This window comes from Argiope bruennichi, chromosome X1 (genome assembly GCF_947563725.1).
Source record: "Argiope bruennichi chromosome X1, qqArgBrue1.1, whole genome shotgun sequence".
Lineage (NCBI taxonomy): Eukaryota > Metazoa > Arthropoda > Arachnida > Araneae > Araneidae > Argiope > Argiope bruennichi.
In genome coordinates this window covers 68732340-68792837 of record NC_079162.1, presented here as the reverse complement: position 1 = coordinate 68792837, position 60498 = coordinate 68732340, and the positions used below count along the sequence as shown (strand labels likewise).

General features: G+C 29.0%; 1 protein-coding gene across 1 annotated transcript; it reads left to right on the top strand.

Annotated features, from left to right (window-relative positions):
* The first annotated feature begins 22696 nt into the window (after positions 1-22696).
* On the top strand, positions 22697-59255 carry LOC129958953 (uncharacterized). The gene is made up of 7 exons (XM_056071709.1): positions 22697-22850; positions 29225-29278; positions 31421-31519; positions 44387-44446; positions 48612-48706; positions 55063-55115; positions 55989-59255. The coding sequence occupies exons 2-7, from the start codon at positions 29270-29272 to the stop codon at positions 58922-58924; spliced, it is 3252 nt and encodes a 1083-aa protein (XP_055927684.1). The 5' UTR covers positions 22697-22850; positions 29225-29269; the 3' UTR covers positions 58925-59255.
* The last annotated feature ends 1243 nt before the right edge of the window (positions 59256-60498 follow it).

Genomic DNA, 60498 nt, shown 5'->3' with positions numbered 1-60498 from the left:
ATGTAAACGATTGCTACTCAAAATTATTCCCATTCAGTTAAACAAAAAACTAATCAATATTCTTTTTATGCTAATAGTGTAAAAGATAATAGAGGCTTTCGGTGGCAGCGGTTCACGCTCAATACAAATAGTAATAATTTAGCTATATGAAAGGTATTTTACTTAAAAAAATAAAAATATTTTAAAGCATCCCTGCACAATAAACATAAACTGACATAATCGGTGGGCTGCGTTATAGTTTATTTTTCGATAACTTTCGAAATGGGAATAGTAGGGGAAGAGATGCATTATTGATGACATATCTATCATGATCTTTCATGTGAAATAGAAAGTGGCGAAATCGAATCAGTAGCTGAGGTTCGATGACTGGTTAATTTTTTCCCTTATTATCTTAAATAGATAATTGATTTAATAATATAGTTTACTTGTCACATTTATATCTTATTAATATCTTGAATACGGCTTTCGAAATTATTTCTGGTCTGTTTTTTATCATTTCCATCAGTATTTTCCCCATCCCAACATTTCATTTACAAATGTTGAGGTGGGTGGCTTTTTTAATCAATCATTTCCTTTCTTATGTACATTTTCTTTAAAGAAAAAGTAAAAAAAAAAAGAAAATTCTGCAATTCGGACCGAAGGGGAGACTGAACAGTTAAATTTGTCATCAGCTCAGCATGATATTCATCGAAATAAGATTTTGAGGACCCTATAGATTTCAAGACAAAAGGCAACCGCCTCCACTGCCTGTGCGTAAAACCGCCACTGCTTCATGCCAGATTCAGATAACTGGTAGCTTACAGGGAGAAATAACTCGCATTATATTTCAGATTAAACAGACCTTCAGTTCTGAGGGTAAATCGAAATAAATTATGACAAATATTCCTTTTACTTTCTCATAAACGAAATAAAGGGAAACTATTGTAATCGTCAAAAAATTCGAACTCGATATTTTGATGAATCTCTTCGTTTCAGACCTTCCTGAGTTTGAAACACATATTTTTGGTATTAGTACGTATGTGAAGTAAAAAACTGTGAATAGCTAACAAACACTTTGAGGTAGACGGATGAAATTTAGTAAATGTATATACGATCAAATTTGTACATTTCTATCAAATATTGAACAAAATCCATTTACAGGAAGTCTATCTGCCTGGCTGTTCGAGTTCAACCGAACTCGATAACTGAAAAACCATAAGAGCTACACAGATAAAAATAAACTCAAAAGATTAGCATCTAAAATATAGATTATTATCAAATTTTGAACCAACTCTATCATAGTGTTGATCGCTTGTTGGTCGTACTTTTGTATGTATGTAAATGAAATAACTCATGAATGCAATGACTTAAATAAACGAAATGTGGTATATTATCTCGTGACTACAACTGTAGTTCCGTGTCAAATTTGGATTTCAATAGGGCGGAGAAAAGGTGTCCAAAATGCATATTCGAACAAGAGAATCAATAAAAATGCTAGATTGACGCCAAATATCTATATTTTGTGACTATTGTTCGCCAATGCCATGCAAGACATTTGCTGTCTTACCAAAGGTGCACAATTTTATGCGAAAGGGAATTAAAACCTCTACTGGAGAGTATGCGAGAAAGTTTCAGGGAGATGGCTCTTGTTGGTTTAGTAAAAATTATTGCAAGATGAATTAAGAGTGTCAAAAGAAACATAGAATATTATAACATTTTCTCGTGAACAGAATATTGTAACAATTTTAATATTCCTTTACTTTTTTTTTTTTTTTTTGTATTTTTTCTGATTCTTTTTTATGTAATAAATACTATAAAGCATGAAATAAGATGACCTTAAGCCGGTATTCAGATGAATATATTACTTTTAATGCCAACAGAGTCGAATTTTAAAGCTGAGAAATTTCGGAAGGGCTTCGAGGTCTCGACAAATTTTTTCGCGATAATTTATAATCAAGATTTTTGAGCTTTCATTAGAATTAAAAGGGTCAAAATTTTGAGCTTATTCAATTCAAATATTTCTCAAATATGTCAGTTCACATTACAAAAAAAAATGACTTTTAAATTATAATAAATATATTGCTAAAGAGACATAACCACAAATGGGTAAACTTATGCTTTATTGGAAAATATGAAAAACAAACTTATATTAATAATAGGTCCTAATAATATTAGTACTTATAATATTAGTATATTAGAATAGGGCATTTTGGATAGATTTTATCAAGCTTTTCTACTATATGATAAAAATTTAATTTTCTTGTCCTGCTACTATACATTGCAAAGATCATGAAGTTTTGAAGTCCTATTCTGAAGTATGGTAGTGGACATATAATTTTTTAATATTCGAAATATACTGAACTGATTGAAACTTCTTTCACATGCACATGTTCACACTGTTAAAGTGCATACAACTTTTTATTTATCTATTCATTTCGTATAAGGCATCAGCAACTCAAAAAATGTACTGTTGTAGTTGTAATAATATTTTCAGTTTAGATGCATTTTGCTTCTTGCAAAGACACGATGCATTTTTTTTTTCAAACTTACTTTAAAATCTTGAGATTTGTTGCGAAAGCAACGATACTTTCAGTTTTTAAATGTTGGTGACTGTCATACCAAGGCCTTTATGTCTAATAGCGTACAGGACTCAGCTATCAATGTAAGCAAAGTAAATCCATGATGTTTCTGGAGAAATAAAGAAAAGTTGTTAATAGGGAGAAATTCGCAAAACATTTCTTCGCCAAAAAAACAAAAAACAAAAAAAATCCTCCCACAAGAATTTTTTTTTTTTTTTTTTTTTTTTGCCAAGATGAGGAGGGGGCAATTTCTTGGGCCCCCTACTTGCTCCATAGCTTAAAAACCATCTGAAAAAAAAAGACATATTGTCAATTCTTTCTTTGAAAGCTAAGGATTGCTATGATTTTTAGAAGTATCTGCATACCAGAAATGCCAAATTTGACGAATTCGAAAAACTTTATAACGACTGAAAATAAAACCAAATAAAACAAAGTAATATTTTATTTTTGTTCAATTATTCAATTTTATAAATAAATCATTCGTCGTTCGAATATTCAGTTTTATAAATAGTCTCGAAAATCTTCAATTAACCTTCTAAGATAAGCGTTATTTTACAACACAAAGCTCAACATCCCAACTTCGATGGCAAAACAGAAAAAAAAAGAAAAAAAAAAAAGCTATTTACAAACAAGTAGGCTGTTATTACTTATGTTACAACAATATTTTCTACTTTTAGGAACTGCCAGTAATAGTCAATTATTTTTCTTAAACATTGCTCATGTAAAAGGTGTTTGCGTATATAAAATAACTTGATTTTTCACGATGCCTTGCATTCTATAATTGTTCTCGTATAAAATTTTGAAAAAGTGATTTAAAACATGCTGGTATTCCAATTCTCGCCGTGTATTGCTCACATTTCGCAACATTCAAAAACTATTTCGGACGTCATTGACGCCACGCTCACTCGATATTATTAATTCGATTATTATTAAAATGGTGATGCCTTCATTGATGTCAGTTTGATAACAATCAAATGTAAACTCACTAAGTCTGCTTCAGTTGCTTAATCAGTCGGATTAAAAAATATTAGAACATAATAAAAATTTTACTATATGATACTCAATTTGTTCTTTCATATTAATTTTTTGTAATATGGGAAAAAACTTTTGTGACCAGCCTGAATATAAAATTCATGATTTATAAATAATTTCCAGATTTCAATTAAATTAATTATTATTATTATTTGAATCATTCAATAAAAAAGATTTAAATCATATTATTTCAGACTATAAAAATTGCTATAAAGGATAAGAAATAATTATCTTGATGTTTAAAAACTGTTTCGAAATTTAACTGAAAATTAATTTCCATTCATAATTATTATATCTATGACATTCATACATACAAACAAACAAAAATTCTTATTTTTATCTGAATATTTGAAAAATGTTCCTTTCTTTCGTTTATTTGTCATGAGCTTGGACATCTAATAGTAATTTATATCTGTATATATTTACAGAACTATCTTATATCTGTTAAAAAAAGTTTTTGTACGAAAATAATGCAAAAAAAGAATACAAAATAATAGAAACAGCGAAACCTAATAAATTCAAGGATGCCACAAAAATTGAAAATAGAAAGTTAAAAATAAAGTTTACAACCAAATATACATAAAATATAACATACATTGTGCCATTATTGAAAATCAATGCTATTTTTCATGAAGTAATTAGTAATACAAAAATTCAAACAACAATATAATTTAAATTTAAAATTATATACGTTTAAAAAATTGCAAAATATAGAGAGTTAAAGCAATACATGAGTGACTTGACAGAGAATCTAAAATAATGTAAAATTTATAAATGAATTTAAAGTTAGATATGTAAGATTATTATATTCCTTATGAAACCTTATCATTATATTCCTTGTGTTATAATTGAAAAAAAAAAATATTGCTTTTGGATATGCGCTAATCAAAAATATACAAAAATTAAATAACAATGAAAGTGATATATGTAATTGCGAAAGTATGTGATTAATAAAGCATATATTGAAAAATAGTACAGAACCATCAAGAATTTTATATGGCTGAATCAACATAAACAGTTTTAATTTAAGGCTTTATATATATATATAAATGATTAAATAGGAGAAAATGATAATAAAACAAAATTTTTTTTTTTACAAAGCTGATATTTATAATAGTGTAAATTTTTATTTTTAATAATTGCAGTTTCAAAAATTTGGTAAAATTAATCACTCAAATGATTAAAATTCTAATTTAAATCATTGCATAAAATAATTCAATTAAAATTATTTATATGCCTATCTATACATATATATGCATAATTCTAGATAATGACACATTCAAAGTGTTAAACAAAAATCTAAATCAAAGGAAAAAAATTACAGAATTAATAAAACAAATAGTCTAAAAGTATTTGCATACAATAATAAACTTAAAATAATATTATATCTGATCCAGAGTGCGCAGTGTGAAATGGATGCAAAAATTAAGCACTTTTAAGCATCTTAGCGAAATGTTATCGATTAGAGCTGCCTGGTGGATATTTCTGCCGAAAAAATTTTCTGAGTCCGTTAACATTACATGATCGTTCTCTCGCTATCTGCTTCTCTAGTTATGTTCCCATAATTCTTTCTGTTGACTCATGCTTCGTTCTTTTGCCGCCTTGTTTGAGAGTGCATTCTAAGGAATTTTATTTTACGCTTTTCTTTTCATAATTTTTTGGAATTATAAAATGCCGTTAGTTGCTGTATACCCAACTGCGAAGAGAATTATAAAACTGGGTGCAAGGTTTTAGTTTTTAACTTCTAACTAAAGATCTGAATCTTCGAAAATAGTGGATTGCCCTATTCACTAAATGGATTTTGAACCCAGTAAAAGGTATGCAAGCTAATTCGTCATTTTTATTCATTAAGTTACTCATGATATAGCCTAGGAATAGTATTTAATTTCTTTATGAATAATTTTTTCTGTTTGTTTATTGACTCTTTAATCTGGTTTATTTTTGCATATAATTTTATATATTTTTACCATTATTAAGTTTGAAATGTTAATAATATGGAATTAGGGCTAATTTATGTATACAAGTAATGTGTTTCGAGTGCACTATAGATCGAAATAGCTCCTTTTTATTTTCCAGCAGAACAATAATATTCAGATTTCATTTCCCTTTGTAAGGATAGTTATAAATTTATTTCTTACATATTACAATTTTATTTATTACAATACATTTTACCTAGTTTCTATAAATTTTGTTTGCAGTGTAAAGAAAGTAAACATTGGTCATTATTTTGAATATTTAGTTGTTGTAATATGTCTGTATTGTTATAGTTTAAAGACTAAATTAAAATAGTAAATAAGGAAATCCAAATTTTAATTTATTAGATTAATTCTCTAAACTCTATTCAAAGAATCACTTCTGTCCTCGCATTTCTCTTAATTTAGTTCATGTAATCTGCATTCACTGCAGTTATTATATCAGAATGGATAATAAGAAAATTATTTCTTACTTATTGTAATATGTTTTATTTACAGTAATCCATCCTGCTAATTTCTGTTCATTTTGTCTGCAAATTAAAACAAAAATAAACATTGAATCATTGTTCTGAATTTGTATTATTATTGTAAAATGTCTGTTATTATAATTTTAAAGACTAATTTTGCATTTAGTGCAATCATTAAGTCAGTGGTAACTGAAATTTAAAAAAAAAAATTACATTGCAGGTGTGCAAGCTGCATTGTGTGGAAGATGATTTTGTCAAAACAATTCCTGGGTTCAACATAAACACAAGTCAAGTGCTTTCTGTGTCACTGAGCATTGAAAAACTAAGGAAGAAGGCATTTCCTACAATTTTTTATGGGTATCCAGATTATTGTTAAGTTTTTAAGAGCCAAAGATATTCTCCTAAACAGAAGAGAGAGGAAGGAGAGCAATATGCTCTCTTCCAAGTTATTAAGATGAGTATTAAAAAGAAAGAAATGCATGAAAAGTTGATGTTGTTTAGCTCTTTGGAAGAACTTGATTTGAAGATATGTGATTTGTAGTTCAGTTCGTGGACTATAATTCGAAAGGATTCTTATCTACTTTATGCAAAATTGATAGATTCTCCCTGCCCTTAAGTAAAGTATTCTGTACAAATGAATGTGTTTTCCATGAATATTAATCGGTTAATAGTTGGATTGTATTCTTTTCCTCTGCACTGTCATAGTATTCATTCTTCCCAATATTCTTACAATTTGTAGTAAAGACTTTGAAAGAAGAGTCAAAAGATAAAAGTGTTTGAAGATGAAAGAAAAGTATTCTGAATTCTATTAAAGATGTGTTTCAAAGTATGATGCACAGTGGTGAGGATTCTTTTTTCGAATTCATACGTGAGCAATTATCTTTAAAAGAAATGCGAAAGTTAATATATTCTTCAGAGATATTGGTATTTTTCATGCTTTTGTATGGTTTGGCTTCTAGTTCATTAGAAAAAGTGATAAACTTATCACCAGACATTAACCTTCAGTTGGAACAAAATGAAAATTTTTTTTTTAATTATTTAAGTCGGAATGTTACTTATTCATCTGATTTAGATTTTTAAAAAGTTATATTGCAGTATGATGAAATTCACATAAAACCGTATGCATGCTGATTACGAATCGGGTGACATTGTTGGTCTTTCAAAAAATAATAGCGAATTGGCTACTTCAGCATATATATTTATTATTTCAAGCGTGGCCTTTTCTTATAGAGATGTGTATATGTGTGGCCAGTTAAAAGTATGATTATTAGCATTTTATGATAAGGAAAATAATAAGTTGGAACACATTATCTTTTTTATCTGTGCAAGAGATAGTAATAACAATTCACAGTGTCCCATTTCAATACTTGGGTAGGTTTTTAAAAAAATTGAATGGTTTATCATTCATGTGATAAGAAAGACCTTTGTTTTATATGATTGATTCAGTGCATTCAATTAAAAGTGTATGAAATAATTGGCTGAACCAAAAAAATGATGGTCATTCATTTCTCCACCCCAAATTGTAAAGGAAATTAAAGAAAAAGTGTTCAACAAGCTTCCTTTGCATCCACATGAGAAATTATATAATGTTGATGCTAACAACTTTAACATAACTGCAAGTTAACATCAAAAGCTTTCTCTATTTCTAATCTTGGAAGACAAAATATAGACATTTATTGACAAATGCTAGCTGGCAAATATCATCTATAAAGCAGCTATTCGAAATTGAAAATGAAAGTCAGGATACATTCTTTATTTAAATTAGGCATATCTTCTAAGACTTTTGGTCAGTTTTTAACTACAAATAATAATTTACAAGATTTTGTAATGTAGATGATGAAAGTGTAGTTCTTTCATTTTGGTCAAGTATTCAAGCCAGTGGTTATGATAGAATAAATTGGAGAGGTTTTGAGTCCATTAACTTATGTAGTTTATTACTTACATATTATATAATTACATGTGTATTTATTGCTGTTTAGAAAATAAAATGTGATACATGCACATTAATTAAGATGATTGAAGTTGATGAAAATTATGGATTTATTGCTAAATTAGACAGGGGAAAGCTTCTTTGTCCTACTCCAAATGCTGTTATGCATATTTATATCATTATTTAAAAACTTTGTTTTGATTTTAAAGATTTTATTGCTTCTGAAAATCTAAGAAAATTCTCTTCAGAACTATCTGAAAATTTATTTGAGCATTATTGTAATAATAAACATAGGGATGGAAAATTCTTGAAAATGTTACTGTGATTATTTGCAAATATTTTTTCTGACTTTCTGAAAGGTTAATAAATTTTTTTCTCTTACTTATAACTTGTAAACTTCTTTGAAGTATATAGACAATTTATCAGGCTTACCATTTTTACAATGAGTCTTTGTGTATAATATTTGAATTTTATTTATTAATAGAAAAAATTAGTAAAGGTTTTTAATATTAAATTGAATATATTTTAAAGAAGTCAGTAATAAGTTCTATCAACTGATTTTTGCTCTAGACAATGTGTTAGTGGGGGGAAAAAAATGTTGACAACAGAAATAATTTAGGAGTGTTGTCTATTGTAAAATCATTGTGAAAATCTAAAATCTTACACTGAATTTTTACAGTTAGTTAAATTATACTGTAAAATTTTTCACTAATACATTATTTTTCAGACATAACATTTGACATGGTGAAGGGACAATAGATTTTGAATGGATTTCATGATCCTATAGTTTGTAAATTATGCATTTAACCCACTTGTATTATTTTTCTTCAGAATCTTGGTTTTCTATCTGATTTTGACTCTTAATCATTAATAGTTATATCTTATATTTGTAAGTATAATCTCAGAAAGTATATACTTAAAATCAAATAAGACTTTAATAAAATAATTGAAAAATACAAAAAAAAATTTTTTTATAATAATTTGTATGTTTCAAATAAAATAATTGCCATACAAAAATTTATTTTCCTTTTTCAAGAAAACTGGCAAAATTATTTAAATTCATTGAAAGGCTTGTAATTTACATTTTTAAAGAGATACTTTTATTATAAACTCTTATTTTAAAATATTAGAAGTACCTCTTCTCTTTTAAACAATAGGAATATTGAAGTAGGAAAGATATTTTTTAAAAAATGTATATTTTTGGTCAAATTTAACATAAGATTATATTTCAATTCAATTATTTTTAATATCAATAAAAAGGGAATGTTACGATACTAACATGTCTCCTTTGAAGAATTCCCAACAAATTTTGGAAATTGAATCTTCATTCAAAATGGAAGTTAACGATTTATCATAAAGAGAGAATTCGCTATCCCTAGTGACACCATCAACCAATGATGACATCATGAAGCAGCACTGAGGATTTATTTTCAGACTGCCATGCTAAAGGCTCCTAGAGGACAATTTGGTAGACAAATGAAATTCCAAACAATTTTTATAATAATCCTAGATGCAATCTATTTTTTAAAGAACTCATTTCAGATAATTGTTTTCAGTTAAATATTAAACAAAATGTTAAGATAATATCATATAGAATAAAATTTTAAAAGTATATATCCCATCTTTAATACTAAAACTACTGATGTCAACTATATGCCTAGTTTTACCACTTCCGCCAAATTAATAGATTTTTTTTTTTATCATGTCTTCCGTTGTAACTTTCGGCTTAGTTTAAGTAAATAAAAGAGTATAATTTAACAATGCATTTAATATAATTCCTTAATTATTTATTTAAAAAAACCCAAGAAAAAAGTTTGTATTTGCATTTATAGGATATCCAGTTAGAGCTTTTAGTTCTAAACTGAATCATAATCAGAATAAAATAGATCCCATTATAGCTGCTGAACACTTTGGAGAAATCAGTATATAATTTCATATAAAAAATATAATTAAAATTTTTCCAAGAAATATCTGAAAACCACATATAAGTGAATGTTTTATTTAAAAATTCTTTGAAGTTTAAATTCTTTTAATACTCGAAACACGAAACCAGCTCTGTTGAAGGTGATAACCTGCAGTTAAAAGTTTTTTTTTTTTAAAGTTTGTCATTACATTTGATACTTAAAAATACCTTATGAAGGGACATAATAAATTTTTTTTAAAAAAAATAAGAGGTTTTGGCAGTTGAGGATTAGAAGGGAAGACCCCCTAATCCCCCTGCAGAACTTAATCTAGCTTCGTTGACAATATCAAATTATGATCAGAATTATTCATTGAAGGAATGACTTGTATATGCAGATACATGTTATCTATTCTTAAAATCGAATTCTTGTTTTAGATTGCAGAGATGAGTCGCGGGTTTTCTTATTTAAGATATGGAATCATTTCCCTTCATTTGTTATCCAGCGTGCGTAGCGTCATGAAAAGTGCTTAAATTTGAAAACCATTTTTAAGCACCTTAAAAGTACTTAATTTTCTCGTGAAGACGAAGAAAGCTTTCCGTTTTGTTTTGTTTCCCCACAAGTTAAATATGATAATTCGATATCATGGTGGTAAAGGTTTGTTTACCGGATGTATTAAAAAAGAAAACCAACAAAAGGGAAGAATTCGAAGAAGTTTTCCGGGGGTTCCAGCTCATATTAAGATAATGTTTAATGAATTCTCCCCCTTCCCCCTTTTTTTTTCCTTTGCTCCCTTTTTTTTTCAACAATGTGCATTGCCATTTATTAAAATATCTGGAAGGGGTAGTCCGAAATGCATACAATGGCATACTTATTGTGAATCGAAAAACATTTCAATTTTTAATGCTTTAGATGTTGAAGAATTTAAGTTATGCCTGGTAAGTATATATTTAAACTTTTGTGTGTTTAGAAGAATATACAATATGGTCCCATCAACGGAAAATATGAAAATAGCAGCATGAATTTGAAGTGCCAAAACGATATATCGAACTTGGAAAAAGCTGCTTTAAAAACACTAACACATTCGATTATCATTCTCATTAATATGTCGTTTCTGAGCAATCGCTTGCACGACCTACTACAGGTATTCAACTATACTATATTGAATTTTAATTAATTGCGGTATGTAATTACGTTAGTCAATCTCGTAAAATCTGGTATGAAATTTTAATTTAAGCCTTAAATTTTCAATGATCGTGATATCTTTCGCAGTATTTTTTGCATGTCCCCATCCATTTGAACATTTTTATTTGTTGGTTTAATTATGCTAAATTTATTTTGATTAAGAAAAAAGAAACTGCTGGATCTGGTACTTAAATATTTAAAAAAATTTTTTTTTTTCAAAATTTAGTTTTTATCATTTAATAATAATGTTTTTTTCTTTTTATAACTCTTACAAAAAAAATTCCCTAACGAAATCTTTCTTTATGTATAAAGTTTTGTTTTGAGCAACGCTTAGCATAAAGCCACTTAAAGAATTTAGGAGCATGAAATTCGGAAAGTTTTTTTTTCGGGGTGGGGGGGGGGGTTGTAGAGGCACACGGAAGAACGGATTTCCCAAACTTTTCATTCGAAGTTTAATTAAAAAACAGAATTTTAATGTATTTTCATCATAACTCAAAGCCTATTATCGCATAAAATTTATTTTAACACCGTTTTAAATGTTAAAGAATAGTTTTTGAATAGTAAAAATTTTGTTTGGTTGAATGTAATTTTTTAAAAAATTCTAAAAAATTAGTTTTGGACACAGTTTATAACAAAGATTTTTATTATAATGAAATTCAAAATGATATTGCTCCTTCGAATCGTTGAATCTCATTATTCTACAACTGTTAAAATTGTAGTAAAAAAAATTAAAAAATGCTTTCTTTGCTTTTATTTAAACTGAAAATTTTTTTTAAGCATTTCGTTGAATTAAACTTTATTTGATAAGTTTTGTTAAATTTTGAAGCAATACAATATATTGTCACGGAGGCTTCAAGAAAGTCTTTTTTTAAAAATGTTTCAATCGGCATTTTTACTTTCTTTTATAGAATATTTAGAGAAAATATTGCAGTCGCCAAAAAATTCAAACTCGAGATTTTAATGAATCTCCACGTTTCGTACCTACTTGAATTCGAAAACCCATTGTTCGGAAAATGTCTGTCTGTGACAAAGGTAACACAAAAACACTTTGTGCTAGATGGATGAAATTTGGTATACGATCTTCACACCAAACTAGTAGATTTCGATCAAATTTTCAGCAACATCCGTTCAGAGGAAATCTGTTTGTCTGTTCGAATATAAGTTATGTTAATTACAAAACGAAGAAAGCTAGATAGTTAAAATTTGGCACACAGATTTAATATCTATTGTATAAACATATGTCAAATTTTGAGCCAAATCCAACGTGAGGCTCACCGCATCTCGGTCTGTATTTTCAGAAATATGTTAACGCGATTATTCAAATATGTAGTGACTTAAATATGTAAAATATATTTGGTATATAATTTTGTGACTATAAGTGTAGTTTTGAGTCAAATTTTTGTTTTAATCAATTAAGAAGAATGCGTCTAAACCCAAGTTAGCTTTTTGGATACTTTCAACCTCACACCTGAGATTAATCCCAAAACACTTGCCAACGATCGCTCGATAGAATTGGTAAAAATATTTATTTCACGCCTAGTGTTAATATTCCGTAACTATTGTACGCCAATGCCACACAAGCATTTCCTGGCAATATGCGAGAAAGTTTTGGGAAGACTCTGGTTGATTTATTTCTGTTTTGCTTCTGACTACAGAGGTGATATTTTTTATTTATTTATTTGGTTTTATGAATTTGTTTCTGTTATTTATGAAAACTAGGACTTGTTAAAGCATTTTCATTTCTTCGTAATATATATATATAACGTTTCATCTGTGAATGAATTTTTTTAAGTATGAATTTTTATTTATACGTTAAAAAGCAGGTTTTCATTAAATTTTGTTATTTGAGAAAACCTACAATGAGCTTCCATATACAAAAAGTAAATTTATGACTCCAAGCTGTACAGCAATATTTTTCAAAAAAATTTGACATCATTTATATTACAGTATGATAAAGATATAAATAATACCAAAGCCTTTTGAAGTATCTTGCTGCACAATTAGTAGTTACAATATTTAGAATGAAACGTGCTTCGAAAGATTCCTCGGTTAATATGTTCACAGGAGCAGTTACTAAAAAGAAAACATGATTTCAGGGCTCTTAGAAGAAGGAAGGAGGGATGAACCTTCCCGAAGAATCTGTGTATGTCAGTATCATAAAGTGCGGTAAGATCCGAAAAAAGAAAACGGAAAAAAAAAAGAAAAAAAAATACAGTCACAGCTCGAAGAAGGTTTTTTTCCCTCCTTCGTTGAGGTAATAGAAACGAAACAGTTGCTTGGTGATAGTTGTTCTGTTTTTTGGATTGATTCCATACGTTCTGACGGTGGCTAATTAAGTGGATTTTTGCACGATGTGGTGTAACTTCAAAAGAACACCGCACTTCATACAAACAACTTTCCGGCTAACCGCCTAACGTTGAAGTTGTAAATACATAAGACAGTGAATAGATAAAAGTGCGTAGAAAATTCTTTGACTATCAATTTAATGGTGAAACTAGGGATTTTTTTAAATTCTCAGACACGGAACAGGAACTCCAATGCCTTTAACATAGCTTTTATGGGGGGGGGGGACTTTTTAAAGGTGGCGTGACGAAAAAATGAATGGCATTTGCTTAATTTTATTTTCATTACCCCAAACAAATTTTAAACTATTCCATTCTACCGAATATTAAAGAAGAAGAAAATTTAGTATAATCTGATTAGCACTCCGTTTTGACATTACTTCAGGATTATTTCGGAATGGACACCGCAATTCTGGGCCAAGATCAGATAACGAAAATGTTATCTGGGCCGACAACTCTTTTGCTTCAACGTAGGATAGGATTTCCTTGGTGGCGTACGCCTTGGGTGCCGTAAAATTGAGGAATCAGTTAATTTCATAAAAGAGAAAAGTACGTTATTCTGAACTCTCTTAAAAATTAAAATGCTTCCAATCAAACATAGAAGAACATACGATCCTCTTTTACTTTCTGGTATACGAAGAATACAAAGAGAAAGTACTGTCAAAAAATAAATAAATCGAACTTAAGATTTTGACGAATTTCCACCTTTCCTGAATCCGAGAAACACATTTTTGGAATGATGTCTTTCTGTTTGTGAATTCAGCTAAAAAACGCTTCGAGTTAGAGGGGTGAAATTTTCCTTATGATCTTTACACCAAATATGTCAATTTCTTTAAACTTTTGAGCGAAAACTGTTCAAAAGAAGTTTGCATGTATAGCTGTTCGAGTACAAGACTACTCGATAACTATCAAACGTAAAGAGCTAGATAGATAAAATTTCGTTTACTGGTTAAACATTTAAAATGTAGATTCTTATAAAATTTTAAACCTTAACTGTCAAAGGGCTGATCTTTCATTGGTCTGTACTTTCTCGTACTTGTAAATGCAACAACTCAAAAATACAATGACTGAAATATATGAAATTTAATATGTAATTTTGTGATTGCAGTTATAGTCCTGAGTCAAATTTTGATTTCAGTCGGTGAGAAAAAAGACATCCAAAATTAACATTTATTTTTCTGTTGTTTGTATTATAACCGCATTCCAGAGATGAATCGCCAAACATCTTACTCGAATAGCCTCGTTCTTAACTAATTTTCGCCTAAAGAGTATGTGAAAGTTTCAGGGAAACCACGCCTGCTGATTGCAAATTGGGACCCAATTCAAGAAAAGTTTCTCAAAACAACAAATATCTTTATGTAAGCGAAATATAACTGAAATCCAATTTATTTAAGGGAAAACTTGTTTACACACCTTTTCGAAAATTTCTGTCTCACTGAGGATAGTATGCTCATCAATTCTCAGATCTTTTTAGAAAAAAGAGGCTAATATCGGTTAACTCCGCAGATTTTCTCATGGCACAAATGAAGAAAAAATATATAGCCTTCATGTTGACTCTGATTGGATATTGATTTCGCTAGGCAACAAAAATTTAATTGATTATTAGGTACTAATTTATTTTTACTCTCACAATTCTTATATTTGATCGCTATTTGGAGAAATAAAATACATATATTTAAGTGTGAGAATATGCTCTCCTTATATATATATATACTCTCCTTATTATATTATAACATACACTTCAAATTGAAGAGTCGGACGTGATTTGAACACGCCACCGTTTGATGAAGAATCAGATCAGAAGTTGCTTCCATGTTTCACTGAGCTCCCAAATTTCAGAGCGGAGTAAAGTGAAGTAAGAAATACTTTTACTTGGTTTATAAAGTGTAAAAGATATTCATTTCAAGTTATATTTAGTTTCTACAGATAAAAGAAAAATGCATATGAATGTTGTCATATGATTGATATTTGTGGATTTTTTTTTTTTTCATTTGATAAGATATTTGGCATATTTTAATTGAATATTTTTAAGTCAAAGATCAAAGGAATGCATACTTATTTTATGTCTTTTTAATGAATTTAAGTTTCATGATTTTTGTAAATTATTATTTTAGCCCTTTTAAGTGGTTAAAGAGGTTATAATGTATCAAACTGTATCAGCAATTTTTGAATAATTTCATTTAAAAAACTGCAAAATGATTTTTTTTTCAAAATTGTTTTGTGAACAGTATTTATTTAACTATATAATGCGTTTTAGATGAACGAATAGACAGTATATAATGCCCATTGTACAATAATCAAGATTAATAGTAAAATCAAATGCGTCTGTCTGTTGTCTGCCTGCCTGCTGGAGCATTACAGAATAAATCTTTTGACTTAAATTTACCAAATTTGGCCAAATATATTATGGATTGAAGAGAGGAAATGTGCTCCTTCAAACTATTTTTTCGAAGGTTTAATTAAAATTAAGAATTTAATTTTAATTTATTACAAAGTATATGATTTTTTTTTTTTTTTTTTTTTTTTTTGCGAATAGTTTTAGAAAAAATAATCGCACGCAAATAATTTTTATACAAATTTAAAAATTATCTTTAAAATGATATATTTTAATTATTTTTTCAATGATATAAATTTAGTTTTGATAAAATTTTACTTTATTTTAACAATTTTTTAAAAATATTTGTGAATATGATTGTCAGTAGTAGTTTATATCGCGCTATTGCGTTGCAAAAAAATATCTATTTAAATCTTGAACGTTAGACAAAAATCTTTTTAATGTACAAAACTTTTTAATATATCGCTGTAATATGAAGAAAAAAAAATTACATGGACAATATTTGATAAAAATATATCTTCTGGCCACTTTATTTAGAGTTTGAGGTGGAAAAACCACAACGTGACATTGAACTTGATATTTCTAGTCAAGAAAATTTAATGAAAATGCAGTAAGTATTTTAAGAAGATATTTGGTATTGCTATGAGATAAACTGAATGAGAAGCAGGCCCCGACTTAGCCTAATTGGGGCCTGGGCAAAAACCTCTTTGGGGCCCCCCTCAAAGCCGTATTTTTGTAAACATATCGCATTTTGCGGTATGCAAAAATACAGGCTTTTGATTGGCCAAATTTGTCCATCGTAATTGCGAAATTTTAGCTGAATTCCGCCTCAGAAAGCCATGGATTTACGAAATATAGATTTTTTGTGTTCATACGATAGATTAATGAAGAAGCTAACATAAAACTGACGGATTTTATACTATACTGATATTTTGTTTAAAAAAAGTTCATTAAAGAAGAATACATAAAATAAACTTTCTATTCGATTTGGGGCCCGGGACAACTGCCCCCTATACCCCTGCCTTAGTCAGGCTCTGATTGGAAAAGCCAGGAATAAATTTCTTCAATATATGTTTAACCTTACCTTTAAATACTATTATATGAGGAAGAAATTAAGAGCCGCAAAAACTATAGTTGAAAATTCTGTGTACATGATAACCAGCAATTATTGCAATGTTTTTTATTTATGCTTATGGCTAGTACATAAATCACTCGTGAATGTCCCAAATCAAAGGAACTCCGTATTTTTGCGAGACTCACCCCGATAATCGGTGAAGTAGGAGAGCGGATGGATTTGTGTCGTTTGGATTGACCAACCTAAAAGATTTTTACTGGAACCGGGTCACGGACGAGTTTTCACAAATAATAAAATTGAATCTGTCGCGATTCTTTACCTTTTTTTTTTTTTTTTTTGGTTTGATTTCAGAAAAGTGAAAAGTGTACTAAGTTTGTTCCGAAATAATGTACTCTTTCAGAATTGTAAGGAAATAGAATAATAGATATTATGTCTTACAAAATAATTTATTTGAAAATAAATTAGGTTTATCACTTAATATAGGAACAGTATTGTTCGAAACTTTTGGGTCAAAGTTTGAATTGCACATGAAAGTACAGCGGGCACAATAATTTCTAGAATATTCTTTTTATTTGTCACTCCACCAGCTTTGTTCGGTACACTCATCTCTACGCAGCCCAATAGATTAACCAGTTAGAATGGGACATCGGAAAATCAGATATGAAATGCTGTTTCTATTTTGAAATGAATGACATATTCGTGTTTTTGAAGATTACAATGTACGAAATCTGTTGGTCATATTTTTCGATCTAGTGGCCATAGTTAAATAAATAATATCGCAAATCATAAAGATAATTCAAATTTAATCATAAGGATCAATTCAAATTTGAATGCATACACTTTATATTATTTTTCTAGGAAACAAATTAAACAACAATTTATAATTGTCATACATCTGATTACATGAAAGTTACAAATTTCTTATTATGATAATATATAACTTCAGATACTATCTGCTTACAAGATTATTTCCAGTTTTTAAAAATATACTGCACATATAAATGAAATTTCATAACTTCACGTTCTTACAGGCACAGTTAACAATTGCTCGAAAAATTTGATCCTATTGTTTTCAACTCCTCAGACTTTTATGAGTTTTTGTTATCATCTGCAGTTTTCCAATTCAAGAAAGAATAACTTTCTACATTTTATTATACTAATAAAAGCATGCTTTATAAAAGATTTTATTATTTCCCGGTTTTTTTTTGTTGTTATTATATTCCATAATTCATTAATATAATTATTATGAAATTTTGTAATAAGTATTTTTTCTCAAATTTCACTAGGAAATAGAATCTCTTGTTACAAACTGAAATTAAATAAAATTAAGTAATTAGCTATTATTTAATATCTCAAAATATTAAATTGTTGTATTTGCATTAGGAATATACAGTATTACAAACTTGAAGAATTCAGCCGCATCAAAAAGCGGATGAAAAATTGTTCACAATATTCTATATTTGCAGAACTTAAAAAAATGAAATGAAATAAAGGTGTGTAAAAACTTTTAATTTGCTTCTGCTTGGATAGGTACATTGCTTGAAAAAAACTGAAGGATCATTCAGTATTTTGAAGAAATACATATATTCTAATAATCTATTTTTTAGAAAAGTTACAATGGATGCTTTAATGTAGTCCTTCAAACATATGTACCCGAAAGAATTGGTTTAAAAAATAAATTTATCCACTTTAATAGATTAAAAAAACCATCTCAGCATTTATGAATGTTTTAATAGTAACAAAATTTGAAAACAAACAGTTTTTCTCGGAATTTAATGCGATATCATTAAGACATTTGGCCTTTCCGAATATTTACAGCGGTTAAACTTCAGTTTATCCTGGAATTTACAAAAAAGTCAGTTAATTCTGAGAGCAGCTTCTAATTCTCGATTTGTCCGAGGAAATCTACTCTGAGCAGCACCCCATCTCCATAGAATACCCATGCATGTTCTATTCGATTCATGTGGGATACACATGATGGTTACTCCGTATGCTTCATAATCTGCCCCGAAAATTCGTCCTCAATAAGATGAGCTCTTATTGGAGGCAAGCAAATGTCTGCATTAAATTCCATTAAAATGGAAAATTCAATTAAAAGGAAAGTATCACTTTGGCTCTTTTTATGCGGTGAAACAAAGAGTTTGAAAATATCTTCCCCAAACCATTGACTAATCAAATAGCCATAAGTCCCTTTGCAGATAAGAGACTTTTTTGTTTTGTTTCAACGGATTTTTATGGACAAATAACACAAAGGCAGTTTATCAAACCCTTGTGTTGAAATTCGAAGGTTTCTGGATAGTTTTGATCATATAATGTTGACTTATAGGCCGTTTGTAATTAAAAGTTCACTTTGAAACCCTTATGAAATACCAGCTACTGTAGACTTTCAATAATCCGGCAGATGACAGGTCAAAAGCTATCGAATCAACGAATGTATGAATTAATAGAAACTCATTTAATAATAATCTATGTTAATCGTACAAAATCTATGAAATTATATTGAAAATTATGCTATGTATACTTGGTGCTATAAAATATAATTCAAATTCCTATTGTTTAATTCACGCCAAGTTTACTGAAATTCAGTATGTAGTAACTTGTTTCACATTTAACCCTTCCCACGCGTCCTTCTGAAAACGCCTTACTATACGAGGGACAGATTAATGAGATTATATTGTACTACAAAAAAAAAATTCTAAACTAGAAAGTAGTAGGAAATAAAATAATTAAAAAGTAATTAAATACAATATTAATAACAGTTAGTTTAAAAAGTCATTGTTATTTCCAAGTGGAACAGCATATGCACCAGCGATTTTGAGTTGATAGGAGATTGAGATTTCATAAAGCAGTAATATTTGTGAAAATTTGTAATCATTTGCCAACGGTCTCTTTGAATGATTGCAAATTAAAAAGGAAAAAAAAAAGAGAGAGAGAGAGGGGGAATTCTGAGAAATTTTACACGCGTCAAGAGTGTTCCTTTTTCTGGTAAACTTATAAAGCACAGAAAATTCAGAAACATTTCCAGATTTCCCTTACTGAAAATTTATAATAAAAAATAATACCGATTTTCTTCTTCTTCTTCTTCTTTTTTTTTCTTTATCTGCAGTTCATTCATTTCTCTTATACTTGACTGAAAAACTTTCCCGAGGAACAAGCTTCATCTCAAGTGCTAGAATAATAAGTTTCAGGAATAATTTCATCTGCCAACCAGCGACTTTACTAATTGAAAGGAAGATTTTTTTTTATTGATATTTGAAATTAGTAACGTACCAATGAGTGTATCAATGCTCTGTTTTTACTTTACAAATAAAAAAAATATTACTGTTTTTATTTAATTTTTGTAATTTAAATGTAACCAGAAGAGAGGAGAAAAATGGTTTGTCCGCTTTTACCTTCGCCATAACACTGTTTGGATCTACTTTATTATAAATTTTGTAATTGCTTATTTATTGTATAAGCTAGACTATACGAATACTCAGAAATAGAAAATTGTTGTATTGCTAAAAATAGATCTAAAAAGTTAATATTTGAAATTTCGGTTTAAAATATACAGTTTTTAAAGAAAAATCCCATTATAATGAGCGAATAGCAATGTACAGTCAGCTGGTGAATGTTAAAGATATGGAAAATAAGTATTTATATGGAATAAATATCTAATAAGATTTAGTTTTAATATTGAGAAAAATGTCTGAAAATGCATATTTTCGTTCACTCTTTTCGTATAGGTTAAAACAATAGACCATGCAATTATACGATTGTATAGAAGAAAAATCTGAAATGGGTATATTTTTTTCTCTCATTCCCAATACAAAAGCATATACTTTAGTCACTAATTCTAATAGTAACTCAAAATAAGAAGAAAATATTACTATCTTAGTTTTTACATTTTTAATGCATTTTAATTTATCATAATTCTCTTATAATTAGAAGTTGATTATAGCGACGATATTGTGCATTGTCGCTTTAGCGGACTTTAAGTAACCCTACTTGCCCAAAATATCTTACAACATTGCTACGATACTATCATGACGATGTGCAACATTCGGAATCGAATATCATGGATATATTCTTTGGATTAAATGAGTTAATTATTTTCTAGTGGACGAATATCTATACGATATACTTTCTGATCCGCTCAGGAATTTATTTAACCCGAACTCGTTCCTGTTGCTGTGTTCGATAGTCGGAATCTAAAAATGCAATACGATCTTATTTGTCTTTTCTATTTTTTTATGTAATAAATGTGCTGTCTTCAAGGGTCATGTTCAAGATTTTATTAAAATCATCAACAACAACAAAACAAAAAAATTTCCTTCAATATCCTCTGCTAATAGTATACTATATTAAACAAGTTATTGCTTTCGCAATACATTTCAATAATAAGTATTTACACCTTTCACTCTTGAAAAATTGCTATAGAAAATTGCTGCATGAAAATAAGTTTGCGTACTATTTTGAAATGAAGCATAAAAATTGGAGCATGAATCACACATAAAATGTCTGATGGTAAGTAAAGCGAAATGACGACGATCTAAGGGTTCCGCAATTTTACTGATGCTTCAAGCTCTCGAGACTTTTTACGCTATTTTCACATTTATTCATTTTTATCATTTCATTTAATCGTAAAGGAACTTATTCAAATTAAAATCAAGCATTGTTTAATTTTTTTACTATGCTCTAATAAAGTTTCCCATGAATCACTATTTGCAAATGTCATATTATATATTTTTAAAAAAAATATGGTGCTTTATAATTTAAAAAATGCCTAAACTTGTAATTAAATATGATTTTTATGCTAAAAAAGGTTTGTCATTTTTTTACTATACATTGAAACCAACTCTTTTAGAAGTGATCCACAATTAAACGGCTTGCTATTTCAGTTTAACAAAATTTGTTAGTTAAAGCTACTGGCATAAAGATTAAATTTTAATCAATAAAAGAAGTTCTGTTTTAAAATTTGGGGAAAAGAAAAGGGACTCCAAGAATTGCATTGCTAAAGTGCCCTTAGAAGTTTTAATCCGCCTTTGAAATATAACTTATAGGAATGAATTCTTTTAAATATAGGAATTAATAAACAGAAAATGTATTTTTGAATCTCTCAATCGACGTCAATAACATTATAGCATTTTAACATTGTAGAATGATACATTAATTCTGAAATATTAGAGACTTGCCGGAAAAATTTGTGTTTCTGTTCATAATACCATCCTCTTCCCCTGACAAAGAAGAAATTGTTGAGGACTTTATGTTCCTTCAATATTGAATTGAATCATGCTTAACTTTTAACAATTATTGTGGTGTAGTTCAAATAAAATCATTCAGAAAACTTCACCTCACAGAAAGTATAGCAATAGTTGCTGGAGAGTTGATATCTAGAAGAAATTATTTAATTAATAAAGTAAATAATTGCAAGCAATCAAATCTGCTTATCTACATTTCCGGTAGATAAGCCGCCATGGGTTGAAGATTTTGGAATGAATTAATTTCGAACGATTTTATTTTTTCTAATAAGGTATTCACTCTTCTCGTACCCGAATGAGTGGGATCATCTACATATCAGAAAATTATTTTGTAACAATCTTTACTACTTACTTTCTTTTTCTACTTTAATAGGTGATCAGTAAGCAAAGTGGTTATATCTTAAGTTTCCTCGAACCAAGTTTTAAGAAATCATGCAACGCTTGAACGTTTTCATGATAATGGTTATGTATAGATAACTGTCAATTTAGATGTTAGTATTTCCAAAGTGTATTTATTTTCGTAGCAATTTTTTAAAAAAAGTAATATTACGCAATTCATATTGACGCTATTTGATACTCTTCTCATATCGTAACTGGTAAGTTTCTTGTTCCAGAGTGTGGGGTAATTTATACTTACGAATCTGGAGTTGGTGTTTCCATTTTAGAAACATATGAAAACAGAAGTATTTAGATGGCGAGCATGGCATGTTTGTGTCAAGCAATGGTTGTCTAGCTGTTTCGATACAAAATTGTTTGTAAATGTTTGTTTTAAGTTCGTGAAACTGCGTTAACAAGCTGTTATATTCTGCTTGGTGAGTTAATTTTTTTTTTTTTTTGTTAATCAAATGAGTAAAATTCTTCACTTTCGTTTTGGCTCATATTTCTTTCATGTTCAGAAGTGTCCGACCTGTTTATTTCTTTTAAGATAGCATAAAGATCAAATTATGTGTAAAATATTATTCGTTATCTTGCCTATTTAATCATTTTAAAGTTGGAGATATTTTCTATTGAATGTTTGACTGTTATTCTTTGGGTTTCCTGTTTTGAAAGCTAGGAAAGAAAGCCGTATAAATTTTACATTGAAACATATTTGCAGTTAATTTCATCTGTTTTTAGATATTCGATTATAAATTACTTTCTATATATCTATTATTACCTGCATAATGGTTAGTATGTTATGTCTGGTAGCTTTAAATGGTGTCATTTACTTTCTTTATTTTGAAAACCGTAATTTTGGTAAAGAGTAATGTGATATTTTGCATCTTACGATTTACTTTGTTTCGTGCGCAAGAAAACTATAATTTGAGATTATTACTCTTAACTGAAACATTTTATTTCTCGGATATTTATTTTTAAAAAAAGCAAATTTGAAAAGCCGAGAACCTCCAATTAGCCATTAATATGATTTTGTTCGGCTGTAAGAAATATGAAGTTAAAAGGCAAATTTAATAAGATTATGCATTAATATATTTTTTCTACTTAAATGAAGAAATTTGAATAAAATAAATTTGCTTGTATATGACATTATTAAGTAACATTATTATATTACAGAAATATGAGAGTAATAATTTTGCTTGTTTTTTTTTAATTATGGTTAATTCTATTTGTGATACATTCTTGCCCATTTTTAGAATGTGTTTAAATGAAATTTGGAATGCTGATGTATTTGTCTTATTTACAAATAATGCAAAACTTTCAACTCGAGAAATATATTTACAGTTAGAAATAAAAATACATCATGACTGAAATGACAGAAAACATATATGATTTTGAGTGACCATTAATTCATTTAATTGCTATAAATTGAGACATGGTTGGATTTTAGCTTGCGCTAACAGTATTTTCAAATATGTAATTTTTTTTTAATTAAGAAATTTTAATAAAGAAATATTTGTTTAGCGAGACATGACATGTGTAACATTATGAATCATGTTTTCATATTCCTTTCTAAACTTCATCTTTCATGAAGGATGTATGATGATATTTTTTCATATATGATGAATTATATTATTTATAGAAATTCTTAAAATTTATGAAATCCCTGGAAATTGAGCATTGTAGTAACAGCTAATAGAATTTTTTTCTTTTATACCAAACTACATGCTTATCAGATTCAAATTTAAATAATCCTTCTATTTTAATTAGCTCCAAGCTTTTATTTGGGCATTTCTCATTTGCAATTTCTGTTTTAGGCCATGGAATTCTTCATTATCACACTATAATTACTCAATGTCTACATTGCAGTTTCAGATTTTTTTATTTTTTCCTTTTAAAGACTGTTCAACACATTCACCTGGCTTTACATTTTCAACATAGTCATCAGCTCTGAAATTAAACAAAATCCTTTTTTCACAGTTAGATGTAAGACTGTAATATAAACTACCAAATACATATGAGTGAAAGCTGTGCACTTTTCATATTCTTCGTATTTTTATTTCTTAATTTTTAGTAACCCTCGTCTCATTCAGTTTTGTTTTTACAGCTTCTATTTGCTCTTTTAATTCATATAGGATATTTATTATTGTGCAGATTTTCTTTCTGTCATTTGTAAATTCAAGCAATGTTCTTGGATCAGTTTTTCTGGCTCAATTAACTTTTTGATGCTTTGTGGTCCCACCTATGCTATCATTACAGTCTTTGCCACAAGATATGGCTGAGAAAACCAGGTTGTGGGTATTTCATTCAATGTCATTGAGAAAGTTTTGTTTTTGATTCAAGTGCTGTAAAATTCCAACTAAAATTCTGTCTGTTGCATTTTTATTCTCAATGATTTTCTAGAAATTCTTCAAGAATTAATTTATTAAGTATAATTTCTGCTTATTGTGTAGGTTCTAATCGGAGTTCAGAACTGATTTAAGTAACGGTGGTATTATCATGATAATAGACCATGGTAGTACATAGTGTGGAAGATACTTTCTACCAGTGTGTAAACTGAATTTTATCCTGATAAGTGCGAGAATAGTTCTTACTAAATTCAGCTAGAATTGAAAGTTTTCTATAAAACAGATTTTGTTTTAATTTGGTAAAGTATGTAGACTATGTATTCTTAATATAAAAATGCAACAGGAAATATTTAAATTATTTCTATAATAAATTGAAGCAGCACAATTTTTGTTTTATACTACAGTTCCATCTGTTAATTTTGTCTATTGCTTATAGGATACAAAATATTTAGTATTAGATTAATTTAAAAAATGCAGTGGAGCAGAGAATTTCCATATTAGGAAAGGACTTGGAATATGTATATTTTGCTAATAATCTAAGAGTGTCAAAAACATAGGTAAACAATCTCAAAATGATGAAAAGAATGAGAAAAGGAAAGGTATTAGGGATGAATTAATGATTTAAAATCAAAAAGGAGGGAAATTAAAAAGACGGTTTCTGCATTACAGAAATTTAACAAGCTTGTTGATAAGGTAAATATAATTTGTAATAGAATCAAATAGATTTAGGAAGATAGCCAGACTAATAAAAGGGTCACTGCAAAAATGACTTTAACAGAGTACCTTAAAATCTAAATTTAAGGTATCCTAATGTCTTAAGATATCCTAATATTGTTTATTTATCTGCTTAAATGTACTAGTCAAAAGGGATGTTAGAGCAGTATCAGCTTTCCACCTTAGAAATTAATCGCACAACAAAGGCTGTTAATCAAGAGATTGGAATTTAAAAAAAGCTATTTTATCCATAAGTAGTCTGAAATTTTTAATTTCAAATCAAGATATGAAGTTTTTTTGCATTTTAAATATATTAAATAACCAGTATCTGATATAAATTACTTGTGTTTTTTTGTTTTGTTTTTTTCAGTAAAAAATTATGTGAACAGTGAAATCATAATTTAACATAAGTATCAGTTTTCTTTCTCGCACACTTTCATCTTCACATATCGGCTTGATAAAACTATTGTAAAGATGAATATCAAATAAGATGTGTTATGAATGGTCTATAACAGTCATTACTGTATATATAATAAATAATAACTGATCTCTCATTTTTTTCCCCATCTAAACAGCCTTTTAGATATTTGCTCATTTATTTTTTTTAAAAAAAAAAGAGAATGAAAGGAACACTAACTAAAGAAAATATTCAATGAATATTTTATAAAAAAGATGGGTTTCTATCTGGGCAACAAGAATCAAAACTAAAATTTATAAATTTTCCAAGAGATGGGGGGGGACTAAGAGAAAGTAAACTCTAAATAGGAGTGGGAAAAAAAAAAAGAGGGGAAAAAAAACCCATCAGTGCTGCTAGCCAGGTTTGCTGCACTGATTGAACGCATTCAGTGTCTTTAAATTCAAAGGGGGGAAAGGATTACTACTTTTGTTTTCAAATCAGTCAGTTGCGTGTGCAGTGATTTTTCGTGGATTGCACGAATGAATTACCTCAACATGCTGTTCTTGTGCCTGTTGATTCATTTCCTATCTTATTTTTTATTGTTTTTTTTTAAATTATTATTTTCACTGATCAAGATAAAAAAAAACTAAGTTGATTGAGAGAAATTAAGCACTGAGCATCAAAATGTAGAAGTAAGAAAATTCAAAAAGAAATGGAAATATAACTTATTTTTAAAAGCTTTTTTGGAGAGGAGGGGTGCAGCTTTAATGGACAAATCACTACCAGGTTAACGATTCTTTTGGAATTAAATTTTTTAAATTTTATTTCTGCTAAAGTGTGATTATATTTGTGAAGCGAATACCTAGTTGTAGTTTGTGTGAAATTAGCATAAAATCGCTAACAATAAGACATAGCACAGCCCTGCATAGTGATTTTGAGACCTACTTTTCACTGTAAATTTTAATTTATTTCTTACACAATAAGCATAATAGGTGTCCTACCTTTTCCTCACTTAAACATTTCGAATTAGTACACAAGAAGGTATGGGTGCATTTCAGCATTAATTCTTAAAATATTTGATTTAGGTACAAAAGTTAAATGATAAATCTAAAACATAATTTTATGATCCCAGCATTTTCTTAAAAGAGCGTTTTTTCTTCTCTCTCTTTTTTTTTTGTCCCCTTTCTTTTATTAAGAGTAGGATTTCTGCATTAAAGAAGTTCTGTGGTTAATGGAAATATATTTTATACAAAGAAGTAATTCAGTCCTATTTACCCTTTTTTAGAATAAAATTTGTTCTTTCAAATTTTATCTAATCTTTTCTGTGTCTAGGATTTCTTAGTGGCCTACTGTGTGGTAGTTATCCTTTTCTTCACCATCCTAATCCACCATCCCATAATTTATTTGTGATAATAGCCAATTGAATCTTATTAATGTAACAAAAAAAAATCATTTCTAAAATTTTTTAGTATATGTTATTTAGAGATTTGTGAATGTTATTAATTTCCAAATGTTATCGTTTCACAACTGTTTATTGCAAATTAATGGTTTGCATGTCATTGGAAAAAATGATTTTCAGATTTTGTTTCACTGCTGTTTATAAATCTCCCAAACTGAATGATAATGAGTATAATGAGCTTCCAGCAGTTTTCAAGATAGACAACTTCAGGAAACAAAACGTTTAAGTACTATGCTTTATAAAATGTAGGTGAACTTTAAAAAAATCATATTGAAAATAGTGTCATCAATCTTGTATCCCAGTTGAAACCTTAAGCACATTTGAGCAAAATAAATGGAATCAACAAAGTGTACCAGTTGAGAACTAAGTGTTCTTTTATGACTGCTAGGCAGGTATTATCTTGTCATTTGTAATGGAACCCAGCTGAGTTTATTTGCTGTAAGGTCTGCGCTTTATGATAAAGAGACGCCAGTTGATTTTTGAATTTATTGTTAACAGATTTATCAACAGGCAACATTCCAACTGATAGGATAAATAAGCGGTCAGAATTTTGTAAACTGTGCTTAATTTACAGTAAGAGGTACTTGAGTATTGGAGACTGCCTTGAAATAAATGTTTCTTGTACTGTTTATAGGAATAACATTTTAGTCTATTTTTCTTCTTGGTAAACACCCTGATTTGACATGAATACCTATTACCAAGCTTATTTCCTCATGCAAGTACAGACTAACAATAACGATTTTTTATTCCAACTAAATAGAGCACTTGCATGTAATTAGAAGTTCAAAAGTTTTTCTTAATGAAGATCTTTCTAATCATTTGATTAAGGGCAAGGGGACTCATAATTTGGCACTTCAGTTACGGTTACCTTGATTTATTGACCTGAATGATTTTTTTTTGGGAGGGGAGGGATTTTTTTTTTTTTTTTTTTTTTTTTTTTTTTGCTTACTATTGGAGCAAACTTGAATTGCAGCTCCTATAAATCATGTGATACTAGATGTACATAAGCATGTTTGGAACAATTTTGAGAATTAAATGGCAGGTGTCATGAAGCATATAGAGATGACATTGAGTTACATGTTTAAACATTCTGATGAGGGCAGTAAACTCTATGAAATTCTATCAGAATTTGAGAAAGTTGCTCTTTATAATATATCAGTTTTATGTTTTAGCTGTTTATTCTTGCCGAAGTCTTTTTTATCATTTCTATGTTCATGCAAAATGTTTTTTCTAGAAAAATCCATTTTCTCATGATTATTTTTGTAGATTTTGACTAAATACATTCTAATAAAATAGTTTTTTCCCTAGTAACAAATCACTATAAGATATTGAAATAGTGTATCATGAAGTTGATTTTTGTTTCTAGAGAACAACTTCTTACAAAAATGACATATTCCGGTATTTTGCACCTCTGAATGTATCATATAAGGTTATTATTACCTGCTTTTGCTTCCTGAATAGTTGAAATTCCATTCTTAAATGATTTATGGTCAGAAATTTAAAAATATTCCTTTTTAATATTTTTTAAGTAATATTCTTAAGAGTGTACGAGTTTTACCTTTTAATTTTTATTTAACTACTGTTTTATTTAACCATAATAGATTACTGAAATTTCTTTTGATCTGGTATTTGTAAATATTAAAATTTTTTATCTGGAAGTATTTTCTATTTCTGTTGAGGAGGTACATTTTTTTGTGGATACTGTGTAATATAGAAAGAATTCTTACTTATTTAAAAAATTTATTATTCTATATTTTTGAAAACTGCAAGATATTTATGCAAATTAAAATTTTGTATTGTATTGTGATCTGCTAAGTCTTTAAACATAACTATGGTTAATGTATAGTGTAGAATTTTTTTCCCCTTTCTATATTTTTATAATTTCTTTTTTAGGTATTTCAAGTATTAAGAAAAGAAGTTGGCAGTTGTGCAAAAGAAATGGCTTTGGTGTGTAATTTTTATGTGCATGTGTATTATTTTTTAAAGTGAACTTCAAAAATTTATTGGTATTTTTCATTTGAAATATGTAGTAGTAAACACTCAAAATTCAAAAAATTGAAAAAAAACATAGTTTAGACAGGAAGAATAATAAATATGGAATATTGCTTACTAGGAAGTTTGGAGCTTTTTTTATGATTAGTAATAAAAACAATTAGTGAGTAAAAAAGCATTAACCCATTCCTAAATATCACCTGAACCAAGCTGAAAAATAATCCTTAATTGAAGAAAGAAAAATACCACACGAAAAAGAGAACAGGCACAATAAAGCAAATTATTTTTCTGTTTACTTATTATTTGTATTTTTACTTTAATTGTTTCTTTATTTTTTAATATTTCTTTATATATTTACATTTATATAATATTTCAGAGATTAAAATTGGCTTTTGATAGGTTTTATTAAAAAAAAAAAAACTACTTTTTTGTGAAAATAGAATACTATGAAATTTCTTATGTTAACTATCAGTATTAAAAATTATTGAATATTATTTTAGGGAAGTTTGATACTGCCTGCTTTTTTACTTATGAAGCTTTAAGAATATTATTTTTTTTTATTTTTAAGTACATTTATTTTTTTTATTTTATTTTGAGATGACCACAATGGTAGTTAGCAAACTAGTAATAATTTCTGTCTGTAACAAGTTTGCATTTGTTGTATGGTATAAAAGCTTGATAAAATTTAAAAATTTTAAGTTTAATTTTCAGATACTTGTCACAAGTATTGAATTGGCATTATTATAATGGAACTGCAGTTTGTCAGTTAATATTTGTAAAAAGCATAAATAGTGTACAAGCACATGCTGGCAGTACTTATTTTCTGTAAGTTTTAATTTGTCGTGACACATAACTCCATCTGTATTGAGTGTTGTTCATAAAGATTTGATGCTATATAAGCACCACATGCTAATTGTTAAAAGAAGAATGGAATGAAAAAGAACATGGAAATTGATAAGATGCACTATTTCTGTTTCTTCTTATTTAACTTTAGAATAACATTTTATCTGGCAAGTTATTTTAAGCAAGTTTATTAAGACATAGATGAGATTGGTTTTGTTACTGTTAATATTTATTCTCTAGTTCGGGGTTCAGGAAATAATGAAAATGAATTTTTAAAGTTTTTATCTTGTGAAGGATGAATAAAGGAGATTTCGTATATTTATAAGAATCGAATGTAACATCTATGTTTAAAGACAGGGTAAACTGATATTTCATGATTGTTTTAAACCCATTTATATTTTATTCTTAATACTGGGTTTAATATACTTAATGTTTAAAAAGGTGGGTGTTATTTTTTGTGAAATTTTTTAAATTAGAATTAATCATTTAAAAAATATTTTCTTAATTTATTTCAAGAAATATGTGCAATTTTAAAATTTGTAGAATTGAGGAACTATGCTGTTAATATTTGATAATATGTGTTAATGATATTTGAGACTACTCTTGACTGAGAGTTATAGGTGCTAAATTATTGGAAATGTTTATTTAATCGTGACATATTCTATATCTTTTTTTCAGGCGTGTGTAAAAAAAAATTTAAAAAAAAAAAAAAATTCTACTCAAAATGTGAGGAACCAATGTCTTTTATTATTAAACATTGATTTACTTTTTTCATTAATAAAATTTTGAACTTGTCCTTTGATTTGAACTTTTTATCTTTTATCTTAATTTTGAACTTTTTATCGTAATGTTTTTTTTTCTTCATATTTTGTCTTTTAACCTGCTGAGTGCTATAGTAATTTGACCTGATACATTTAATGTTTAAAAAAAATTAGCTATTAAAGTGAATGAACCAAAAGTTTTTGTATTTAATTAAATGTCTGAGTTTTTAAGAATATTTTAACTATGGAATTTTGAGAAAATGGACAATAAAATATGAAGTATATTCTTTTGAGCTAAACCTGAAAAATGGTAAAAGGACGAATTGACTGATTAAAATGTTAATGTGATGGTCTTGTTATTTGAAAATTATATTAATAAGAATATTTTAAATATGAAAGATTAATGATTTCCCTTAAGTTATTCTGTCTATTTTATAATTTTTTAATGAATGGTTTTGTTTTTAAACTGAAATTAATTCCTAGTTCTTTTTAGAATTTTACTGAGTGGTCTCGTGAAGCAAAAGATGAATTTGCTCAAAAGCGTATGGAAGAAATGAAATTAAAAAATGAAGCATTAAAGCAAAGATATGCAGTACGTATTTAAATCTTTATTTTAAAATTTCCTCACTGTTTCTGTTTTTCTTAGTTTTTAGTATTTTAATCGCTTTTATGATGATCAAAATTGTAAATTGATGTGCTTTGAATATTTTCTTAAGTGATTAGTAACATTAGTTTAGCTCTTTTAGTTTTCAGATTTGAAGGATTTAAGGTGAATTTTAAATGCTCACCATGTTCTTTAAGATAGAAACATGTTTTTATATTTTGTTTTCCTTCTAGATAATATTAAGTAAAATAAATTAATTTTTCATATATTTGCAATGCTGTTTGGATTTAAAGTATATTTATTTTTGTGTTATTTGCACCACATATCAATAGAAGGAATTTCGGTTCAGCAATATTTCAAATTATTTTAGGATGTTTTATATAGTAATACAGTACTGTGCAAATTAATTGGGACAAGCATATTTTTTAAGAAAATTGTTCCTTTCTCAGAGATTTTTTGCCTCAAACCGGTTTCAACTGCATTTTCTTACAACGTGCGATTGCCCTCGACTAGTCTAAACTGGTTTGACCACGTGATCTGGACATATCGAAAATTTTTCCCTTCAGTTGCTGTAAGAAGTGATCGCTTGTGAATTGTCTCCTTCTGAAGTGTATTTAAAAAATGGATGTCACTCCCAGGAAAAGAACTAGAATTGTTGCCCTTAGTCAGCATACTTCTATGACTGTGAGGGATATTGCTGCAGCAGTTGGAGTTGGAAAATCTAGTGTTTCTAGGATTATTAATCAGCAAAGGAATTTTGGGACAATGTCTTCAAAACGAAAGAGTAAATGTGGACACAAACGCAAGATCATACCTCGAACAGACAAATTTCTTGTACGAAATAGTACAATGCATCCTTACAAAACAAGTAGAGATCTTCAGAGAGAATTATTAGCTACTGGTGTGAGTGTGGATTCATCGACAGTTCGACGAAGGCTTATTGAAGCTGGGAGATTTGCAAGAAAACCCATCAGAAAACAGTTAACACCTGCAATGAAAAAAAAACGTTTGGATTGGGCCAGGAAATATCAATCCTGGACTGCACAAGATTGGAAGAAGGATGTATTCAGCGATGAAACGCATTTTCTTGTGCAAGGGTTTCGCCCAAGATTTGTCAGGCGAAACAGTGGAGAACCCATCAGGGAACAACATCTTATTCAAACAGTTAAGCACCCTCAGAAACAGATGTTTTGGGGTTATTTTACTTCTGGAGGACCTGGCAGCTTAGTACCAGTTCAAGGGATGATGAACTCTAAACAATACATTTCTATAATAGAAAGTAAAATTGTGCCTTTGATGCAAACGTTCGCTGGTGGTGTTGGTTGCTTCCAACAAGATCTTGCTCCATGCCATACTTCTAAGCTAACAACGATTTTTTTTCAAAAACAGAAAATAATGGTTTTGGATTGGCACGGTAATTCTGATGTAAATCCCATGTAAAATTTGTGGAGCATTGTAAAGAGACGTTTGAATAAAGTGGACTGCTCAACAAAGAAAACAATGATTGAGAATGCTATAAGAGTTTGGTTTCATGATGACGAGATCAAAAACTTATGTTCTAATTTAATGGAATCCATGCCAAACCATGTACAGGATCTCATTCAAGCTAGAGGAGGACATATTTTGTATTAGATTGCTATACCATACATGTAAGTTAACCTATACTATTTGAACAACATTTGTGAAAAATTTTGTGTTTGTCCCATTTAATTTGCACAGTACTGTATATATTAGTAACATTATATATATATATATATATATATATATATATATATATATATATATATATATATATATATATATATATATATATATATATGACAGATTATATTATTATAACAGAAAATATTCTGAAATGATTTTAAATCAATGGGGTGCTAAGCTTTATTTTTTCGTATTTTCCATTTTTATTTAACAGAAATGAATTTTCTCAATTTCAAATTTTATTTAATAGTGATGATTGTTTGCGAGTGCAAATTTCTCAATGATGCTCCAAATGCTTTCTGTATGCTTTAATTTTTATCTTTGTGGTGTCTGAGTAGTTTTATATTATAAAGATATATTTAGCTGAGCATTTAAGTTTTCGCTTATATATTTTGGGGTTAAGATTTATTACAGCAGACTTTATGATGTGATCTGTTCATTGATTTAATGCTCCTTTCTATTTCTGTAAATGAGGCATCCATTACCTGTTATGATTGGTTCCAATTCATAGTTACAGCTTAAAATTAGATGTGCATTTTTCTGCCAGTTTTTAAACAGGTTATATCTTTACATTATTCCTGTTCATTTTTTTTTTATCAAGTTAGTTACTCTTTGTACATTGACTTTCGTTTAGACTTACTCTTATTTGATTGGAATTCTTGTTTTATTCATTTTTATTCCATTTCTCTTGGAATTTATTATTAACTGATTTTACTTAAATGCAAGTATCAGAATTATTTTTTTGAAGTTGCTATTATAAAACAAATTGTATGCCTTGGATAGTATCAAAGTTCATCATTAGGAAATTTAGTTGATAAAGTTTCTAGTCTCTTTTTTTTGCCCCTAATCAATAATTCTTGTACATGTAATATCTCTGCTTCATGAAGAGAAATGAATGAGAATGAGCAAGCACATTCTGTAATTTTTTAAAATTAATTTATTTAAATTATGCTGTTTAATAATTCTATTCTAGATTGCCGATATATCTTATCCTTTAGCCAAATAAGTGACTTCAGTAATTGCTATTTTTGATTAAAATGCTTAAATCCGTACTTGTTTTAATCAACTTGGAATGTACTGTAATGTGCAATTGGACACTGCTGAGTTTTTTTCTCTTTTTGTTTAACATTGTTCGCATAGACTGTTGCAACAATGATAAGACATGATGTTGTCTTCTATCACTTGAAACTGAAATTTAAGAATATGCAATTGTGTTAATGAGTTGCGCATCTCAAAAATAAGAGGAGAAATCTGGAGAAATGAATTCTTGCAATAACGTTAATGTTTTATTAAAAAGCTGAAAATGAATTATTAAATTATATTTTGTAAATTCCTAAAGAATGGAATTTTAATTATCCTTCTAAATTGGAAGAATTCATCTAAAAAGCATTGCTACCTTGTTTGCATTTATTGTTTGTAGAAAATTTGAAACTGAACAGCATGAAAGGGTTATATATTAAGTCACAAGAATACATAATTTTCTGTAGAAATATTTGACACTAGTTTCTTTAAGGAAAAATCTGAAGAATAGTAATTAAAAAAATTAAGCATGAAATGAAGTATACAACACATCTTAACAGAATGAATTTCCAGACAATTTTGTATTGAAAATGTATACAAGCATGAAATTGGCATATTGCATTTGTCAGTTTTGTGCTGGAAAAATATGATTAGTTTGGAGTAATCAGCTTAAAAAGCAGTATTTCATTTTCAGTAGGATTTAATCTGTTGCGAGTTTTAAAAGTAATCTTTTTATTGATGCTTAGTATGACAAATTTCGAGAAGGAAAATTTTGAACAACACATCTAGTTGATGAACACAAACATGTTCGATAATATTCAGACCCAAAGAGTGAGCTGACTGCTCCATTCTTTGAATTACTTGCTGTAAAATGTAATTTCCATGATATAAACCCTATGTGGCTTATTGTTTCATAAGAAAAAGTTATCGCTTTTTCCACAAGCAAAACAGCATACTTAAGAATTGATATGGTAATTTCTGTAGATGAGAGCGTTTGCTGTTTTCCACCTGGAAAGATACGAGGATGTGAGCCTTCTCTGAATATGAATCCCTTTCACTGATGGTTGACAACGGATTCCATGTTCTTTCCAGAACAAATACTTATCCGTCATCAGTTTGTGTCTTAAATTTAGTCATCCTTAAAGACATCAGCCCTTCAGTAATCTTTAGTACAATGGACATGTTGGCATATTTGTATCGGACGATCTCTTCTCTGACACAGGGCGAGAGGCACACAAATGATTGATTGATTAGTACCTTAAACCAACTTTATAAAACCTTCCATGTGCAATATGTGGTGACACCATAATTATGGTAAGTATTATAAGGCAAGTTGTAATTAGATTGAGTCTTAATTCTTTGTTCCCATAGCTGCAAATGTGAGTAATTGTTGCTCTTGACTTTCTGTTGCTGAATTTGTGGTTTGAAAGTATGGAAAACTCTATTGCAGAAAGACCTGCATTTAACCAACTGTCCATCTCTTTCTGATTTTCACCTATCTATTATTTCCCAGTGGTCTTCTATTGCAATTCTCCTGGCAAATGATCCTCAAAGTGTTAAGGAATTGGGGCTTCAAATTTCTTATGTCACCATCTATGAAATCTACCTCATTCTCTCATATGCTTTCTGATGCTATTAGCAGATATTTTCCAATTTTAGTTCTTTTCAATCCTAGTACTTAGATTTTCTGTCAATATTTTTTTTATTTTTGAATTAGTGATTGCTATTTTTGTAATTTTGATTTAATTTATGGAGTCTCAGTTTAAAAAAAATTAAGTACTAGATCTAAAATTATTTTTTCTTGTAATCTTTTTGTTATTCTGAGAAATGTGAGCATATGAAATTATTAGCTATCTTAAAGAGACTTTCTAATGGGAGAAAGTAAGTTGGTGTACCATCTTTATCTAATTCTATCTAACAATGGTAATTTTTTCTATTATGTAAGTTTTATGTCGGCATATAAGATAACAAGAAAGTTGAATTGCCAAGCTTTAATTCTTTAGCTTAAAAAGGAGGGCTTGGAAAAAGAAGATAAATTTTATTTAAAATGTATGAAGTTATACAAATTACATTTAAAACAGCAAGAATAAATTATATATTCTGAAAATTAATTTTGCAAACATTTTTAAAGCAAGTAATTTATTTTTTTTAAGGCTTTTAATGGTTCAAAATTGATGCAAAAGAAAGAAAAGATCATAACATTCATTTTTAAAAATGAATGTTATACTTCATTGTTAATAAAGAGAGGATGAATCTGAGGATAATATTGACTTGTCATTGCTCCCTTCCTACAGGAGCAGATTAAATATACTGGCAGCCCTTGCTGCTGAAGTTCTTGGGAGCTTTTGAAAGCATTGCATATATGTGCTTAAAATTTCGACTTGTCAGTTATATCTTAAATTAGGTAATTTCGTATTACCTATAATTTTTATTAATGCTACCTATATTTTAATGAACAATAATTGCGTTTTATAATCATGCTGTTGTTGGATTTCGGGTATATAATTAACTAGCTGAGGTATTTCCAAACTGGTGGTTATGTCAAAATGTTGAATTTGTTTATGTATCTTTCTGCAATTTACAAAAATGTAAATGCAGGCTTAAAATCTTCATCAAGGCATATGGTAACATGACAAAAAAAAAAAAAAAAATGCAAACAAGCGAGCGACTTATGTCATATGACAAGAATTGAAAAACCAAAGCAAGTGCATTTCGAACATACAGATTACCTATTTGAAGAACTGGCTTTTCGCAAACGATACATCTACCGCGTCGTTTGTTGATCCAATTTGCGGCATCGTTTATTCTTCTGATTCAGTGCCTCATATTCCTCACACTTAATCAGAAATTCTTTACGATGTGAAGTTCAATTCCTTTTGCATGCTTTCTTAAGCTTCAAACTATAGCTTGCAGAGCATCTTAAATTTTTAAAACTAAGATAATGCCCCAAGCATTATAGAATTCCATCGGCTTGTTTATTCTTTCAACTTAACAGCATATATTACAAACATTGCCAGATTTCACAAGTTTTACAATTGATCATCAGCTATTATACAAACGAAATAATATTAATAAAATATGTTTATCAAAGAAAAAATCGTTTGCTTTTACTTTTTAATAATATTTTAATTAAATAAAAATAATAGCAGTTATAAAATGAAAAAGGAATCGTCTGCTAAATGTCTATTAACAGATTTAGTTTGATTACCGAACAATTCGCTTTAAGTAGGCATTAATTTCGAAGCAGTTAGTTATGCATTTATGTATTGATTAGTTTTATCATTTGTGTAAACGTTTATTATATTTAATGAAGTATTTTTCCACACAAAAGTTCCTTTTTGGCTCATAGAAATTCATTCTGAAAGAACGTGTGCCTTTTGTGTAAAGAAATTTGATTTTCCAAGGATGAAGCGGGACGCCAGATTTATTTCTAAAAAGTGGGTTACAATGTTTAAAGATTTGGGAACTCCTGAATAGGGCTGGGCGATGACTGAGCTTCATCGCGATATAACGTCCAACACATATCGATATTTTTCGATATATCGTGATATCATTATTTATAGCTATTATAAGTTATAAATAGCATCTCTTGATATATTGACTGATCAGAAAGACTCCAAATAAAAGGAAGTTTCAATTTATAGAGTAAAAATATTCGTTTTCTTTTGAATAAAAATAGTTAGAAAATAATTGTATTAAGCCCCCTCTAATAAAGTGTATTAATGCCAAAGCAATGCCTGCATGTTACAATTTATAATATTGTCTTTTTCCAATATAATTTTTAAAATTTTACGCTTTTTACTGCTGACTTAAAGTTTTTAATTTTTCATTAAAAAAAGGAAAACGACATAACAATGCCTTTTAACAATTAAAATTAAGTAGTTTTAATAAATCATGAATTCAAAATCTGATGTCTTGAAAAATTAATTTTTTATATGAATTGCATAAATTTTTATTACTATTTTAATAGTATTATTGGCTTATTTAATTTAAATATGCACTAGAATTTTAACAATAGATTTGTTTTATAACTAAAATTTATCATTCAATTTACTAATTCAAAAAGACGAAAATTAGTAATTCCGAAATGAGTAAAACATTAATAACAAATATTATGGAGGGTAAATTTATTTACGGACAAATGATGTAATACATTAAAAATTTTAGAAAAGGTCCTGATCATGATCGAATAACAGAATTGCCATTATATATCATTAATATAAACTCAATGAAACAAATAACCAACACTCAAGTATAATGCTGTTTTGAATATTAAAATTCCAGTTAATTATCTATTATTTCTAAGTATTCTATCGGCATTTTGGCATGTTATAAAATTTGAAATGAAATAAAAAAATTAAAATAAAATGAGAAATTAATTATGAGAATGAAAAAAGAATTATATAAAAAACAGTTAAAAGATTGAAAAATCACCACTAAAATATCTTTACATAAAAAAAAAGAAAAATAATAATTTCACAAATTTCTTAAGTCAATTGAAAGTAGGAATTTTTAAATCAATTCAATATACTGTGTATTTAAAGATAAAGAACATGAATTATAAAAAAAAGGGAAAGAGAGGAAAACTCTTTTAAATTGCGTTAAAATTTCAAAAAAGCTCAACCTATAATCTGATCGCATAAAGTGAAATAAATTGGAGTAATAAAATTTATCCATTAAAAATCTTTATCTTAAATAAAAAAATATATTGTAATAAAAATTATATAATGAAACTGGAAAAGCATTTTTTAAAGATATTAGAAAAGAGAAATTATACACACAGAAATATAAAAACACATACAGAAAAGCTTGTGGATTAAAAAGAAAAGAACAAAACATTTTCCACCTGTATGCAAAACAATGCCTTGAAATCCTCCAAAAATATTTGTAAAACATTGCCAGGACTTATTCTTAATAGTCATACAAATTCGATTACAATGGAAATCTCGAAATTACCTAAAATTCGGCAAGTATCAAAAATACCAAAATTTGTTTAATAAATTAAATTTAAAATAACCCAAACATGAGAAAGTTATTTAAGTAAGATTTTTGTTACATTTTTGATACTGAAAATGTTTCTTTAATATAAAAATTGTTTGAAACTTTCTCTTACTTAAAAGATGATTCAAAATTTGATCATTTTCTTTTTATAGTTAATTAACTGTCAAAATGGTTGTCTTCTTATTCAGTTCTGTAAACACATTTCTTTTTTTAAAATTCTCAGATACACCAGATTTTAACATTTTAATTAAAACTAAAGTTGCTGGCAGTTTTGTGCTGGAATTCCATCTAGTACTAAATTTAATGTTTTTACTCTTTCTCGTATGATGATTTCAACAGCTGATTTGCTGCAAGTACTTCAAATTGTGCTCACAAGTATTGAAATAAAAGATGGATTTCAATGTAGATTTTGTGGTGTATAAGCAAATAGTTAATTTTTTATTAGTAAAAATGTGAAAATAATTTCATTCTGAGCAATACATTAGCTAATCTATTTAATTAAAAAATTTTATTTGTCAATTTTTAAAAAATAAATCTTACATTTTAAAATGAAGGCAGATTAATTATTATGCTGCAAATTATATAATAAAAGTGTGAATGTGGTGCTAAATTTTTTATATGAAATATTAAAAAAATTATTCAGCTTTGCTTAATTTCCTGGAGCTCAATAGACTTGCATAATTAGGAAAAAGCAGTTTGTTTAAATACTGATATCAAATTTTATCCCACTTAATAATATGTCAATTGAAATTTATTTTATTGGCTTTATTTTTAATGGAAGACGAATTTTTAAAAATAATTATGTAAACTGCACTACATTTTTGTATGAAACCAGACCAAAACTACCAGTCTATTACTACCTTTTCTAGTGGTATAAAGAGCTCTGTGTAACATTCTATCTTAAAAATTTTATACTTCCAGTAAACAGAAGACTTTCCCATGTTAACATATCTAGAAGTATTAGGTTATTTCAAGCTTTAACAAAATTTCTTGTGTTCAGGCTCTCTGATTGTAATATAATAGTAGTTTACAAAGCTGATGAGTATTCTGACATGACACTTAAAGGGCTTTCAATTAAAGTGTGACAGGGAAATAGGACATTGGGAGTGAAGGATTTTCAATCCCAAGGATGCAGGAGTCTTATCTACATCGTTCACTCTAATCATTGAAATGAACTTCATGAGAATTTTTTCTTTATTTTGAATTGGTTTCGTTCTGAAGCTCGGTAAATATAATATTTGGTCAGCTGGATTCCTATCAGAATTTGGCTTTTACATCAATATAAGCCATGTAGACATATTTAATTTCTTAACTGGGAAAATCATTTGCATCAAAATGCCAAGAAGTGATTAGCATCATGTTGTTCATTTATATTAGTTGGTTACTACACATAGACGTCCTGTGATGCTGAAAAAATTATGAGCGTTTTTTTTGCTCGGCATTTTCTCTAGATCGAACCCAATATTATTATTTTTTCTGGGAAATCTGTGTGAAATACCTAAATGTTATCAATGTACTTCATACTGCTAATTGCTTTGCCTCCAACTCTGCTAATACTACTAATTGCAACTCCAGCATTAATATATAATATGGGCATGTGTGTAGTTTTAAATAAACTGCACTATTAAAATTTCCTAATCGCACGAACTCCATTTTCACTGTAACTGGAGTGGTGGAGGTTTCTCAATCGGAACGCTGAGGTTTGCAAATTTTTTCTAAAACTATTTAAGATCGAAATTCTTTCTCACTCGCTCCTTTTTTATCCTTTACATACTCGGTTTGCCATTCTGCTTTCCCCATGGCTCGGACAAAGAAATTTTAACAATTTAAAATTGAACTATATCCGTGAAATTCTAAAGAATAAAAAAGCATTAAAAAAAACTCAACGACTACTACTTCTTTCCAAGTTTTACATATGTAAACAGTGCTCAAAAAGAATAAGTAGATTTAAAATGTTTCTTTCTAATGAGTGACAATAAATAGACACGATACGTTGTTGAATAGAAGAAAGGCAAGGCTTTTGCAATTGGGTGATTCCATAAAAGAAGCGCTATTTGTTTACGAGAAAATGTCGATACTCACAAAAAGTCATTCTGTGTGGTGTAAGATGTATTCTCGTCGAAAACAGATTCATAATTGGTACAAGAAATTCTTAGATTGCATATGCAAGGAAAGTTTTACTCGTATCCAAACTGCTTTCGAATGTAACCATAGTAACTTCACATGCTGAAGTAGTCGTTAGCTTAGAATTTTTTAACTGACGGTATGGTATGGTCTTAAAACCTATACCTGCTACTCTTCAAAATTGGTTAAATCGAAATGTTGGAGTAGGAAGTTCAATAGCCAGGGGCCAGTTCAGAGACGGCGGCAGAAATTTTCCTACAGAAAACAAAATATTTCTCCATTTTTGCTTCAAAATAATGCACAGTATTTAATTTCCTATTTAAAGTAAGATAATTAAGTATTTAAAATCGAGTTTAATAAATAGTGATTTGTATGGCGTCAGGATAAAAACTGTAGATCGAACAACGAAGAATAATAGCAATCTTTGTCTGTTGTAAAGCAGCTTTGCAAGCCGTCATTGAATATATATATATATATATATATATATATATATATATATATATATATATATATATATATATATATATATATATATATATATATATATATATATATATATATATATATATATATATATATATATATATATATATATATAAGAAACTTGAAACGGCTCATTGGGAAAGATATTTATTAAAAGGTATGATTAAAAAAAGTATTGTCATGATAGTTTTCTGAGCTGCGATATTAGATCGGATGAATGGAATCGGTATATTTCTCCAAAGAGAAAGGGGGGAAAAAAACCCTTGGGACAGCTATTGATCTTTTGAAGTCCATGCAGGTTTTGAAAGAACAGATAGAAATAATTGATATTTGCGAGATGAAGGCAAATGCGAACTCGTGCTCAATACAGAAATCAGGGGCGATGTATTAGGAAATAGAAAAACATTTCGAAAACGATATTACGGCAATTGTTATGAGAAAAAGAAAAGCTGAGAGCATATTTTCCTGTGTTGGATATGTTATGCTCAGAACTTTTCATGGTGTTTAGAAACTTGTAGTAAAATTAATACCATATTTAGATTGTTTGGTTTATTTTCCAAGCATAATCAAAGCAAAAATTTAAAGAAACTGTTCAGAAATTTAGAGAATATTATTCAGAGTATATTGAATCCGAATTTGACTCTGAAATACTACATTTTAAATACTTGTCTTAATTTCTCAAAACAAATGGTGAAATAATATTGCCGGACATGAATTGTCATTAATTGATATATATAATATAGTACAATCAACTGTACCGAAAGTAATGACATCACTAAAAATTTATCGACGCTTTGTAGTCACTAATGCAAGTGGTAAACGAAGTTTTCCGAAACTGAAGTTACTGAAAACTGTTAAATCATCAACAACTCGAGTACGTCTGGAATCTGCGTTATAGCCAATGAACATGATACGTGAGAAAAAAAAGTTTTTCCTGATTTTGTATTTTTAAAAAAAGCTTACAATTTGGAATTGTACATAATATAAATTGAATTATTTTACAAAATACTTTCTTTAATTAAAAAAAAAAGCAAATCATCAAAGAATATTTAAAATACACTAAATTTTGATACCATTTCACTATTTATTAGAATTAAATATTTTTGTTCGTTTTTACTTTTTTGTACTTAAACTTCTGTATTGAATTTTTTTTAAGTCATTAATTTTAAATATTGATTATTAATTAATTTGATAATAATAGCAATTTAATTATTTATTATAAGCATTTTTATTAAAAAATATAAATATGAAATTAAAGTCAATAAAATGTATTGGGTTTAAAGAGTTGAGAACAGAATGCATAGCGTCACGGGAGGTGCTTAAGTGCATAAATTTCAAGAACATTTTTAAGCACCTTAAGAGAAATACATTTTTCATCTTATAAGTTGAAGACGAAAAAATGAACGCATGGTCATAAAGCTCTGTTTACCAGATGTATAGAAAAAAAAAAAAAAAAAAAATCAAACATAAGTGAAGAATGTGGAGAAGGAATCCAAAATAAGGCCGATCCAGGGGTGTTAAGATTCTGTTTCTTCTACAAAGGCCATCATAGGTTATTGAAATACTAGAATGGTAACGCGAATTGTCAATACGAAATACTAATGTGTCAAACTTGTCAGTTAAACCTCACTTACCTCATGTAACGGGTGACTCGCATAACGAACAAAACAAAATGTAAAAAATTGATATAAGGGGCGTTATTTCGCAAAATGAGCATCGAGGGAACACCGTAACGTAATATCCTGAATTGGCTTGTATCATTTGTGTTGTGTGCTTGTTAGAATAGAGCCCATATATTTACATGGAAGAAATTTTGGCCGGTAAGCGTTATCGAACGCAACTTCGAGGGGTTTTGAGCAAGTGCCTGTGGAGCTTTAATCGATCAGATTTTGTCTTGCCAAGATTATAGAGCTAGAGGTGCATAGCAACGACATCAATGAGCTGGTGTAAGAACGTAACCAGAACTACCAAAGAGTTTATGTAGCTGTATTCTGTGTCGCAGCAAAAAACTGCGTAGGAGATTTGGACAGGAGAAGTAGAATTAAAAGACACAACAGAACAACAACCTTCCGCTGAAATAAGAGAGATGATGAAACCATGAGTAATTGTATCGTATATTGAGAAGCATCATTCTGATAAGACAGTAGTTATGCGTTCTGCAAATTCATCTAACGATAATGCTGTCTCATTTTCACCACGCATCCAAAGATAAGCGTCTTAAGACAATTTTCTTGTAAAAAAAGTATGCTTTATAAATAGTAAATTACATTATTATAAACTTTTTTGTTTTCCTTGAGGGGAGTACCTTATTTGACATGAATTCCTATGGGGGGAAAAGTGTTAAGCTCTTTTTGGTTGCTGATTGGATGCTCGATTGAATGCCGAGATATCAAAAAAATATTTTTCTTTCAAAGCTTTTGAGGTTTATGATGCTTTATAAATTAACAAAGATTTGTTTTCTTATGCCTATTGTATTTTTGAATATCTGTTGCTTACTTATTAATAAATTATTTTCCCTTGCAGGAAGTAGAACAAGATCGTATAAAAGCTGAAGCTAAAGACTCAGCTGTAACGTCTTTAAAGGTAGTTTGCTTTTCCTTTATATTTTTAATTCATTTTATTATCTATTGCTTATTCTTTAGAAATATATTTTTTAATAAAGCAACTGGTTTAGTTATGAGTATGTTGATGAAAATAAATATAAATTTTTGATTCATCCTCCCACAGTATGAATTATTTTGATTTATCTACTTGCAGATTTGAGGCATGGACAAAAGTTTATTGTTTGTTTGCAATTTTGTGAGCAAAGATTTTTTGCCATTTTAAACAAAAATAATTTATTCCTCAGTTAGTGTTATTATTATTATTTTTTTTTTAAAGACAGCTGACACAACAAGATTCGTATTTAGGTATGTGACTATGTTCGGAATGAATTTTTTAAAACACGTTTAAAAATAATTATATTTTTTTAAATACTAAAAAAGTAATACTTGTTTAAAAAGATTGAAAAATATGTATGAAAACAAAATATGTCAAGTAAGTGGCAAAAGTTTTTTTTTTAATTAGAATTTTTTTTTTCTAAAAAGAGCTATAACGCAAAAATCTTCTAGTTTAGAGGTTTATTGATTGATTTACTTAATATACTTCTTAAGCTATTTGAAAATATTACCTAGATCCTGAACTAAAAATTAAGCAGTATTTCTATCCATTATTTATTAGAATTCAACTGATAAATAACACAATTTTCATTTTTTTTCTTCACATTTTGAAGCACTAAAATTACTATAAAGTATTTCTAAATGGATAGATTATTTATTCTCTAGTTCAAGATCTGCAGAACATATTGAGAAATTATTATATCTAATTTGAACAAAAAATATGCATTAGATTTTAATGTATGAATTTTTTCTGTCAGATTAGAATTTGAGAAAATAACTTTTAAAGATGTAAAACAGCATTAAAACATATGGTAATGAAAGTATAAAAAATAAGTGCAACTTCCCAAAATTTAGACTCGGTAACAAAATTCTAATGGTGGTTATACAAAGCAAAAAAACAAAAAACAAAAACAACTTCAATGTTTAAGTATTCAAACAATCAAACAATTACTAGTGGTTATTAAACAGCGATTACTAGTGGTATTCTGTGTTTATATTTGTATACATTTGGATATTTTCTTGAATAATTTTTTGAATTTCATCTAAAACATGGTTCTGTATTCAAAACTATTGGTTCGACAAAAGTGCTGGGTTTTTTTGAGGGCGCATAGTTCTTAAAAACTAATTTTTTATTTTTTTATTAGGGCCTTAAAAGTTTTTAATTATTTTTTATCCAGGTGCTTATATTTTTCTTGATAAAAAAAACATTTCACCACGCTAGATCTGCCTGATTATAGGCTGTATTTTCTTTGTGATGTCGGATGTTTCAATGTTTAATTGATTTAATGGTCAGTGAAAAAGGTTTTCTTAGTTTAGGGATATATTGATAAAATGAGTAAAATATATCGTTTTCATTTACTTGACTCTTCTTTCATCTCCTTTTGCTTGTTTAGAAAAGAGGAATACTTGTTTGTACTGCATTAATTAGTTATATTTCAGTGTTGTTTAATGACTTTTCGTTACTGAAGTATTTATTTTTATTTCAATTTTTGTGCAGAAGTTTAAAACTTCTTAACAACATGCCGATAAATATACATTTGATTCATTATAGAATTTTAAAAGTGAATGATCAAGGTTTCCAAACATAAGAATAAAGCAAACTGTACATGATCCTTAAAGGTTTACTTGTAGGACATTTGCTACTCTTGCAGAAAGATATCAAAAATAATGCCGATAAAATTCCTTCTTTACTTTTTCGTATACGAACTATTCAAAGAGAAAAAAATTATAATCGCACACCAAAAAAAAAAAAAAAAAAAAATCGAACTCGAGATTTAAACCCTATCTTCATGAATTCAGAGCTCCGAATAACACACTTTTGGTATTATGTATTTGGTATTTTGGTATTATGAAAAGCTGAAAAATTACAGCTGGAATTTCTCAATACTAAATTTGCAGATTTCAACCAAATTTTGAACAAAATCCATTCCTATTGTTTTTGTTTGTTTCTTTGTCCGAGTACAAGAGAGCAGGATAATTCAAAACACAAGATGCTACATCGGTAAAATGTGACACATAGTTTTTGCATCTAGTGCAGATCAATATCAGTCAACGAGTTGATCGTCTGTATGTTTGTATGCATGCAAATACTGTAACAAAAATATAACTTAGATAAATGAAATTTGTTATCTTATTCCTAAAATTGTAATTCTGTCATAAATTTTGGATTTAATTGGTGGGCCAAAAAGTTTCCAAATATAATCGGTTCACCCCCGCTCCCCCTTTTTTTTCCTTTCTTTTTATACTGTGACTCTGAAAATAAACATCTGTATACTCGTGACATCCTGACCTTCTCTAATTTTTATGACAGAGGGAGGGGTGATAGCTTTCAATGGGAAGTATGTAAGGAAGCAGTAGGGGGAGGCACTCTCAGCTGGTTTCTCATATATTTATGGAAGAGCACATTGAGTTATTTCTTCAAATGTATTAGTGATAACCCACTTTTGCCTTTTTATATTTATGATATATGCAAGTTAGTAATAATAACAATTGTGCTTTTTAAAATTATGCAAGACAATCTCTGTTGAAACTGTTTCTTCAGTAAATTCCTAATGCCAGTATGGTTTCTCTAATAATGTATCTTGTTCTGTAATTGATAATTTGAGTGTAGGCGTAAGAAGAGACAAATTATTGCATTCCACAAAAGCAATATCTGATAACAATATTTGTTTTTCAAATATGAATTGTCAGTAGCTTGTTTTAAAAATATTGGAATGCATAATGAATTCAGTGAATTTTGCATCAGTAAGAAATGTTGTTTTGGCAGAGAAGGTTGAAAACTGAATTCTGTTCTGCGTTGTACTTTCATCAGAAAGGATAAAAGATGGTATGAAGATAGTATTCTCCTGGAGTTTATAGATTTCCTAGTCGAATCACCTTTACACGATTTCGGTATTTTTCGAGTCAGGAAAATGAAATTGGATGAAGTTTTTAATTATTTAGCAGAAAATCGTAAATTTAAAAAATATGGAGTTTTGAAAAGTTTCATTCTTTCTCAAGCATCTATTGAAAGAGGGTTTGGCATTAATCAAAATGTTGAAGTGGGAGATTTGAATGAAAAATATGTTTCATAATATGTAGTCTATAACCACATAAAGCAGTCTGGCAGAATCCACTCAGTAAACATTATTAAGGAATTGAGAAATTTGACAATATCAGCCCATTCAAAAAATCGACTTGTTTGGGGGAATCAAATGACGAAAGAAAGAGTTGTCAATAAAATAAAGGAAGTTAGACTCTGAATTCTTTGATCTCATTACATTAAAAAAAAAAATGCTAAAATTGAATACAAAACTAATGCACTTGTTTAAAAAGCCAGAATTTTTCACTGGTAGCAAAATTTAATGAAATTAATAGCGAAAAAAATGAATGTATTGAAAGTGTTCCGGAAAAATTTTTAAAAACAAAATAACCATTTATTTATATTTTTAATAAAATTAACATGATTTTTATATTCTAAATTTGTTAACCTCAAAAAAGGTTAAAATCATAAATAACTCGAATGTTGATTGAGTTGTAGTATAACTTTATCTCCGATTTATGCTACTAACTGCAGTGTAATTAAATAATTTAGGATATGTGATGAGTCTTAGTAAGGGTTATCAAACGAAACTTGCGAGAAAAAAAAATCTAAACTTAATTTCAGTGTTGGTGAAAAATATTCAGATTCCTGGTAGTATTTTATGTGTATATTTGTATAAAATTGGGCACTTACTCATTTAATACTCAATTTGCTTCATTCAAACTTATAGTTCTATAGTAAAAAAATATTGGGTTAAGGTTAGTTATTTTTGCTCTAAAAGTGCTTAAAAAGCACTTATATGCTTATTTTTTAAAAATAAAATTCGTCTAAACACTTGGTTTTTTTTTTTTTTTTTTTTTCTCCTAAAGATTTTTAGAGTTCATTATTATAAGGAAGGAATCTGATTTCTCACTTAAATTTGCGCATAAAAAAGAATTTTTTGCAGCTGCTTTGTATGTTTAATGCTAATTTTTTTAAGTAGTTATCAAATGTATAAAGTAATTATAGCTGAACTTGTCTTTCTCTTTTTTTTATTCATTGAACATAACTTGTAAACTTTTTTTTCAAGATTTCAAAGAAGGAGAATATTGCTATTAAAAAAAAAGAAGAAATTCTTAAAGTGGAAAGAGAATGGGACAAAGGGAAAGTTGATCAAGATGCTGAGTAAGTAACTTCTTTTTAAGCTGAAAGAGTTACGGTGTTTTGCTTTAAATTAATTTTCAAGTTTTATAAGTATGTTACTTATTAGGACAGGACTGTGAATTAATTCTAAGGGATTTACAATAGTGACATAACTTACACTATATCGCATCGGACACATCTGCAACTTTATTTATGTCGAAGTTCTGTCATTGGGCTTTGCTTTTTATCATTATATTTTTTATGCTTTTAAAAAAAAATTTATTTGCTGGAGGGTAAACATTTTTTTTTCTCAGCTCCAAACAAGGCGAATTACGAGCCAACAAAATACTTTGTGCAAGAAGATTTATTTTTCCTTTTATTTTAATTCAAGAATTGCCACTGAAAGCCATCGTGCGCTATTGGAAACTTACGGTGAACATATTCCATCGATAAAAATACGAGTTTTGAGCTTTTAGAAATTGCGATTTCGATACAGTGGACAAAGAGCTCTCTGCTCAACCGGAAAAAGTTCACGGATGAGAAACTGGAAGCTTTACTTGTCAAGAATCGTATCAGACGCTACATTAACTTGCAGAATCATTGATTGTTGACCACACACGTTTCTAAACGTTTAAATGCACTCAGTATGATTTCAAAAGCCAGGAAATTGGTTGCAATACGAATTGAACAACGATTTTTTTTCCCCTTCATGTGAACATTTGCTTCAATGTCAAAAAAAAAAAAATGCTTTTCGTTTCATCGTACCGTCACTAGGGATTGCAATATCGGACCAAAAGTTCAATACCGGTATTCGATATTTTTTAGATATTAATACCGGGATACCGGTTTTAATACCGGTATTAGAAATTTTAGAAAAGGAAAGAAAACATAGGTCTTTCTTTCTTTTATTTGCCAGTTTTATTAGAGAGTGTAAATATCAGAAAAAATAATTTGTAACTTATAAATTATAACAGTATTGTAATGTCTTGATCTAGACTAATCAAATAACGAAGCAGAATTTCCAGACAATTCTTTATTTTACAGTCCTATATATACAAAAGAACAACTTGCTCTAATCTTGGTTAAATAAAGTTATTTACACCTGTAGTAGGAGACACAACAGTCGAAGTCGAAGGTTTTCTTGAAACTCAGTTCTCCATCAATACGGAGAAACGACACTCACAGGTTGTTAGTCAACAAGACCACTCCAGGAATAGTTCTCCGGACTCCGAACTCGTGGGCGTAGTCCAACAGTCTGCCTGCAATTCGTTTCTTCTCTTCTCCTAAAAAAATCTCCGCACTTTATATCGGCGACAATCACCGCCTCTTAATTTACATTGGTAATTTGAGCTGTCTTTCGGCCAATCGGGGTTCAGCAATATGCTCTCTCAGCGGCGCCAGTCTTTCGTGGGAAGGTCCTTTGTGTGATGCACCTTTCATAACTGACTATTCTGGAACACGGAGTTATCATAGTCATTTCACAATGAGAAACGTTTAGCATCCAGATGTTTGGACACCCCTTTCTCTTTGAAGGTGCTCTCAATATCTCTTGGACGAAGAATTCCCACATGTGGTCTTTCACTGTAGTCGCTAATGAACAGATGCGAGACCACCCAGGTGAAAAGATCCACCATCTGGCTATCTCGAGGAGTTTAGTAAGTAACAGCGACGACACAGCTGGCTGTAAATGTCTTATTAGTACTGGGAAACGGAGAATGTTACAGTATATAAAGAATCGCAAAAAGTAAAGGAACATCTTATTTAAATCACAAAAAAGTGTAAATACCACTAATCAGTCTATGGTACTATTACAAATTTTTGAAATGTGTTCTTAAAAAACATAATGCATCAATTGTGCTGTCATTAAGCCTGAAAAGCAATTTTGTGCAAAAATTACAAGCTGTCGAAAACGCTCTTTCGGCATCTATGCTAGTTGGTGGTACTGTTAGCAATGCGCGATATACTTTTTCCAAGTATTTACTTTTAAATCCCTCATCTTCAAATAAATCGATTTCTCGTCGGATGGTTTTGGATATAACTGATTTCTGTATTGTATTTTGGTTTGTTGAAATTTTTTTATATATCTCCAATTCTAATTTTTATTCGAGAGACAATTCCTTTTCACTATCGACATTAGTGTCGTCATAATCTTCGATAACTGTACCGAATTCTTCTGAATGTGGATAGGTTTGTGGGGGAAAAATTTTAAGAAAATTTACTATAAACTTGATCAAATTTGAATTGGTTAGTCTCTCTCTCTTTTTTTTTTTTCATTTTTATTTTTAAAATCATTATAATTATCTAAATACCGTAAAACATTTTCTTTGCCTTTCTTCTGTGGAAGTTTTCAATGTAATATACAATTCTTCAACTAGTGATGTGTACTGTTCTTTCAGTGACTGCAACATGAAATTCTAATTTATTAATTTATTCTAATTTATTAACAGCTAATGCATTAGCTGTTAATAAATTAGAATCTCTCTGACATAATGCCTCAACAGCCAGTTTTATTAGAAGTAGAGCTGATACAGTTCTGGATATTAAGTCGAATTCACTATCTGAAAAATTAATTTACAGGTTTAAGTCGATTATTGCTTTCTGGATTGTATTTCTCAGTTTCAAAAATCGTTCCATCATTAGGAGTAAACTGTTCCAACGTGTTTTAGAATCTAATATTAACATATATTCTGTTTTATTTTCAGTTAGTATATATTTTGTTATATGGCATTTTTTGTAGGGGAACATTTAAATATCTTAACAATTTTTTGAACTTTATAAATTATAGGAAGTAATTCTTGATGGGTTAATATTCTATCCTCATTAGCAATATCGTCTTCAACAATTACTTCGTCATTATCTTCATTGTCAATATCACTCTCGCTCTCTTCAAAGTCGGAATCCGAAGTTTCTATATCCACAGTATTTGGATTCTTCCGTTCTTTATTTTTTTGGTATAATTCATCTATTACTCCTAACTGAATTCCATGAGCATAGCACAATTGCTGATTTGCACCAATCAATTTCCTACTTTTTTCATAACTGTTGGCTCCATTAGTCGTTATGGATACAATATCTTCTTTCAGGAATAATCCTTGTTTCGCTAATTTAGATTTAAGCACTTCCACACATTTTTCGGCTGGCATACTTCCCGAGACATGTGTAAGTCCTATATTCCAAATTTTTTTTCTGAATGAATATTATTATTTAAATAGCGTCTTTTTCTTACACTTGTCCATTCATCAAATGTAAGACTAAATTTTTCACCATTTATTTTTCATTGTAATAGCTCGTGTTTCAAAGAATTGCGAACACCGTTACTGTAGTTTATAACAGTTCTTATAGTGTTTATCGATGTGGGTAGATTTTTAAAACCTCTGGCGGATAGGGATTTTCTTAATTAAGTAGAAGTGCAAAACACACGAAATGCCAAACCATCTAATGCTGTCATTTTACTCATAATTTCATCCATCTTTTTTTTTTTTTTTTTTTTTTTTTTTTCAAAATCTAAAATCCCTGATGGCTTGGGTTTAGAAACTGTACTTAAATTTGTATCTTGATCGCAATTAGATTCTTTCCTCTTTCACAAATTTATATCATGTTTCGTTTTTAAATGTGTATGGTGTCCACTTGTACTTCCTCCGTTCACTTTAATAACTCTTGAACATTTTTTACATTGTGCCACCATATTCTTTTCATCATATAAATAATGAAACCAAACCCGAAATATTATCAACTGATTTTTTATGTTCTTTAAAGTTATTCTTATTCATTATTATGGGTTATTATTTATGAGTATATATATAATAAATCTGAAAAATATTTTGAACCCTAAAGTATGATAAGCAAATACAATGTGAATAAGAAACTCACCAATTTAAAAAGTATCGAAATATTACGCACTTTCTTCATAACTATAACCTTGTTCTCACAGATACGAATATCAACTACGAATCCTGCGCGTGTGCAGTATTGCTGGGAGCTGTAATAGAATAGTTTTGACCCTCCTCCTGGGATGATTCACATACTGTTCGTCAACATTTCGACGATTCCATCTCATTAAAAGGAGTGAGACGCGGAACGATAAGGGCATTTTCGATATTTACCTTTGACCTTGGATTTACCCTATTAGATCTTTTTTGTTCAATTTTTTTTCCACATGTATGTAAGTGTTATCACGTGAACATATAGCGAAGACAATTTAAAAAATTTCTAGTAAATGCCGAAAAACGGTATTTAAAATTGTGATTACCGGTATTACAAAATTGTACAAATGGCTCAAAATACTGGTATAATCCCTAACCGTCACTGGCGATGAAAATTGTATACCGAACAATAATCTTAAGTATAGATAATCATATTGCTTGTCTGGTCATGCAGCAACATCGATGGCGAGGCGGCATATTCATTGTTTTAAACTCATGCTCTGTATTTGGTGTTTCCCCAGCCGTTATGAGTTGCTTCAGCCGAATGAAACCATCTTTAGTGAATGCTGCAGAACACAGTTGATGCGTTTGTGCCACGCATCAAAAGATAAACGACCATGTCAGCAAAGTCATGGTAAATTTATTTTTCAGCATAACAACGCTCTACCACATATTGCTCTTGCAATAAAAAATACTAAGGAATGCTGAAATAGGAGGTTTTACGTTATTACACATATTCACCTGCTATTACTCCATCGGATTGCTACTTTTTTTATTCACCAAACATATCTTGGCTAAGCAGCGTTTTCAATCTTACGAAGATGCAAAAAAATTTGATCGATTGGTATATAGTATCAAAAGTTGAGTTGTTCTTTGGTATGCTGCCAGATTGATGGAGAAAAGTAATGGCTGGCGATGGACATTACTTTGAAAAATAATAATGTACAGAATTTTTCATTATAAAGCCTAATCCCTCAAAATTAATTCACAGTCCTAGTATTTATTGTTATTATACAAACTTTATGGATTTTCGAGAATTTCAAAACTTTTTTGCTGTTTATAAGATTTAACATTTTGTTTTGAAACTACAATATATGATGGCTATTTTGGGACAAAACTTGTAATTTTAAACCATAGTCGGATGAAAAGAACACTACAAGCATCTGCTAGCTGACATCTTCATGATCTTTTTATCTTAACTGGATTTATTCTTCTGAACTCTACATAATGCAATGATTCCTATTATTTTTATTATTATTATAGAAGTTATTTTTGCATTATTTTGTTAATTTTGAATAATCTTATAATAAATGCTATTAATTTTTACATTTCTGGCAATAAGAAATTTGGGTAAAACAATGAATTTTTAAAAAATTTTGTTTAAATAAAGAATAATATTTAAAAATTTATTTTCCCAATTTTTTTTCCTGCACTTCATATAATTATATATTTACACATTTTTTGAATAGGTTCAGCTATAATTGTTAAATTCGAATTTGAGGGAGAGTGGAAAGAAAAATGCAACATTGAGCATTTTTTCCCTCAGGCATCATAGTTTTTTAGGTATTAAAAACAGCTTTGTCGAAATTCTGAGAAATAATTTAGAAATTAAACCTGCATTGAATTTATGGGTTATCAATTTACAAAATTTTTTTCATTAATATAATTTATAAATTTCACAATATCTTCTTCAAACTAGAAAGATAATTTTATTCTGGGTGATGTATGGTGCACTGCTTAAATTATGTAAATGTAATCAAACTATTATATTCTGTAAATAATACTTCAAATTCTAGGATTGTTTAAACCTATCGTGTTAGCTGTGTAGAAAATTTCAAGATATTAATTAGTATTTTAAATATATAAGTATGCTTTTTTTTAAAACTTAGAATGTTGTTATGCATTACATTAGTCATTAATTTGAAGCATTATAAATTCATAACAGCTAGATAGAAAATATTTAGAAAAATGCGAAAAATTAGTTGTGTTTCCAAAATACAACTCTTTATGTATTAAAGAAAAACTCTCAAAGCTGATAAAGTAGGGCATTCCTTTCACTTGGAAACCTTATTTGATAGCATCGCAGCTGGAAGTTAGAAGAATACATATACCCCGATTTTGCGAAATTACGTATTTTGCGAAAGAAAGACACATATTATTTTATTTTCTAAACCAAATAGGACGAAGCAATGAAAAAATTGTTGTCATGTGCTCCTGCTATTCTACTCTTGAAACAATTGTAATAAAATTGACAATCGAAAGATAAATTTTCTTGCATATACTTGTAAAGTAAATTAATCTTACCTGGTATTTTACCGATGGGAACACAGGTTGTGAAATGTCTGGATAATATTTTTTTATTATTTCTTTGTAATCTAAACATTTCTGTACATGTTTATGATGTTACAATTCATTATCAATATTCAGTATCATTATTCTGTACATGTCCCAATTATGAATCGTTTTGCTTTTCAGTGATTGGAATCCACCAAAATTTTTTGGATATCGTTCAAGGATGCAAAGACGAAGTAATTATTTTTTAACTAAGCGTTGGTTATATATTTATATATTCTATATGCAATGCAAAGTATGTAAACATGTTTGTCTATATAAATTGCATTAACCTTGTCTTTGGGTAATTATACAGTGATTTATTGTTGCTGCTTGTAAAATTTACATGAATGTCTTTTTATGTTCTGTTTTTTAATTCCTGTATTCTTGTAATTACCATAGTAGTGTTTTGGAGTAAAATTATAATTGAACATTAATTTTGTGTATTGTGTCTAATTTTTACATAGTCAAATTATTACCAATTAAAGGCAATATGCAAATTGAATGGATAGGAAGGTTTTGGAGATTCTGATTTGGAAGGAACTGACATTTTATATTTGCACATTGGCTTAGTTGAAGTACTGTTGATTCCTCAGTACATGCGGACATATATATATATTTGTATGCAAGATACTGAAATTTGTTCTCTTGAAGATGATCCATGATAAAATGTTTTATTTCAATCTGTCATAATATTTGTAACTTAAAAATTCCTTGTACAGAGATAAAATTGTTTTAAAAATATCTGATTGGGGAGAGTAAGAGGCCTAAAAAGCCCTTTCATAGTTTCTGTGGTGATTAAATTTTTAACATTAATATTTCTACATTCTTTCTCTATCATGTATTTTTTTAGAATATTTTTTCTGTACTTTAGCAAAGGACTTGCGTTTTTTTGGCATTCAGCCTCTTGTGAAGTCATCGGAATTACTGAAGTCATAGAAAGTTATTTGTTTCAATTAATATTTGAAATATTTTTGCAGATATAATAAAAACGTAATTTTTTAGAAGAAATCGAAATTGTGTATTAAAATATCATTATGTTTGTATTCATCAAAACGATTTGTTTCCAGATTTCCAAGATCGAAGCTCTCCTAAAAAAGAGAACTGGAGGGTGCGATCTGCGAATGTAGGTAAAGATCGTCAAAGTTATTCCAAATTCAAGTCTTCTGGTCCTAATCATAAGTATCAAGAATCCAACAACTATGGAACAAGTGGTTTTCGCAATGAAAATTCCAGTTTTTCGAGACAAAAAGATAAAGCACACAGAGCAAGTGGTGGAACCTATAGATCCTTCCAGAACTCGAGATTTGATTTTCCTTCGAAAAAGATGGGTACTGTAGGTTCGTGTTCCTCTTCTAGCGGTGACATTGAATCCGGATGGCCTCCTTCTAAAGAGGAAATGGATTGGCGTTGTGTGGGAATGTCAGAAAACCAGCAGAAGCAGAGCAGAGTTGCAAAATGGGTAAAAGCAATCAATACGGCTAGTTCTTGGAATGAGGAATACAATAATGTGAAAGGGAATGATTATTATGAGAAACGAAGTGAAGGAAAGCCCCGAGATATCGTAAAGACTTATGGCTACACTAATGAGGAAGGGTACTTTAGAAAAAACCAATCTTCAAGAGATCAAACCCACCTAAAGAATAGAGAAAGGTATGATGGTTTGAAGTACGGGCCATCATCTCGAGGAAACTCGCGAGCTAGGGGAAATAAAACTCCAACAGGTGAAAGAACAATTGGAGGATTTGAAGATAAAAACCAGAGAGATTTCAGAAAAAGGAATTATAGTGATAAAAACAAATTTAGACGTGAATCTGATTATCACAGTAATATCAAAGAAAAATTTAATAAAACAGCTTCCGATTATTCTGGAAGAAGGGAGGATGCAGAATGTAAACCTAAATATGACTTCTTAGCAATGAAAAGATCATTTACTAAGAAGTCAACTGATTATTCTGATATAACGGAGTATGAAGAACGTAGCAATAAATATAATTCAGAGAAAAGACCATTTGATAAGCAGTCAAGTGCCCGAAATTATGGTGAAGATAAATTTAGAAAATCTAAAAATGTGCAATCTCCAACTATCTCATCTAGCCAAGATAGAGGGAAGAAAGTTGGTTTTGATGAATACAAGAATCTAGAAAGATGTCCATCCTGTTATCCTAATTCTAGTCGATTTGACGATCAATATGTGAATAACAGAGTCAGTGAGCGTAAGAAATTAAATAAATACAACACTGAATCGAAATTCAAGGGGCAACCTGGAAAAATTGAGAATGAAAGTACAACTGATTATCAAGCAAGTACTGCTTCATCCTTGCCCGCAGCTAATGAGTGGTCAAGACTACATCCTGATTTGCCGGTGGTTTCAAGTGTTCTTTATGAAGAAGAAAGTTCTGATGATGAGTATTATTTTGTCCCACCCAGAAATGAGGCGACTGTGTGGTCTGATTACGTACAGAGATATTTTGGTTCATTTGAGGCTTCTTCCTCCATTACCGAATTTGGGGACGAGGATGCGGTGTTTTTCAGTGATGATAATGAAAAGAAAGGTTTTAAATCAGTTGATGCTTCTTCATCCGCTACCAAAACTATGGAGGATAATCCGGAGTTTATAAATGATGATAATGAACAGAAAGGTTTTAAATCAGTTGATGCTTCTTCATCCGCTACCAAAACTATGGAGGATAATCCGGAGTTTATAAATGATGATAATGAACAGAAAGGTTTTAAATCAGTTGATGCTTCTTCATCCGCAACCAAAACTATGGGGGATAATCCGGCGGCTATAAAAGGTGATTATGAAGAGAAATGTAAATCAGTTGATACTAATTTGTGCTCAGTCCCGTATGAGGACGATCCAGATTCTACATGGGCTAATTATGAACAGACATGTTTTGATTCAGTTGATAATTCTTCATTCGCTTTCGAAACTATGAAGGATAATCCAAAGGATATAGGGGATGATTATCTACAGAAATGTTTTGAATCAGTTGATGCTTCTTCATCCGCAGCCGAAACTACTATGGAGAATAATTTTGAGACCATAATGGATGATTATAAACAGAATACACTTTTGAACATAGAGAGGAATGATAACCAAACAGAATGTAAATGCAATCTTATGAAGGAAGAAATTGATAGGAATAAAGTTTCTTTGTCACTTGATTGGAGTACTCCTGTCATGACAGATTGTGATACAAGTTGTGAAAAATTATTCTATGAAAATTCTGAATTAAAAAGTTATGAAGTGTGTGGCCATGCAGTTTCTGAACTTCACGACAGCAATGTAGATGAAAGCGATAACATTGAATCTACATGCCGAAATGAAATCGAGAAACATGATGCTGCAGTGGATTGTAATGTCACGATTGATGATGTACTTGACTATAGTAATGACAGTGTGGAATATTCTGGAGATCAATATGAAGGGGATATTACTGAAGTACAACAACTCATTTCTGATTTAATAAATATTACAGTCGATTCTTGCGAAGGTAAGAATTCAATTACCAATGGAAGTAACTCTTCTCTTCTAGAAATATCAATAATTGAAGATTCTCAAAACACAGCCGTACAATCTACAGAAACAGAGCTTTCTTGCAAATTACATAATCCTGAGAGTTCTGATTTAGAAACAACTCAAGAAAAGATTAATTTGAATGAAATATCTTCTGTTAATATTGACTGTGAAACATCAACAAAGCAAGCAGTTGAAAATGATAAAGCTGAAATTGTACGTAGTGAAGTAACCGCTTTGTCTAGTCAGAGTATGACTGCTACATGTATAAAATTCGACTCTGAAAGTGAATTCAAATCATCTGATCTTGTTACTGCTAATTCACAATTTCCTAAACGTCAAGGAAACGGTATTGAAAATAGCTCAGGTGCCTTAAATTTGTCTGATGAAGGTGGTTGGTCAACCGTTAGCGAAGACGAAAATGTGTCGGGTGATGATAAAAATAATAAAGACGGTAATCCAGCTAAAACAATTGGATGCTGACTTGATTGATTGCTGTTATGAACAATATATGTAACATATATTGTTTTTTGAAATCACTCCTTAAAAGTGTATGTACTTAGAATTTTTTTATACTTACTTTCTTTTCTGAACTATCATTTTTATAAATTTTCTTTTGTACAAGTAAAATATGCCTGTATATATTTCATCACATGTATAATACGATTGGTGTGCTCAGATGTCATACATAACTTTTTCATTCACGTGATTCAGTTGTATGAGTTACTAATAATATAGATATAGGTCTATATTTTTTCATGGCTTTAAAGAAAGTTGGATTCCCTTTTTCTGTATTATGAATGTGAATAAATAATTTTATTCATTAACCAATTCTAGATTCTTTAAGTTAGTTTGCACTTTAGAAAATACAACATATTTCAAGCACATTTTCGAAATGATTCTTTAATTCTTTTAGCAATCATGTCATTACTTTCTAAAATTTTTAGACTTGGCATTTTACCTGAGAATTGTTTTAATGGATATTTGAATGTTTCTTGTATTTAAAAAAAAAATTACAATATCATTGAAAATGTCTTAAAAATTTAAAATTTATGCCTTTTGAGATGAATTTTTTTGTAGTGCCAAAACAGTTTTCTATGAAAAAATTTGCTATAAAAAAAAGATGCATTAATCTTCATTGAATATATCAAAACTAATTTAGTCACTAAAAATGCAATTTCTTTATTATATATCAAAGTTGGGATAAAAAGGGGCAGCACATAAATTTGGACAGCAACTACTTTTAATTTTGATTGAATTTTATTAAGTAATTTTTTAAAAATTGTCATGAACTAGTTTTTTTAAAAGAATACATGTACATTGAAAATTATATATATTTGTAACACAAAAAAATAAAAGTATATTCCAAGAAGAAATTTTTTCATGGATAGACACTTTTTTTTAAATGTCTCTGAAATTAATTTGAGGGGAACTTTGAATAGAGATATTCCTGTTTTTTACATGAGCTGTGAAGTAATAACCAGGCATGGCACATTTTTGCAGATGTCAACGTTTTTGATATCGTATATTGTCATTTTTGAGATCGATTAATTTTCTTTTATGTAATAGTTCTACAGTATTTTTAGAATCTCAAACACTTTTTGTATAAATTTATCCATTTAATTATACTTATGTTACTTCCCGATATGTATATGTTTGTCAGAGTATTTTATTTTATAAAGATCGGCTTTTTTTTTTTTTTTTTTTTTTTTTCTTCTTCTTCCAAAACTGTGTCATATCTGAAAGCTAAATTATTAACTTTTATTCTTTTATCTTTCAACAAATTGGAATGCTGTTTCTCGAAATGACTGAATGGCTATTTCAGCTGATCATTTTCTTCTACTTTTGGAAACTCGTCTCATATTTCCTAAAGTATACTCTATTAGATATATTATAATTGGATTACTGAATGTATTCAAGTGAAAGTCATTTTAACCTTTCCTTGTGAAATAATATATTATTACCCGGGGGGCGGGAGGAAGGTCAGTGATGCTTTGCACCGAACTAGTGCCATTTGACAACCTTTTGTATCTATTTCCAGAAGATGAGTAAAATTT

What these genes read in the sequence shown, in the direction of transcription:
- LOC129958953 (XM_056071709.1), top strand. An exon ending in CATTAAAGCAAAGATATGCA is followed by an intron (nt 31,520 to 44,386) that starts GTACGTATTTAA and finishes TTTCCCTTGCAG; the next exon opens with GAAGTAGAACAAGATCGTAT. An exon ending in CAGCTGTAACGTCTTTAAAG is followed by an intron (nt 44,447 to 48,611) that starts GTAGTTTGCTTT and finishes TTTTTTTTCAAG; the next exon opens with ATTTCAAAGAAGGAGAATAT.